The following is a 72,089-nucleotide window of genomic DNA, read 5'->3' as shown; positions in this document are numbered from 1 at the left end:
TACATTGCACCAGTCAGGGTGAATTAAAATTTAAATGACAATTTCTCCAGGAAGATAGAATCTATATTTGGGATTCCTTCTCTCAAAGGAACATAATAGAGTATAATTACTTACTTTAGTTCTGCACCTTCACTCTGTTCTTCTTCTAACTTCTTTTCTTTCTTCTTCTAACTTCTTTTCTTCTTTCTTCACTTCTTCTTCTTCTTCTTCTTCCTTCAGGCTTCACTGCTTCAGCACAGACTGCACAGCACAGCTGACAAAATAGCGCCCCCAAAAAATTAAAATCCACAATGGCAATTATTAATTAAAAAATAATCGTTCCTTCCCGGAATCCCGTGTGTCTGTCACACAGTCACGAATCAATACACAGTCACAAGCTAACTGACTATCTGATTGATTCTCGCTGTTTTCCCAGCACATAAAGCCCGGGAAGGGAGTGACAACCAATCAGCAGCATTTAGCCCAGCAAGCACGTCATGATGTGCCTGCGGACGTCGCAGTCCAAGCCCCTTCCAATTCTATGCGGTTTGGAACCGCATAGACTTCTGGGCATCACAATGATGCCTTAATTACTCCCCCAGGCCGCAAATAAAAACAAAAAAAAAATCTATTTAAAACCACCGCAACCCAAGGCGGTTAAAGTGCGCATGCGCGTACTTGCAAGTCGCGGACTTGGAGTGATCCATTTAACCAAAAAAATACATCTGCTAAGTCTGTCACACAAAAAAAGGTACTTTTTTTTTTTTTACATTTTCTTTGAAATTAGATGAGGGGGCTGCAGTCCGGCAGTTCGATGCAATGAGCCGCCCCTGCTGCTGTGTCCATTCGTGTTCGCCATGTACATTTTAGAAATCTAAACCAAAACAGAATGTCTGTGACTAGCCAAGTTTGTGATTGAATGGAAAAGCACTCTGTTGTACTGCTAAAGGTGCCAATGAAAAAAAATGGAGAAGCACTGGTAAGATAAAATGCTCGGTGGGCCACCACAGCTGAATAAAACTTTAAAATTTGCAAAACTTTACTCTGAACACTAAAAATGAAAAACAAATAAAAGAGAGCATAGAGCTTCACTTCTGATGAGTGCTTTTAGCTGGATTAGCCTTCTACAGATCATGTTATACTTCCTGCTCTCATTCTTTGTTTAAACCACTTAATAACCGATCCCCATTCTGAAATCAGTTCACACCCTCTCTTTAGCCAATGAGAATATCTTTCAGTCGAAGTTTAGCCAGAAGTCAAGCCTCCTACTCAGAGTCAATCATAAATCTTCTGGCTTTAAGTGTGGGTTTGAGCGGAACTATATTATTCAGTCCAGGAGAGCGGTCTGCCCTCATATTAACGATCCAATGGATCTCACGAATTTCAGTCCTATTTTTTGCATCCCCTTCTCTTACTGTCTGAGGGACACATTCCATAACTTTAAACTTAAAGTAGTATGTGGGATTAAGTGAGATATATATGGCAAGTGCATTAGTAAGGTCTACATTTTTAATGTCTCTAAGATGGCGTAATATCCTGTCTTTAAGCCATTGGTCCATCTTGCCTATGTAAAAGGCATTACATAGACAGCAGGATGCTAAGTAGACTAAATGTTGGCTGTTACAATCAGCAAACACATTAAAGTTATAAATTCTATTGGTACAGGGATGAGTAAAGGTATTGCTGCTATCAATAGGCACACAAGCTTTGTATCTATTGCATCTAAAAGTGCCCTTCATAACTGAAGGTACCTGATGGTGAAATCCATCTTTATTACACAGTAATCTTTTAATGTTCTTCTTGTTTTTAAAAGAGAACTTAGGAGTTTCACCTATGATGTTCCTTATCTTCTCATCTGCTGTTAAGATGGGCCAACATCTTCTAATGATATTACATATCTGTTTGTTATCCATACTATAAATGAGGGTGCAATTCATTCCAGCTTCTTTTGTCTTTGTTCTTTTATCCATATGACATGATAGCATCCCTTGCTGGGAAAAGATGGGATGTCCTTTTTCATTCCTAATGCCTTTATGGCTAATTCTCATATTAAGGTCTTCATCTTTGTAGCTTCTTTCTTTCAAATTATTAAGCAGCTTCATATATTCCATATCAAAAGTCATCATCATTGGTACAGAGTCCGGAAACATTTAGTGTCTGATTCTCCATGATGTTACTAAAGATATGGTCAGGATGCATACTTTGACGGTGCAAATAGTGATTCCTCCATGTGTTTTTCCTGAATAAGCTGGTACTTAAACCAATGTCCAGATGCAAAAAGACGTTAACATCCAGAAAGTCAATCATTTCTCTCGAATAGTTGACCTTAAATTCCAAAAAGCTGGTACTGGAATTTAAATAGTTGGTAAACAAGGTCAGTTGCTCTTCATCACCTCTCCATAAAATAAAAACGTCACTAACAAAATGACCATAGTAATGTTTGTTCCATGGGTTTGTATCACTTAAGATTCTTTCACTCTCTCTATGCACTAGCACCAAGTTTGAATAACTATTATCATCCTGCTGTCTATGCAATGCCTTTTACATAGGCAAAATGGACCAACGGCTTAAACATAGGATATTATGCCATCTTAGAGACATTTTAAATGTAGACCTCAATAATGTGCTTGCCACACATATCTCACTTAATCCCACTCACTACTTTAAGTTTAAAGTTATGGAATGTGTCCCTCAGACAGTAAGAGAAGGGTATGTAAAAAATCGGACTGAAATTCGTGAGATCCATTGGATCGTTAATATGAGGGCAGACCGCTCTCCTGGACTGAATAATATAGTTCCGCTCAAACCCATACTTAAAGCCAGAAGATTTATGATTGGCTCTGAGTAGGAGGCTTGACTTCTGGCTAAACTTCGACTGAAAGATATTCTCATTGGCTAAAGAGATGGTGTGAACTGATTTCAGAATGGGGATTGGTTATTAAGTGGTTTAAACTAAGAATGAGAGCAGGAAGTATAACATGATCTGAAGAAGGCTAACCCAGCCAAAAGCACTCATCAGAAGTGAATCTCTATGCTCTCTTTTATTAGTTTTTCATTTTTAGTGTGCAGAATAAAGTTTTACAAATTTTAAAGTTTTATCCAGCTGTGGTGGCTCACCGAGGATTTTAGCTTACCAAAGTTTGTGGTTGAAGAGCATTTAGGTGCTATCATTGTATCCCCTAGCAGTGCGAGTGTTGTTCAAAAGGGGCTTACACATACCAATTATTTATGGCAACTCTGTGCTCTTAAATGACCATCATATCAATGCATCATCATTTCCTTGGTATTAACAATGTTCCAGCTTATTATGACATAACCCTGAATACCCTAATCATCAATTCTGTATTGATAGACCTGGGAACACAAGTAGACTACAACGCGTCTGCTATGGTGAGGAAGGTTTTCTACATATTGCATCAGATTAGCAAATCCATTGTGAAAGCATCAAATTCAGTTCTAAATACCCTATAGTCATCCCTCCTCAGGCCTACTCCTGAATATAATGCTCATTTTGCTATGTAATGTAATAGACACCTGCAGAAACTTGACAGACCTCAGAGATTTGCAAGTAATATATGTCTTGGCATTCAACATCTGGGTGTGAACAGTCCAGTCCCTGATGGAGCAGCGGAAATACTGCCACTATGGGAGCATGATCAGACATGGCCACATTGGTTCACTGCAGATGTAGTTGCTGACCTACACCCACAAGGCTGTCGTTCAGCTCTCAGCAGATGCTCTATCATAGAGAATTTGCATTCCATAACACATTCCTCACTTTATCACAGACACACTTCACTCCAATGTGTTACTCATCCGATCCATGGAATCAACAACACAGTGAAGGCAGTCATAGACATCTGACTTTGCCACATCTAGAACCCTGAGCATTTGCCTGGGCTGCCTTTCTGAATGTGCCTGTGCCTCCATGATGGCCCTAAACATAAGTTGCATTACACATGAAGAGACACCTGCACCAGGTGGAGGAGGGACAGCAAGCCTACTCCGAACACCCCTACCAAGTCTACTGCATGTCATCTCTCCAACACTTTGGTTATGGCCAGAGTCTACAGACTCTGAAACAGCAGTAGCTACACTTCCCTGGCCAATGCCCTTCCCCTCCACCTGTCCAATATCTGTGGATCAGTGGACTGGGGATGTGTAGGCATACTGGCTATGTATGGGGGCATAGGGTGGGGTCACTGAGTGTCAATCTCTGTATCAGATTCAGCCTCTGCAACTTCAAGCTGTATCTCACTTTGGTCATCATCATCATCATCATCATCATCATCATCAGAGTCAGATGAGACACTGATATCAGATTGCAAAGGAGACATGGAGCCACTTCCATAATCACCTGTGATAAGAGGAAGAAACTCAGAAATACATTAATACCTGCGCTACTATGCTGCGATATATGCTAAACAATTTACACTGCTGTCACTATTGCAGTCATACCTCTCAACTTATTAGAGCAAGACATCTGGACAAAGCCATAAATAATGGTTGGACAAAGGCCCAAGAATAGGGACAATTTTGAAATATTGCTCTTACAAACCTAGAAAGTCGATAGAATAACAGGCTTTGCTTTAGCATGATATTTCTGCAGGGTATGAAGTCTGAAACTCAGATCTCTGTCATAATTTTATGTCTTTAATGATTCATGACTTGTCAATAATTTGGCAGAAAATCAATATGATATGAATTATAGGCCAGAGATATGAGTCAAAAATCTGGACAGTTGACAGGTATGCAGACAGTACAGCAATATATACAGCAGGCCTGAGAGGACACATTAGCAGATATCTTGGAATTTATCTATAGTAATGGCGTAATGTATTATGCTTACTAACTGCAGGAGCCCTATGTCTCTGAATTACTGGTGGTCCTGAAATAAGTAAAGGAAGAGGTGATGGCAACAGCACCACATTTAAAAGTATAACAGGGGCATAATACCTTTACTCATTTATATATGCAGTAACACAAATGTTACCAACAATGTGGCTGACAACCTCAAAATAAACATAAAACTGCAGCTATCTTAAATACACCCACTAAAAAAAAACAACTTGACACACACAGATAAACTATTGACACCATTTCTGAATGTCACAGTATTCTAATGATGATCTAACAAAACATACTTGGAAGCTCCTCTTGAGATGCAGGAGTGGTGCTCATGTCCAGAATGCACTAGGTCATTGATTGCTGGGAGCTGTCCTGTGTGGCAATCTTTGCCAGGAATTCTTCTGTGGCAGTGAGAGGAGGTTCTGCAGCAGGGCCACCACAGGTGATCTGGCAATCATGTGCCACTGCAGCTGCACGCCTCCTTGCAGCTCTCATCATGTCTGTTGCTCAGTCATAGGTGTAATTGTGTTGACCAATATCATTAATGTTGCATACCAATTTGCCCAAAGGGCTGTATGCTGAGCCATATTGGCCCGCCCTCTGGACAGCAGTAGTGCATGATGTTGACTTAATCCCTCTATGAAGAGGTCATTCTCATCCTCAGTAAATGGGGTCTATGCTGAACAGGCATTTTGTGTCCCGAAAGACAATATAATGAAAACACATATAAGGATCACATAAATACAAATACACTGTTTACAGATACAGCAGTAAAGGAAGGCTGTCAGTATCCCCCACTTGATAAACAGCAGATACTCAGATGTGCTCACCCACCCAAAACAACACTCCATTCTACTTTGTGCTCTAGCAGGAACTCATCTTTGTCCCCCCTCCCCAACAAACAAAATGACAGGTTAAGAACCAATTGGGCTAACCAAACAACTATGAAATGCTAAAAGTGCTATCAAAGAAACTTTCCATGAAACGTGTGTACATACTTCTCAGACTGCATTATATTTTCAGCCTACTCTACATCTGCTGTACCTCTGATATGGGCTGAAAAACAAGGACATGCCATGATTACATTCTAAAAAATACCAAAAAAAAATGCATACAAATTTATGTCACATTATCCTTAACTGCATTCCAGCATAAGCATTATGTAGTTAACAAAATGGATACATACCTGCTGGAGTACAATACTCCTCTGTAGAGTTATGAAGCTCAAAATAAATGTGTCACCGAGTTAAACAATGCAATAACTCTCATCCACATTAGTTTGCCTAGCTACACATTTGCCTTTTTATAATGAAGTACATGAGTAATTGATTGCATGTGTCCTAGTCTGTGCTTCAGAGATGCTATTTACAACATAAGCAGCTGAACTGTATGCTAATCAACAAATCTTGTGGAGCTAGTCAACATGATATAAAGCATCTATGTAGACTCCATAGGTTCATAGGTTCATATGTTCATACTAGGCTATCTGCCCTGGGGCAATTATAAGCCTAGCCCGATTCTGTATGGCTTACACCACCCCTTGATTTGAGTATACTGTGCCCTTTTTAAGGTTTAGTTTACTGTGCCTCTGTCTAATAGTGACACGGGAGTAATCCCTGGGACAAACCTATGATCCCCCATCCACTTATCAAGATTCTTCTTGAAGAGATTCAGTGAGGTGCTCTGCCTCACATGAACTGGAATTCTATTCCAGAGCGAATGGAGCCTCTGGGTTATGAACCTGTCCCTCCAGCAAGTTCTATTTATTATTGTGCTGAGGTTCAAGTCCCTTGAGTGTGTGGCTCTAAGGAATTTAGATTTACTGAGGTGGAGCATGTCCATTAATTCTGGATTTGACATAGCTTTGTATGTCAGGCATGGATTGCCTCGAAGTAGGCGGTATGCAACTGAGTAGAGCTGAAGTTTTTTTAACCGAGCAGTATATGGCATCTGTTTGAGACCCTTGATCCTCTTGGTGAGATACTTTTGGGGTCTTTCTAATTGCTGCAGGTGTCGGGTAAGGTACATCCCAAAAGGGGCATTGTATTCTATGATGGGCCTGATGAGGGATGAATAAAGGGGCACGATTACCTCTCTTGATCTAGATGTGAAACCCTTCGTAATGAGGTGGGCTATGTAGAAGGTCTTTCTAACCACTTTGGCAATGTGGTTTTCAAAGGAGAGATTGCTATCAACTTGGGTCCCCAGGTCCCTAATAACTTTCTCTGTACTTAATGGGTTTCCGCCTATGTGGTAATTTGTGGGAACATTGTTTTGCCAAAGGGTATGACTATACATTTTTGGCATTTAGCTTTAAACCATGGTGCTGGCACCAGTTATCTGTCTCTGTGAGACCTTTTGAAGGATGTTTGTGTCAGCTGGAGAGTTGATTATGGCCCAGTTTGCAGTCGTCTGCGAACTTGGTAAGCCATAGTCCTCCCACGTTTGCCTGTACCTCGGAAAAGTATATACCGAACAAGAGTGTTCCCAGGACAGAACCCTGTGGGATGCCACTTGTGACCGGTTTCGAGTCTGACATGGCTCCAGCAACTCTCACTCTGTGGGTTCTGTCTTTGAGCCAATTTGCGACCCATCTTGTGACATAGGGGTTTATATTTAAGCTGGATAGCTTATCTATGATGCCCGAGTGGGGTATTGTGTCAAATGCCTTTGCAAGGTCCAGATAGGCTGTGTGGACTACCTTCCCTTCATCTATAGCTTTGGTGACTGTTTCAAAGAAGTCAACCAGGTTCAAAAGGCAGGATCTGCCCTTGACAAAGCCAAACTGGGTAGGATCTAGTGTCTGTAGGTCCCCAATGTCTTTGTTTATGAGCTCCATGATGATCCTCTCCATAGCCTTGCAGACTAAGCTAGTCAGGCTTATGGGGCGATAGTTTCCAGGGTCCGTGGAGGCTCCACCTTTGTGGAGTGGGACCACTGTTGCTGTACGCCATTCTGTGGGCACATATCCTGTAGTGAGGCTGAGATTGTATAGCTGTTTTATTTGAGGGATTAGTTCCTCTTGTAGTTCATGTAGGACGCAACCTGGAATGCCATCTGGTCCCATGGAAGCAGTGTTTTTTGCTTTGGAGAGGGCAGCCTTCACCTGAGCATCTGAGATGTTTGGGAGGCAGCCCTCTGCCGGGATAGATACTTGCTCTTTTGGGGGAGGGTGGAGAAGTTTGCACTGAACCTGTCTGCCAGGATATTGGCGATGTCTGTGGGTTCAGTGTATTTTTTGTCGTTTAGAATCAACTCAGAACAAGTCTGGGAGTTGCATCCTAGGTTTCTAACATAACTGAAAAAAGCCTTATGATTGTCTTTGGTGTCCTGTGCAATTTTTCTCTCGGAGCTAGCCTTGGAGGATTTTATGAGGGATTGTAATTTTTTGCTAGTACTGATCAGAGATGCCTTTCCTATTAGGGATTTTGCTCTATCATGTAGTAGCTTCCTCCTTCTGTTGTACAGTTTATTTATGGCAGGGGTCCACCAGACTGGATGCCTGCCTTTGGATGATTGGGTCTTGGTTTTGTTTGGGATAGCATGATCCATGCATTCCTGGAGATGTCCGTAGAATGCATTTATATAGGATTCTGCAGTTTGGGCTGTAGTTTCCACTGGCCCTGGGGCCTTGAAGGATTCCACTTCGGTTTTGAGAAGTGAGAAGTTCGCTTTTGAGAAGTTTTTCACCGTGGTTTTCTGGGCTGGGGGTGGGGTCGGGATGTGGACATCCAGTGAAATTAATTTATGGGCTGATCTTACCAATGAGGGATATACTTCTGGTGTGGAGCATAGAGTCCCCATGTTGGTAATGATCAGGTCTAGTATGTTGTCCCCTCTTGTGGGAGTGGTGACTAGTTGTTCCATAGCATTTGAGTTTATAATTTCCAGGAATCTTTGGGCTAAGGTGCTGGGGCTTGAGTAGTGCTTCCAGTCAATGTTTGGGTAGTTGAAGTCGCCCAATATAATGGTACTCGGAGAGATCTTCATGTTCTCCAATGTTTTCAGGAAAGCCGAATGGGATTCCTGACTTTGAGAGTGTGGTCTGTAGGATGCTATAAACTGAAAAGCAGTCTTGCCCACTGTTAGTTGCACATGGATGGTCTCCGATACTTCGTGCAATGCCACTAACCTGGAGGTGTGGATATCCTTGATAAATATGGAAACTCCCCCTCCTTTTGTGGTTCGGTCTGGGTTTTGGGGCCGAAAAGCATGATATGAGGTATAGCCTGGTAGTGCTTGGGTGCTCTCTGGAGCCTTGAACCAGGTTTCTGTCACAGCACAGATATCGATGTTCTCCATACTGAGGAGAGCTTCGAGTGCATGCATCTTGAGGTTAAGACTTCTGGCATTTAGCAGCATTATCCTTAGTTTCTTGTTCCTTGTGCTGTCTATGGGGGTGGGTTTGACTTTTGAGCCTTGCCTAAAAAAGGTACTATGGGGTTGGCAAGAGCCTTTGCCAATATCCGAAAGCCCAGTGATGACAGGTGCAAGCCGTCCCTAGCGGAGCTCCATGCTGTTTTTTATGTGGATTGAGAAAATAGTAGAGTACAGACACAAAGTGATCACAGACAAATTATTAGTAGCTGCTGCTTTTTAATACATTTGTCTGTGCTACAGGCTGAGGACAGTGCTGCTGCTGCCAATAGCCATAGACAGAGAGAGTGAAGCCTTTGTGGGCCAAAGACACAGTACAGAAACTGTGCAACCTCTGGCAGCCTTGACTCACAGCCAGGGCCAAATGCTGGGAACCCATCCCAGTGAAAACTAAGGCATGTGTTGAACGTAGAATCTTAGCCACAGGTACCTTTCACAGACTACCCGGGGCCATGATTGGTGTGCAATGCGCATCAGCATCTAGGATCTTCAAAACATTCCTGCATGCTATGCTACAACATGGCAGAGAGCGCATATATTCTATCATTACTTCTGAGGAGATGGTCACAAGAATGCTACAATTGTACCATGTATCACACTATCCTGAAGTTATGTGTGTCATACATCGCTGCCATGCACACATGATAACAACACCTGGAAAACAGGGTAGGGTCTACATTAACTGTAACATCTATCACTCAAACAACTGCCAAGTCATGTGTAATGGCATGGAAAGCATCTGTAACGTGTGTGCTGGCAACCGTGGCAGTTAACAGGACTTCATATGTGCCCCATCTCTCAACTGCACCAGATGCGTGGTATTGGGGATATCTCACAGTCTCATTGATGAGTAGATGCATGCTATGCACTGGAGTAATGGCTGATTAAACCCATCAGAAATGTGCGCAAGCGCGCACACACGCACACACACACACACACACACACACACACACACACACACACACACACACACACACACAGAAGAACACCTTAAAGAGACACACATTCCAACCTGTGATGTCATAGTGCATATTTTTTAGCTTCTCCACTCACAATGCTAGTGCCTACATACCTCTGGCCAATGCAACCATTACAATCCACTGACATGTCCCTCAATGCTCATAGTACGTACTATGCTACTCAAGTTAATGTAGTGGATACAGCTGCAGCAGGATCGCAAAGGGAACACATCCTCCCAACAATGCCAAGGTTACCACAGCCACAGGCTGATGATGACTTAGAGGAGGAACCAGCAGTAGGCATCATTGTAGGCAGACATAGGCATGCTCAGTATGTCCTTGCTCTGGCTAGGAGACAAGCCACAGCACACTGATTCACCACCTAGGAGCTTACAACCATCATCCTACATCACTATACTTTTGTATTGGGAAAGCATTACAGACAACAGTTTGACAGTATGGATACACATTACAGTTTCTAACTTCTCAACCCTACCAAAATCAGACAATTGGCAGGATGCCAAACAAGCAATATAACCAATCCAACACAGTCTTGTTAGTGGTATAGCAGAAATGCAATGTTGATCCTCCATCCCCAATAGAACAGTCAGTCCCTGTTTATGACATCCGACCTGGCTTTCCTTAGTTGGCAAGTGCATACCATATTATTCCCAGTTAATATCATTTGACATTGTCAGTGCAGTGACATAGAGTGGTGTACACACTGTATGTCCCACAGTACAGGTCAGATAACTGCTGAATGACCAAGGAACACAGACAGTTAAGACAATGCTGTATAGTTGCAAGCAAGAATCATAATAGGGTGTCTAATCACTAATTGCAGTATTTTCCGAGATAAACATTTCACTACATGTACATGTAACATGTGATATTTTAATATAACTGTACATTCTATTCAATTTGTTAGTGCGCTGAATGAGTTTTGCTGCTTGCTACAAAGGAGTGTGTGTGTGTGTGTGTGTGTGTGTGTGTGTGTGTGTGTGTGTGTGTGTTTGTGTGTGTGTGTGTTTGTGTGTGTGAAAAAACAGAGTTAAGGCACGCATCTAAAAGTGCATCGGATGTTGAATTGGATTCCAGACCTAATTAGGAATATTTCATGTGTAGTAACATATTGCACTGTGTGTATCATACACTCATTTCTGTTTCTGCCTATTATTACTTTTTTTCTCATACTTTTTGGGTCACTGTTTGCATGGTGCTGCACTTTGCACAAATGGCTTCAGCTATTATCAACTGATTTGCAGGCACAGTGGCAGTGCACAAACTGCACTACTGGACCACCCAGGTAGCAGACAGGACCTAGATATCTAAAAATACATGTGGGATGCATTCTATTAATGCAATTGCACCACACTCAAACCCACTAAGTTCTGTTGCACTGTGTTTAACAGTGTGAACCTCAGAATTAATACTAATGAAGGGGGTGATCATGTAACTTCTCCTGTGGCTGCAGAAGTTAAGTGTCGGGCTGAAGTCCACATGGTCCTGGGTTTGGATAGAAGGATTGCAGCCTGTATTTTATTAATGTGACCTTGCATTAGGAAGCAATGAAATTAACATAGACATGTATTTTTTTTATTCTTCTTCTGGCAACAGCTGTGAATGTAGGACTACCATAGATAAGGTGCAGAGATCTAATACAGCAGACATCTGTCTTTTTTAATGGTGTCCCATTTCACATTACAGTCTCCTTCAATTATAGCAGTTGACATGGTATTTCTTCTATCAAAATTATTTTCCTGATGGTTGACAAACTAATATTGTGTCAGTTATGTACTTATGTATTAACATCTGTTTGGTTTAACATATCTTTATCGATTACCATGGCACAAACACAGTAAGCAATGCTCACCATTTTCAAATGTTGCAAAATCCAAACGTGTGTTCTCTTAAGATCTGTGATAACTGGAATTGGCAGAAAAGATCATTTTAGTCTGGTCTTCATCTGCAATAGAAATGGCTGGTGTTTGTGGAGATGTTTTGAGATTTTGGTCTCAAAGGTGAGCTGTGCAGCAGACCAAAATGTCTGTTGGACTCCTAGTGAATGTGTATGGTCCCTGGCTGTTGCAGGAGCACTATCATGGATCTGATTACAAATCAGATGCATGGAATAGTTTGTTTACCCTTGTTATTACATTTTTATTATTTACACTTTTCAGGTTATGTTTTATTTTATTATTGTATTTTAATGGTTTTAGTATTACAGCACAACAGGGTAGGCCAGTTCCCCGTGATCCACCTACTCTCACTCCACTGGCTACAGCACCAAGGCCCAGCACTTGTGGGCTGCAGCCTAGCTGCACCCTGCCCTGCTGCCGCTGCCTTACCTGGACCCTCAGGTAGCTCTGCCCCAGAGGATAGGCTTGTTGTTCCTTCTGGGAGCAGAGGTAGATGGCTGATTTTGTTACTCAAGCTGAACTGCCAGGTATGGTGCATAGGATTGTGCACCCCACAATTGGTGCACACCTACGCTGAGTAGTGACACTGCTCTCTGTCATTGGCCTGCATAACACAATGACAAGCAGACATCAGACACTGCAGCCATTGGCACATTGAGGTGACAGTTATGACACTCCAGTGGGTGAGGACTCGATTCTCACTCTCACCAAACTTGACATCCATAAGTTCGAAATCTCCGCACCCTCACCCCAACCATGGTGTTCACCCCACTCATGTGTCCTTCACCAACCCTGCCTCTTGTCTTGTATGTCTTGTCTATCAGCAAATGCTTCCTCACCTTCCCAACTTGCTTTGCCCTGATGTGCCTATGTTCCTTCCCCAACATTCCACTCACTCCTTAAAAAAAGGCACAGTTCCCCCCCCAGAAAAAGAAAAAAAAAGATTGCTCCAAGCTCTCCATTTGACACATATCTCTTTAACACAATTAATTTGGTCCAATTGACTTCACAATGCAATTATGTTATTGTCAACCCCTCTCTCTGCAGGTGACAGTCCAATTTCAGTTAAGACTCTGTACATGAGCTCAATTATTACTGTTGAAGAAATGGATAGCTCTGGTTCTTTCCTACACCCTTCCTGTACATTCCTGCTTTACTTTCACTTTGTTTATCCACCTGCTTACTCTCCCTTTCACCACTTTCTTGTCTCCCCATTTCTTTTCTTTAAAGAATCTTTGTGCGATGATGAGTGATTTGCAGTATCACTTAGCAATTGTAAAATCAGGGCTGGTGTTAGCAGTTTAGGGGCCCCCAGCAGATGTCAAGCTAGGCACTTCTAGTCTATGTATCACCCTGTCACTGCCGCCCTTCCTAAGCAACCTTTTAGCTCATGCTGCAAACTTTTAGGAGTAGTATGTACTGACTGACATTTAGCTACAATATTCTTACAAGACTTGTGTACTACACTGTGTTGGCCCATCTCACAAAAAGGGACATTTACAGTTACTGGCATTTAGTTGTAGCAATGATATATTGCAGTAACTCTATGTACACGTCTGGACGTAGGTGAAACGGTGCCCTAGGCCCAGGGTTGCCAGACGTCCCTATTTGGGCGGGACTGTCCCGAGATCAGCAGCCTGATCCCGAGTCCCGCCCTGCCAGTTTAAATCCCAGCCAGCCTCCGCTTTGTTTGTTTTCTGTTTTTTTTTTATTGTCCCATATACCTGGCATACGAGCCAATCAAAATTGCTAAACACGGAGCTTCTTGTGTTCCGCATCAAACACGAGAAGCTCCATGTTTAGCGATTTTTGATTGGCCCATATGCCGGTATACGGGCCAATCAAAAATCGCTAAACACGGAGCTACTTGTGTTGAATGCGGAACTGCAATGCATTAACCACGAGAAGCTCCGTGTTTAGTGCAAAGCTATTGAGCGAGCTCAGTTCTTTAATGAGGAACTGTGTTCCGCATTAAAGACCTTTTTTTTTTTTTTTTTTTTTTTTTTTGGTCTTCACTTGCAGTGAGAGACCTTCTTTTTTTTTTGTCCCTACCTGGGGGGCTAGAAATCTGGCAACCCTGCCTAGGCCTACTGTTTCAGACTTCCCCCATACACACAATAGCCTCCAGTCTTTCCCATTCCCCCTCCCCATCTTGGGCTCCCCATACCATGCACATTACTTTTTTCTTCCTTTTCTCACATTTTGCCTTACTTTTCAGCATTTTCAAGAAGCTATAACTTTCTACATGCTCTGAAATGCATTTTAGAGTGTTTTCTTTTTCTTTTTACACACATTTTGATCCAATAATGGCTTGAACAGAAATTATGATTAAGTAAAGAAATTGTGATGCTGTTCAGGCTTAGTTTTCAATGCATCCTTTCAACATACATTTCCTGAGCAAAGAGATTACCATAATAACCATTTAGGAAATAAGAAAAGAATTTCAGTTTTATGTGTTTTTTTTTCTTTCAAGGAAGACATAAGTTGTACCCAAGGTAAAGATGACAAAACAGTAGCTCACAATAAACTAACAACCCTTTATTATCTGGATACACATGTCCTATCTGGGAAGTGCCTGCCTCTCAACCCCCCCCCCCAAAGACTGCTTATGCATCCCTCTGGTGTTAGACTGGGATGAAGGCAGAAGTTCAAACTGCCACAGTCGTGTATTTCAGGGAACTGCTGATATACATATACGATATACGTAGTAGATCTCATCACTCCTTGTCAAAGGAAAAATAAACTTCAAAAAGATCAATACACGGCAGGTTCAGGTTAAGGCACTTTAATCTTGCAGCAAGGAGACAAAAACATGTTAATACAGAGTTTGTCTAACTAAAATCAGGAACTAAGGTCATTTTTATACATTTTCTAACAAGACATTGCCTAACAAGCTGACGTAACAGATCACAAGTTTTAACATCATTACTTCATAGCAGCTATTTGTCCATGATTTTCTGCTTGCACTATCAATTTTATGAAAAAAATCCTAAGAAAAACAACATGGCCTTGGTGACCACCGGTTAGATACAGCTTCCCACTATGTTATGTTACCATTCAAGGTACTATAGCTAATTCCAGCACAAAACTAGTACAGATTCTTCAAGCAGTCTTTTGTTTCATGTATCTCTTCTTTTCCGCAGCTGTGCATGTTCTCATAACACGAACAGAGCTGATTGTTCATATTTAATCATATTATAGAAAACAGCATTGTTCTATTTATACACTATTCATTCATTTTCCTGACTTAGCAGATAATCACCTGCTTCTCAGTACATTTCCAAAAGGCATACACATGAATTTTGCTGTGCTAGCAAATACTAGGTCAGGGTGCATCTTGCCGTTTCAGAAAGCATACTGTGGTTTGAAAAATCATCTTATAATTTCATACAGAATTAAGCTGTACATAAAATAGAATGAAATGTGTTAACTCTTTTAGCTTCTAATAAGTACCAAACATATATTATTAATACATATTTTTCTAACATTTCCTCCCCTGTTAATACTTTTTATTCTATTTTCAAAAGCATAAACAGTTTGCTTTTTCTCCTAACCTCTTCCATTTCGGATTTGCAGTTAAGAGAGTCATTCAGTTTAAACTTATTAAAGCATTTCAGTTTTCAACAACTCTTCAATTTCAGTACTTTGATACAAAGTCTCAGAAACTGATATGTCTATAAAATCTTTGATTAACTTTTTCATGCAGGGAATACCACAACAAATGCATGCTCCTAATAGGAGTAATCCCACACAAATGGCAATCAGGATGTTCATTAGGATAGAACTCCACCCCCCCAAACAAATTCTGGAAAAAGTCCGTCAGAGGGTTTGGGCCTGGTTTGGTCATGGCCGACACTTGTTGAATCACCTCAAGGTTGTCATTTATCTCATGTTGGTTGTCAGGAATATATGAACAGCATTTTTCTTTGATTAAAGCGCACATACCACCTCTCGCCACTAGTGTGAAGTTGAGAGCCATGCGGTTTTGAAGCACCACAGTTCTCATAGCATTCAGTTCATCAGTCATTAATTCAAGAGCAGAAAAGGTTGCATTGCTCATAACTTCGAGAAGTTTGGACAGTTTTCTCAGCTCCCAAATTGATTTCACTGTGCCATATGCAGGGGCTATGCCTGCCCATGATATAATAGTGTCACACAAGTCCATGTGTGTTAGTTTATCTTTGTTTTTCATGGAATTATGATTTCTCCATCCTGCTTTGATTCATCCCACTGGATTCTCAGGTCTCTTGATTGGATTTCCAGGTTTACTGCTGACCTCTCTAACATTTCAAATTTTCCCTCGAGGCAAAGCCGCAGTGTGTCATATGGCCGGAACCAGGTAACCCACAAAACAACTGCCAGACCACTTCTCAGGTAGCCATTTGTATGCCTTTTTTCCCACAAATAAAATAACAATTCTCTACTTTAGTATTGATATATGCTTGTCCTGCATGAAACATTTTCTTATCAATGATAGAAAGTTGCTTCAAAAGAACAGGATTATGCTGTATTTCACTAACAGTTTTTTTGCATTTTCTCAAGATATGAGTCATAGTTTGTATCACAAATAGTTTCTACCTTATTAGCCTTAATATAACATTTATAAGAAACAGTCACATTGCAATTGCTCCAACCCACCTGAATAGTGTCATTGTTATAAAAACATACAATTCCTTTTTGCGTAACAGGTAGGTACAATGCTATTTTGTCTTGTGATTTTACAGGTGTAGTATCAAAAATCAAATTTTCCCAGGTCTCATTGACCCCTAGGGGGACAGCAGTCATCAATAATCCCCCGTATGCTGTTGGTATAGCTGTGCAAATCCAGCAGTTTGAAACATTAAAATTCTCAGCATACACATATTTAATTGCTTGGTAAGTGTTAAAGTTTGGGTTCCAGTCTATGAGTAACGCATCATGTTTGTTCAGTTCAACTCGTGTGGCTGAAAAAAGGAAAGGCCACAGCAAAAAGATTATTGTTACCAGTATAGCTAACAGGATGATCATGCAATTTGTCTGAGGTAATTCTGCATCCCTGTTTACTCTATACCTGGTCATTTTGCTCTCGTTGTGTAACAGTAACAAGGTTTTTATCCAGTTCAAAGTTCTTGACCAGTTTGCAGTGCGTCAAATGGATCCAGGGAGCACGTTCAGCTGTCTTGACTGCAGTGGGTGTTGCCAGCAAAACTTGGTATGGTCCCTCCCACTTTGGAGAACTCCAATTTCTTTTCTTCACGACCTTCACCCAGATCCACGTTCCCGGTTGTACTACTGCTTCTGATGGTCTGGTCTGTTCTTTATCTGAAACAGAATTTAACTGCAGAAGTTGTTTGTTATTTAGAAGTCTCCTCATATACTCTGCAAGTGAACTGTCAGCCTCCTGGTCTGCAGGCATGAGAGGTTTCCACTGAGGTATATAATAGGCCCTCCCAAACAGTGTTTCAAAAGGAGTTAACCCCTTTACATTTGGAACAGTTCTCATGCTCAACAGTGCCAGAGGCAGACAGTGCACCCAGTTCTTCTGTGTCTCATTAATCAATTTCCTAAGCTTATTTTTCAGAACTCCATTATGCCTCTCTACTAATCCTGCAGATTTGGGGTGGTATGCACAATGGTTTTTCAAGGAAATCCCGAAATAATGGCTCAATTGTTGTATGGTTTGATTTACAAAGTGTGTGCCATTGTCACTATAGATCTTTTCCAGTATGCGAAATCTAGGAATAGTTTCTTTAACGAGAACTTTTGCAACAGTAGCTGCATCTGGATTTTTGGTCGGAAAAGCTTCTACCCATTTGGAAAACATATCTATAATGACAAGACAGTACTTTTTATTCTCGCATTTGTTTAGTTCTATGAAATCCATACAGATAGTATGGAATGGGTATGGTGGTGTAGGGAAACTCCCTTGCTTAGGCTTCAGTGCCCCCTGTGCATGATGCCTGTTACAAACATGGCATGCTGCACAAAAATTTTTTGTGTAGTTTGTAAATCCATACGTTGTAAACACTCGATTCACTAACTGTACCATCCCCCCTGTTGAGACATGGCACTGCCCATGGCTCAACAAAGCTGCATATCTAAACAAGTTAGACGGCAAAATTGGTTTTCTTTCTTTGGAGATGTACAGCCCTTTCTCAAGAATTGCTCCTCGTTTTACCCATTTTTGTTTTTCTACATTTGTAGTAAGTGTCGGCATTGTTTTTAACATTTCTAAATCTAAAATCTCAGAAGGTTGTAATTCCTCACTCAAAAGAAATACTTCTGAAGCTGAAGCTGCCTGCTTTGCATCTGTATCAGCTCTCACATTACCTTATGAAATCCTGTCCTGTTGCTTGGTATGAGCTACGCATTTACAAATAGCTACTTTCTGAGGTAACTGAATAGATTCTAACAAATCTAAAATAAATTGCACATGATTAATCGGTTTACCAGTAGATGTTATCATTCCTCTATTTTTCCACTGTTGCGCAAAAACATGTACAGTAGAAAAAGCATACTGGCTGTCAGCAAAAATGTTCACACATTTACCCTTTGCCAAGATGCATGCCCTTGTCAAAACAATTAATTCTGCTGCTTGTGCAGATAAGTTGTGTGGTAAAGACTTTGCTTCTAAAATCTCAGTTTCAGAATCTACTGCATACCCTACTAATTTCTGTCCTGTAGGACCCTTTTTGCACGAGCCGTCCACATAGTATGTCACCTCGGCATCATCCAAGGGAAAATCCGTGAGATCTTTTCTAGGCAGTGTCTTTTGCTCAATCTCCTGCAGGCAGCAGTGTGGTTTGCCATCTGCAGGGGTTGGGAGCAAGGTTGACGGATTCAAAGTTGTGCATCGTTCAATTGTCATATGAGGTTGGCTCAGCAGTATAGTCATACAGGAAAGATGCCTAGCAGGAGAAAGATATGCCACTTTTTCTTGCAGTAAAATAATCATGACTGCATGAGGCACTCTCAATGTGAGAGGGTGGAATAACACTACTGAGGCTGAAGCCTGTACTGCCATTGCAGCCGTGACTACTGCTTGTACACAGTGGGGCAAGGATCGCGCCACTTGGTCTAGCATACCAAGGATCCTTAAATGCCAGTTGTACCCCCAGTGCAACCTCCTCCTACATGGTGATATTCATCCTAACCCTGGTCCTAATACTAACTGTAACTTAAATCTAAACAATAAATCTATACCAATACCACCATCATATACTAAAGGAGTCAACTCCCTTCAAATAGCTCACCTAAATATAAGAAGCTTAAATAACAAAACTCACCACCTACAGGCACTCCTAGACTTACATTCATTTGATATTTTATGCCTTACTGAAACTTGGCTAAAACCCTCTACTCAAGACCAGGAAATTACCCCTCCTGGCTATAATATACTTAGATGTGACCGCACAAAAAAGAAAGGTGGAGGTATAGCCATTATCTATAACACTAATCTTAAAGTGACTCTCTATAATGAAATTCCATCACTGGAAGCCAGAGCTGAAGTATTATCTATCAAACTTCAAATTAACAATAATAAATCAATCTTTCTAATTTGTTTGTACCTTCCCCCTGGAAATAATATACATATTCTTGAAAACTTACTCAACTCACTGTCTAACCAACTACCCCAAGAAACCATAATACTTGGTGACTTCAACATTGACTGGTTAACCTGCTCAGGCCAACACCCTACTAACCACATAAACCTCCATGGGTTCTCTCAATTAATAACCACTCCAACTAGAATCCACAAACCTAACAACAAAGAAACAACTCTAGATTGGATCCTTATTAACAACCACCCTGACATCTACACACCAGGAACTCTTCCAGATAATATTAGTGACCATATGCTCACATATGTTATTAGACAAAAATTGCATATCCCAACTACACATAAACTCAAGACATCCCGATCAAAAAAATTCTTCAATCCTGAAAAATTCCTGGCTGAACTAAAAGCATGTGACTGGTCACAACTGACTCACCTTGAACTTAATGAAGCAGTGGCCTACTTTAATACAAACTTTCTACAGATCCTTGACTTACATGCTCCCATTCACTCTACTAGAACAAGATCCAAAGCAGCACCATGGTTAACTAGACAAACAAAGAAAAAAATGGTCCTGAGAAATAGAATGTGGGCTACATGGAGAGCCACCAAATGTCCATCAGATCACCTCCTCTTTAAACAACTAAGAAATGCTACTAAGAAAGATACTCTTACAGACAAAAAGGAATATTACCTACACCTTCAACAATCCACTCAACATACCCCTCAAAAGTTCTGGTCAAGTATTAACACACTTCTTAAACCAGGACATCCTACTACTCCTACCCCTTCAGGCTTTAACCTTAACAATTCCACCCAGATCCCTGATGCCTTTAACACTTATTTTACAGAAGTCATTCAAACCCTGGCCAATTCATTACCCTCATCCACAGTTAACTTTACAAATACCCACAGCACCTCCTTGAATGCCTTTCACCTTCAACCTGTAGCTACATCTCTTATTCACAAACTTCTCAAAAAACTTAAACCTTGTACTCCATCCGCTGATCTACTACCATCAGAATATCTACAAATTGCTGCAGAAGCTATAGACTATCCCATATCCATACTTATTAATAGGACTATCGCTGAGGGGAAAATTCCTACCGTATGGAAAATATCTCATATAATTCCTTTACATAAAGGTGGCTCCTCTACTGAATTCTCAAACTTTCGACCTATTGCCTTACTCTCCCCAGTAGCAAAGATTATGGAAAGATGCATTCACAAACAATTTCTTAACTATCTTCTACAAAACAGATTACTAGCCAATTGTCAACATGGCTTCAGACCTTCCCATAGCACAACAACTGCCCTACTCTCTTTCACAGACACCATAAATAACAACAAAAACAACAATCTTTTATCCTCTGCTCTATTTCTTGACTTGTCAAAAGCTTTTGACATGGTTAACCATAACATACTTCTTGATAAACTAAATCAATATTCTCTTGGCTCACAAGCACTCCAATGGTTTAGGAGCTATCTTCAAAACAGACAACAAGCAGTGCTATGGGAAAACACCCTTTCTTCCTTACTACCAGTAAACATTGGAGTTCCTCAAGGCTCTATTCTAGGTCCCCTTCTTTTTTCTTTATTTATAAATGACCTACACATGAATACACCTCAATCCATCTGCATTCAGTATGCTGATGACTCAACTTTAATCTGTTCTGCTAATAATGTCTCCTCCCTCCAGTCCCTCACCCAAACAGTCTTCCACAATGTAGAAAAGTGGTTTATGGAGCACTCCCTTCTTCTTAATGCCAAAAAAAACAAAACTTCTTCTCTTCACTCCTACTCACAAATCCTCCACACCTTTCTTTACCATCTCCTCTAACAATGCTACTTGTATCAACCCAGATATGACCACACGCCTACTAGGTGTAACTATTGATAACCGTCTTAATTTTGATGACCATATTAACAACACCATTAAATCAGTTAACAAAAATAGGTACTCTCTACAATTAAACCCTTTCTTACAGCGGCAGCTAGAAAGACCATTGCCCAAACCCACCTGATCTCTACCCTTTTCTATGCCACTGCTATATATACTAACTTATCTAAGAATAACCTGACCAAACTCTCTACCTGTTATAATAGTATATCTAGATTCATCTCTGCCACTCCTTTAGAACTGACCATTGTCTCAACCTCTTGCAACTTGATTGGTTAGAACTAAATAATCACTTACTCTATCAGCAACTACTTATCGTTCATAAGTCGCTTCACTACCCAGAAGCTAGCCCAAGCCTTACAAAACTTATCTCACCTTATAAGAACCTAGCTACTCTACGCTCTGCTAATAAACTTCTAGTAGCCTCTACTAAATCATACAATAAAGCTGGTGACTCATTATTTGCAAACTCTGTTGGGAAAATCTGGAATCAGCTCCCTCAAGAAATAACTACCCTTAACTCCACACCCCTATTCAAAAAACAGATCAAAGAATATCTTAAAACTCAGTGGCTTTGTCCTTGTACTAATCCTGACTGAAATTACTTCTCCCTCACTCCTTCCTTCCCTCTCTATCCCCTAACTGTCCCTCTAAATTATATAACTATTTGATGCCAGTTACTTCTTTTATATTATATTTAATACATTTTGTTTTATCTTCCTTCTGCATGTTTTACCATCTTGTGATATTTTTCTTATAAGTTATTATTTTGCAAACTTTAGTATGTTGCATACTAGAAATTTGTATTGTTAACCAGCTCTGTTTGGTTAACTTGCCTTGTGCTTGCTAACTGTTCATTTTTTTTTCTCTTACTTTATTACACAAGCCTACCATTGTATTTTGTAATTTGCTTTGCTTTTTTGATGTACATTGTTTTCTTATTTCATGAATTTTGGAGCTTTTCTCCCCGGGCCTCTACTGAAAACGGATATATGTCCAGCTAGACTAGCCCGGTCAACAAATGTAAAATAAAATAAAAATAAAAAAATAAATAGTAAGCTATGGGGCATTGTTTGTCCCCATGTTGCTGTGTTAACACTGATGTCATATAGCCTTGCTTACAATCTACAGTTTGGAAAAATCGTTTATGATAGTTCGGTAATCCTAAAACTAATGATGATGCTATTAGTTGTTTCAATTTGCAGAAAGCTGATTCTGCTTCTGGTGTCCATTGTAATGAATCTTGTGCTGCCATAGGCTTCTTGTATATTAAGTTGGTCAGTGGAGCAGACTCCAGGGCATAGTTTGGAATCCAACTCCGACAAAAGTTAGCCGTACCTAGGAAGGACATCATTTCCTTCTTGGTAGTCAGTTTGGGTGCTTGTAATATTGCTGTTTTCCTGTCTTCATCTAATATTCTGCCTTCTTTGGATATTACATATCCCAAGTATTTAACCTGTATTTTCCAAAGTCGCAGTTTGTTTTTGTTAACTTTGTGTCCTTGAGTGGCTAGAAATTGTAATAATGCTATGGTAGCTTCTCTGCATTCTTGCTGGGTGGGGGCTTCCAGCAGAATGTCGTCTACATAAAGTAAAATCTGGCTGCCTTTCGGTGGGATAAATCCCACCAAGTTACTTGCCATTTCCTGTGCGAATATTGTTGGACTCTCACAATATCCCTGTGGTAGTCACGTGTATGTATACCTTTTCCCCTAAAATGTAAACGCAAACCAATGTTGGCTGTCAGGGTGTATCGGTATTGAGAAAAACGCATTGCTAATATCTACCACAGAAAAATACTTCTGTTGAGGTTTCAAATCATTTAATAAGGTGTGTGGATCTGGCACCGTAGGTGCTCTAGGTATAACTGCGTCATTTACAGCTTGTAAATCTTGGACCATACGCCATTCTCCATTTGCTTTCCTAACAGGAAATAAGGGTGTATTACATGGCGAATCAGGAGATTCTATCAATACTCCTTCCTTAAGTAAGGCTGCTATTATAGGTTTGATTCCTACTTCTGCATCCTTCCTTAAGGGATACTGTCTCTTTTGAGGTCTAAATGCTGACTTTGGCGTGATAGTAACTGGTCCTGCTGTACGAATAAGTCCTACATCTGATTTCCCTGTTGACTAGAGGGTCTCTGGTATGCCTCGTAAGGCTTTTTCTTCTTCCTCTAGTAAGAGTGCTACTCAGCTGTCCTGACTTGCCTGCAAGTGCACAGCTGGGTGTTTCTGTGTTATCCAATTCAACTTCTGCTTTTGTACTCCCTGTTCTGACAGTTCTAATTCTGCCTGTTTTTCCCACCTTGTGACTTTTTCCCCTAGGTCTGCCCACTTCACATTCTTGTCTTTAGTTAGACTAACACGTGGTAATCGATTAGATTTATAAAGTGCTAGGAATTCTTGGGGCAATGAACAGCTAACTACACTGTTTCCTTCTATGTCCCAGTACAGATTACGCAATACTAATCTGTTAGCATGGTTTCTAAACAGTTCTTGCTCATATTCTTTATCAGGTCCTGGTATGCTACAGTAATCTAGAGTACAATGCAACAAATGCTGTTTATCAGTTTCAAGGGAGGGGGATTTACTGATGGCTACATTCATCAGTTCTTCGGTTACTGCCCCTGGACCAGTCGTAACCAAGTCCTGGCTGTACCAATAAAATGTTTCGTCCTCCGGTCGCACCACAAAAGTATCCATTTGTCACTGTGCTTCCATACCCTGCATAGTTGGAACTACTGCTATGCCAAATATCTGCATAAGGTCTCTGCCCAAAAGATTTACTGGGCACTTTGCAGAAACAACAGTTTTGCTCTTCTGGGTCATCCCTGAAACAGGGTTAGTTATTGCTATGCTATGGCAGAGTGGCTCCCGATACAGCTGTCCATTAGCTGCTTTTACTAATATATAATCGAGTGATTCTGAATATTCTGGTAGTTCGGAAGGATGTATCAGGGTCCGTGAAGCCCCTGAGTCACACAGGAATTTAACTTCCCTCCCCTCTACCAGAAGTGTAACTTCCGGTTTTGTGTCTGCTAAATAGAGCTCTAGGCTCAATAATGCCAAGTCCAAAATTTCATTTTCTTCACCATCGGTGATTTCTTGTACTTCCTCTATTTCTTCTATCACATTCTCTACTCCTTCTATCACATTTGCATTTGTCTTTTCTTGGTTATTCCCTTCTAATGATTCTTGACTATCATATAGTCAGTCCTCACCCTCCTTATCTTCTGTGGCTACCTTTTTGTTTTGCCTGCAATCCCTTGCCAAATGTCCCTTTTTTCCACATTTAAAACATTCACCCCTTTTCTTTCTCTCTTTTCAGACTCCTCTGATCGCTTATCAGATTGTTTGTTTCCCTGGGCATTTTTCTTACCCTTCTTCCCAGACTGTACTACAAAGACTTCTGCTCCATCTTCTACTGCGAATACTTGAGTTTTCTTTTTCTTTTTGCTATTAAAATGCCTTTCGGCATGTCTTGCATATTCAAGTAATGACTGTAATCTACTCGTACGATGATCTACCATGTGTTTTGTAATGAAGCTACTTATGGATGCAATACTACCCTTCAAAAATGCATTCTTTAGTTGTTGCTCATATGGGAAATCATGTGTTTGGTGTTCGGGTACCTGCATTCCACAATGGTTATTAAAACACTCTAATAATCTAGCATAATATCTATCAACAGTTTCACCTTCCTGTTGGATGCATTGATTAATGCAAGTCCAGTCAGCCCTAGGCTTCCATTTCTCAGAGATTCGGTCTGTTAGACCTTTCACCCTGTTATTCAGCTCTGCGTTGCTATGTGGGAGTGGCTTATGTTCTGCGTCACGGGGATTCCAGTTGCCACTGATCATGTGCCAATCTGGACCTACAATTTGTCTACTTTCTCTACTTCTTCTCCATTTAAATGGTAACTTAACCTCATGCCCTGTAAGTCTTCTAGGAATTTTCTAAAATTAACTTTCAGATGGGGAATTCCCTCTGTGGCTTTCCGGATGTCTTCCGGTGTCCACGGTCTGTACACTAGAAGAGTTGGATCCTGTCCTGCTTGTCCTGCCTGTGGATTTGGTACTTCTATGAGTGGACATATCTCTTCTTCACTCATAGCTTGTGAATTTTTATTTATTTCATACAATTCAATATCCCCTCTTAAGTTACGTGTTCGAGACCTAGTCTCGACAGGATCTCTGACAAACGGTTTTGATTTCGCAGGGACAGTTGGGTATAGCGGAGGTGGATCAGCTTGTCCACTCGCTTCATATCCTGGTAAGGGAAGCGAAGGGGGTGGAGGGGCTGATGCCATTACAAGGTTATTGTCTTCTTTGTCTAAAAACATTGCTTTTGAATTTTTAATCTTTTGTTCCCTGCGGTTTGCTTCCTCAAGCCACCTGTGTGCCTGAGGAACTCCCAATTGGCGTTGTTTTTTTACCTGACCTTTTGCATCTATTTTAAGTTGTTTGACAAGTTTGATAAGTGAAGGTTTATCTAATTTGCCATAAAATTTGTATTTATTAACCCATTTTGTATAGTACCTAACGTTATCGGCATGTTGTAATTGCATGTATTTCGCGTCTTCAGTTAATGGCGGATCTCGGGATCTTTTTGTGCACTTATTTCCCATGTTGTCTTAACTTAGTTAAAAATTGTTACGTAACCCTTCTTATCACGTGGTACCATGATTTCTTTTCACAGTTTATCTAGAATAACTGCCTACCTATCCTGTTTCCCTGATCTATGACAAGACAGCAATTTTTTTCCCTGATTTATATAAAATCTCCCTGACAAAAACAAATACTGTAACAAGTCCCTGATCTGAAACAAAGAAAAGGTAAATTCCTCCTTACCTGAGCCTCCGTGATTGATCATCTCACTGCTGGAACTGTTGACTCGTCCCCCAATCGCAGATCAGAAACAGTGGCTGGCCTCTTTTGAACGACAATTCAGTCAGAAATCTTTCAGAGTAGAAGAACTGATGTGGCCTCTTCCACATACGGTTTCATGCCACCAGGCCCATCTGACCTGAGCTAGAGCATGAGTTTCCGGTCCAAAGGACCAATCTGTCAAAGGAAAAATAAACTTCAAAAAAATCAATACACGGCAGGTTCAGGTTAAGGCACTTTAATCTTGCAGCAAGGAGACAAAAATATGTTAATACAGAGTTTGTCTAACTAAACTCAGGAAGTAAGGTCATTGTTATCCATTTTCTAAGAAGACATTGCCTACCAAGTTGACGTAACAGATCACAAGTTTTAACATCATTACTTCATGGCAGCTGTTTGTCCATGATTTTCTGCTTGCACTATCAATTTTATGAAAAACTTCCTAAGAGAAACAACATGGCCTTGGTGACCACCGGTTAGATACAGCTTCCTACTATGTTATGTTACCATTCAAGGTACTATAGCTAATTCGAGCACAAAGCTAGTACAGATTCTTCAAGCAGTCTTTTGTTTCATGTATCTCTTTTTTTCCGCAGCTGTGCATGTTCTCATAACACGAACAGAGCTGATTGTTCATATTTAATCATATTATAAAAAACAGTATTGTTCTATTCATACACTTTTCATTCATTTTCCTGACCTAGCAGATAATCACCTGCTTTTCAGTATATTTCCAAAAGGCATAAACATGAATTTTGCTGTGCTAGCAAATACTAGGTCAGATGGGCCCGGTGGCATGAAACCGTACGGGGAAGAGGCCACATCAGTTCTTCTGCTCTGAAAGACCTCCGACTGAATTGTCATTCAAAAGAGACCAGCCACTGTTTCTGATCTTCAGTTTCAGAAAGCATACTGTGGTTTGAAAAATCATCTTATAATTTCATACAGAATTAAGCTGTACATAAAATAGAATGAAATGTGTTAACTCTTTTAGCTTCTAATAAGCACTAAACATATATTAATACATATTTTTCTAACACTTCTCAACCCAAATTGTCAAAGGCAGCCTCCTATATATGTCCTAATTGTGACTGTGAGCATGAAAAAATAATGATTATAGTAATGTATTCTACTTTGTTGTTCCCAGACAATGTGTAGTATTCTTCTTTGTACACCTCTGAGGTATGTGAGAAAAGTAAAAGAAACAATTACCACACTGTCCTCAGCCCAAACAAAAGTTTAAAATGACTTCATGTGCGCACCTCTGAGATTTGACTGTGAGGAATAACACCACAATCCCGCCACCCCCCCATCCCCCCCCCCCCCGCCCATATAACCTACAGAAGCTTTCTGTACACACACATCCAAATGGGGCTAGTTTTAGAATGGGTGCAGTTGAGAGCAGAGGCCATTATCAGCTTTATCCTAACAGAGTCATATCACAGCACTGCTCAGGTTAAAGAGCATAATCAGAAAATTATATATATATTTTTCACCTCATTTTTCCTCAGATAACAGTGTTTGTGGGGTCCCCACACAGTCAAGGATGATTAAGACAGCTCTCTGCATCCATTTATACAGTCTGGGGAGTAGGGATTCCCCCAGAGTCTTAGAAGATCTAAGTGTCTGAATGTTCTGGGATACATTTTATGACTTACGTTTGAAATATAATTTCTTGTTAGCTACAGTTTTTACTGACACTCAAAAGAATAATGAATGTGTTCTGGCATTATTGTGTGTGTGCACAGACAAAACTCACTAACATTTTCACAAACACCCACACATTATATACTATTTCAGCAATGCATTGTGCAACACTGGCACCACCACACCAGATCAGTGACTACTGTTAAGCAGTTGTCAAACAGCAGCAGGGATGGGTCACTTTTATTTACCTCAGTGAGGAGTAATGCAAACCTGTCACTGTCCCTGATTTCACAGACCTTCCCTGATTTTGCACATAATTTTGTTATCCTTTGTAACACGTTTGATTTGCTTGCAAATCATTTGGGATTACAGACAGTCAATGAATCCAGACATTAGAGTTTTACACTTAATGTCCACAAAAAAAACATGTTGATACAAAAGATGTTATTCTATTATATTTTTCATTGAATAAGAATAATATTTAAAATATGTTCCTGATTTTTAGCCTTTATTCTGCTATTATTGGTGGAAGCTGCGGTGGTACAGCGGTAGCGTTGTTGCCTCACAGCAAGAGGTTCTCCTGTTCGATTCACTGCTGGAGTGCTTTCTGTGCGGAGTCTGCATGTCCTCCCTGCGGTCGAGTGGTCTCCAAAAGACATGCGTGATTGAGCGTGCCTTTGTTGAAGGTTGGGCATCGGTCTGGCAACTCAGCACCATAAAAAACCTACTGCCAATCATTAGCAGACCAGAGTTCCACTGTGGAAACCTCTAACTGGGAAAAACTGAAAAGACAAATAACATTCTGCTATTATTGGTATTGCTCTGAATTCTTCAGTGAAGACGTTGAGAGTTACACTATCCGGTATTCTGCAAGTATTTATAAAACTCCCTAAAAGAGAAAAACATCCCTGAAGATGAGAAGTGTTAGCCCTTCTTAAAATCCAAGGTATGCATGGACACTTGTCACACTGGGCTACTGATCTCTCTAGTGCTTACCTCGCTTATGTTCATTATCAGCTTTATCCTACCAGGGTCATAGCACATCCTGTTCATGTTAAATAGAATAATCTTGAAATTAATACATTTTTCTCCTCATTTTCCCCAACCAGCAGCAGCTTTTGTGGGGGTCTCACACAGTGAAAAATGATTAAGGGGGGCCCCCTTACAGCCACATGTATTGCAGGTACCTAAAGCAGGCTATGTAGTTAGTTTTAGTGTAGAGAATGTCCACCAGCATGGTTTAACTAAGCCATGGACACTATGTTAGTGGTAAAATATTTAATGGAATTGTAAAAGCCCTTGCTTGATAAAACACTCCCCCGGATTCACGAAATCTCATTGTAAGACTTAATATGTCTTACTTGGAGGCTGCAGTTGAACGGTATGATGTCAGCGTGCCATGAATATTCATGAGGGCATGCTGACTCACCCGTAAGTCTTACACGGACCGTGTAAGAAAGCAGAGGGCGTGTCGGACTGCTGAGCAGTTTAAATGTCCCCGCCCCTGCAAGTGTTTGAAAAGTAAAAAAATCACAGACACAAGAGCGAGTCCGCTCAAATGTCCCTGCACCCAACACTACACTCCCTGATATTGTAAACCCCTATCATAGTTCTAAAACACAAAATATTAAATATATTTTTTTAAATTCCCAAAATAGCTGCCCGTACTTGTGCGTGTGTGTGCGGGTGTGCCCATTGCTTAGCTGCAGTTAGCAATTCAGACATGGAAGAGCATAAGAAAGAATGTTTATCCAAATCACACCAAATAGCAATAGCGTAATGGTAGAGCGTTTGCACAAAGAAGAGGCATTCACAGTTTGAGTCCCACCACTCCCCTTTGTATTTATGTTTTAAATCAGTATATGAAATAATACCTGACAAATATGTTTAAACATTACTAAAAAGCAGTGAAATGGCCACTGTATCAGTGAAGAAAATAAATATTTTAAAGGATATTGATATAAAATTGCCTGCAGTTAAGCAGCGCTTCACCCAGCGCAATAGAGTTGCCCGTAGTTTAATAGCGCTTTACCTAGAGCAATAGAGGTTCCCACAGTTTAACAGTGCTTTACCCAGTGCAATAGAGTTGCCAATAGTTCAATGGCGCTTTACCTAGCGCAATGTGTTTGCGCGGACGTGCGCGCCATGGCAACCAGGGCACCGTAGGGCACCGAGGAGCAACGTAGAGCAAAGTTGCTTAAATGCAGCCACACCCCCTAGCCTGTCTGGACAGTATGAAAATAAAATGAATGACAAGTTTCGAACCCAGAACTCTGTGCATCAGAAGCAAAGTACAGAACCACTAAGCCATGACAACATAGGGGAAACATCCACTAACATTCATATACGTACGAATGATAGTTTAACCATTACTAAGCAGGTCTGCAGTCAGCCGAGAATTTTACAAAATGGCCAATCACAAAAAAGTGCGGGAAATGCGGCATATTTAAGCCCCACAGGCAGGAATACATGCCATAACTGATTGTAGCTCACATCTGCAGTTAGAATGCCTGATGTCAGAGAGGGAACATGTTTCTGAGTGCAACGTTGGGGCATCAAGGAGTCCAAATACATGGCTTGGCTCCTTGTCCACCATCACGAGTTAAGACTCCTGCAGGGCCATATCCAAGGGACGGAGTACAAGGCAGAGGCTTGGAACTGGTTAGCTCATGACCTCACCAGTACCACAGGTGTTCCTCGGACTGGTGAGCAGGTCCATTACCACCATGCAGACCTGAAGAGACGAAAGCAGGACTGCCTGAACCAATGGATACAGGAGGCCTGTGGGATGCAGGATGTCCCACAACTGAGTATGTAGCCATGGAATGCAGTATGTAAGAATTGATAATGGAGTATGCATAACGGATAGGTATGTCTCAATATCCCTTCATTTACTTTACAGCTGCAGGTGACCGTGCTATGAATCAGCAAGCCTATGCTGATAGGCTGCTAAGGCTGCGCCACCAGGCAGGTTAGTGATTATTCTGCATATATTGTTATATAAAATATGGGAGAGAGCATGAAAGAAAGTGTTGTAGTCCAATAATACAGCCATAAAATTGCCTGACTAAGTCCTCTGCATGTACTGTCAGATAAAAACATCAGAGAGGCAGAAAAAGAGTGTAGTAACCCATTAAGAAAGGTAACATATGTCTGGAATAATATCTCTGCAGGCACTGTCATATAAAATAAGTGAGTGAGCCAGAAAAAAAGAGTGTGCTAACCTATTAATAAAAGTATAATATGTCTTGAACATGTCTGCCATATACACCGTTAAAACAAATAAGGTAGTGAGCCTGTGGAAAACTGTGCAATGTCATTAATAAAGATCTAATACCCAGAGTGTGTCTGTGTCACAGAGTCTGAAATGTTGTTGTACCCTTGCATTATACAAACAGTACTGTTTGAAAAGATACTGGCAACCCAGAGTTGTGCAGTCCCATATAAAGTGGGTGATGGAAGTGCTAGTAGCTGTGAAACATATATACAGTCCTCAACAGTCAGTTACTGGCTGGCATGCATAAGTAAATCTGGCATAGGAGTAGCATGCTAATATGTTCCCCAGAAAAGTGAATGTGCTTCAATAAATGCAGGGTTCTGTACAAATTGAAGTGAAAATGTCATGTGAAAACATCCAGATATGTAGATAAAGAAATATAAATGCAACCATGAAATATGTAGCAGTAACATCTGCATCTTGGACAGTTAGTATGTCAGATATAGGTCAAGTATATATTGAACTAGCCAAACCCACTACACAACCTAATGCATGGTGGCAAGTGTAATAATACATGTAGGGAATATACACCTGCAGTCACTAGGAATGTAGTGTAGAGTAAAAGTGTTTATAAGATGTTAATGGAGGTTTTTTTCTACACCCTACTGTTTGTGCATAAACCATGCAATTCCACACCTCAGTGGGTATGTGTAATCTTAAATATTTGTTGGGACACATGTCCTATTGTTTTATAAATATTTGCATTCATGTTGATGCATGTGCCCTGTTCAAACACCACGTTCATTGTGGCCTATTGCTACCAAACATCCCTGCATGCTGTTGGAATATCCACTGCCGTTCAATATATCCATGTGTTATGCTTGCTGTTCAACTGTTGGAACCTTGGTGTGTTGGGTTAATGGGAATATTACTGCATGCTGTTACAACTAATCTGGAATGCTGTTGTTTATATTGTGATTGAACACACCTAATCACAGAACATATGGGAAGGCCGGTCCCAGCGGACCCACCTGTCCCTCCTCAGTTGGCGAGTGCACCTGGCACCAGCAGCTCCAGGCGCAGCCGGAGCTCCTCTCCTCCATTGGTCCTGTGCCACCTTTGGGTGGAAGTGCTGCAGGGGATGGGGCTCGCCCCCCCATGCAAGCGTGGGCGGAGAAGGGCCACCTGTCACCCTTCGAAGGGTCCAGGCTGTGGTGCGTAAGGAGATCCAGTGTTCAGTCGCTGATCCCCTACGCCAGCTTGAGGCGAGACTGGCGCGTCTCTCGGGTGAGCCTGCCTGTCCTACTCAGCCCCCACCCTCGGGGCTGTGAAGGTGCAGTGGTGACTGCCCATGGGTGGGGATCTCAGTTCCACTGTTACCATCTGTGGGCTCATGGGCTGTGATTTCCAAACAACCCTCCCCCTCAATTGTGTTCACCCACCCCATGTGTCAAATTCTGCCCCTGAATGCATCTTGTTTGTCTTGTCTGTTTACCTCCCGAACCTACCTCCCCAAATATACCTACTTCCTCTACCTCACTTACCACTCTCACCTGAAAAAAAAAAAAGGGATATCTGTACCCAAAAAACAATTATGCCCCATACATAGCTTCCCATTTCGCACACATGTCCATTGGACATGTACATCGATAATTCTAATTGGCAGTGCAACAAACTATGTTGTCCTCACCCCTCTCTCAGGGCTGGAAGGTTTCAAATCTCACTCCAAATTTTCAACATATGCACAGCTGTTGCTGGTAAAGAAATGGGCAGCTATGGGCCTTCCCTACACCCTTCCTGCACATCCCGAGCTTGATTTCCTACTGTCTTTCCCTCTCTGTGCCCCCTTTTTCACCACTTTCCTATCTCCCCATTTTCTTTTCTTTAAAAGAAATTAGCACGGGGGTTAGTGGGAGTAAGCACTTTTAAGCAGTAGTAAGCGGGATTAAGCGAGTGTGCGCATGTGTGCGCTTAGCTAAGTGTAGCTAAGCATTGCACAAACCCACGCAAACCCGCTTACAACTGCTTAAAAGTGCCTTAGTCACTCTGCATGACAAGGCCCTTGTACTGCTCAGCAGCAAAATAAAAAACCTTGTCAGTCTCGAACCCGGGACATTGGACTCACCAGTCTGCATGAAGTACCATTACACCATAGCAGATATACAATAACTTGGTGCTGAAAGAAATATAACATGCATTACAATGAGTGAATTTAAAGGGAAAATAGGAATACATTGCAATAACTACTGTTGTATGCCAGTTAATTCTCTAATTCGAAATGAAAGTACATACTCCCATGTATCCAGTGTTAGCATTAGGAGGTGTGAGTAAACCTACACACTTAGAAGAGTGTACTGGAAGAAGCAACAGTCAGGTTTCAGTACAACATGCATTTCACTGGCTACAAACCAGCTTCAGCTATGAGACATATACCAACCTTCTGACTGAGACAACAGTGTCCACAGCAAACAAGCACGGTCCCCACTTTGAAAAACTGAAAGGGCTACGCCTACCTAACCTATCACTTTATAGCAGTGTCCTGAAATCACAGTGAGAACTGCAATTACCACACAGCAGGCTGCATGCAATTACTAAATGGTGGGCACCAATTGGTGCAGAGGCCATCACATGCACATGTGCATATACCTAGAAAAGCAGACTGTATCTGCTGTCCACACATGCAATAATATCATTGCAACAACTGGGAGAGAGAGAAAGAGCATGAGCGAGAGAGACAGACAAAGACAGACAGACACAAACAGGCAGAAGGAGACAGACCCTGAAAACAAAGAGCAACACACAGAGGAAACAAAACCAAAATAATAAATAAATAAATAAAAGTTTATTTAACTCTGTTTTTGGTTGTGGTACTGTCTTATTCAATTCAACTTATTAACATACTATTTTCCAGCGATACCCTTGGCTTGGAGATGTTTTTTAATTGTATTCTCCTTTAATTGTATCATTCATTTGTTATATCAAATTGCAACAATTAATTAATTAAGTAATTTAGTGATTTAGAAATCACTATTTAATGTGGCCATTTGGCATTTTTAAAATTAACTTGAGGAAGCCCAGCATTAAGCTGAGCGAAAGCGCTTGTTACATTGTTTTGTCCATTTGATGTGAATAAAGATCTCTACTTGGATTACCTTCGCTCTACTTTTCTTTTTTGGCTACCAGGTCATTGCACTTGGACTAGTTGGGTTTGCCACTCTGCCTGGATTTTTGTGTTTCTCTGTCACGCTTTGAATTTTTTCATTGTTTGAAATAAATAAAACAAAAAAAAAAAAAAAACAACACCTACAATAGATGAAGGTGAGGAATACAACAGATATGTATTTGGTGACATCCGAAAGATGTGTCTGAAGGGTATTCTACATACTGTGAATCATCCATATGTGGCAGCAGTCCATATCTATATGTACATGCACACTTGCATAGGGCAAGGGACATACTGCAACTGTTAGTGAAGGCTGGACATAAGTATGTTGTTGAAGGCTGCTATGTGCACATATGTATGTAGGTTGTAGTGTGTGGCATTGCAGAAAGCAAGCAGTGCCAGTATATGTCATGTGGTGTTAAACGCTGTGGGACTGAGCTACAGGCAGTGAGGCCTGCAACAGCTATATGGCCTGAGGACAGCAGAATGCATTCTACACATCATTGTGCAATAGTATTACATAACCGTATGTCTCACAACTGTTGATTAATTGACACCCCCAACAAGAAAGGTGGGCAGTATATGTGCCTCTATGTCCAGCTATATGTACAGCAATGGATGTTTACATGTATGTGTACATATACATGTATATATACACATATATATATATATATATATATATATATATATATATATATATATATATATATATATATATATATATATATATATATGTGTGTATGTGTGTGTGTGTATAGATATATAGATATATATATATGAATATATGTAGGTATATATGGATAAATATAGATATATATCGATATATATGGACATATATAGATATATAAAGATATATATGGATATATATGGATATATGTATATATATATATATATATATATATATATATATATATATATATATATATATATATATATATATATATATATATATATATATATATATATTTATATATATATATATATATATATGGATATGGATAGATACGGGTAGATGTGGATAGATATGTATATATGTATGTATGTGTACATATATATGAGAGAGAGATTGAGGGAGACACGGGGTCATATGTACTACAACAGGTGCCTGTTGTCCAAGGCATGGACTGAACACCAGTGTTGATACCCCAGTGCCATACCCCATTCCAAAACACATTACTCAGTAACTGCCACATATGTGGTAGCCTGCCTAACACTGATGGTGTCAGAAGGGTACACGGGACACAGGTGGACAGTAGGCTCCCCTATGATAATCACAGTGACAACAGTAGTAATATAATCTGTCTACATGGTACGTGTCATCACAAAAGGTGTGTCATCTAGGGAAATATAGGTCGGTGTTCCCCTCTACTCATCACAATGCCCCATGTGGTATGGACCTCACATGACAACTACAAGTGGAAAGGCCACAGACATACCTAACAAAGAGTAATACTGCCCTCAAACACATGCCCTATGCCGACTGACTCACAAACCACAGCTACAGTGCGTTGCATACCGGCCACCCAGAGGTTACCACTGCCAGACATACAGAGGTATGTCACATTCACAGCAGTCAGCCGACCACCATGACAACACCTCACAATCGTCTGGGCTACATGACCTAGGGCCCTAATCCTTGTCAGCTCACTAAACATCACATGCTGGAGGTACAGTTTCCTATCCACAAATATGTCATACTCTGGACTAAACCACCCAGTATGAGCAAACAAGGCTCCCCATTAGCAGATGTCATACATACCCCTGATGATTGTTCTGGAGATAGGTAATATGCCCTGGGAGTCACCTCTGTGTATCCGGTTGACAGGAGCAAGTGAAATCACATTACATGTGTGTCAAAGGCCAGGGTAGCATATGGCTAGGCTGCTCTAGGCTCTAGGGCCAATAGCATATTACCTACCTATGACACATGTACTCAGTGCAATACCTACTATGTGAGGCAGAAAGAGTGTGACAGTGACTGTGTGCAAGGTTTGTAAAGGTGTGATAGCTTAGTGTGAGGTTGTGTCTGTCATGGTAGCTTGTGTCCTAGGTGTGAGGCCAGTGAACGATGTGTCAGTTATTAGGATGCAGACATAGTAGGATGGCATATGTTGTGACATAGTTCCTTGTGTACGACTGTGGTGTCCCAATGTAGGCTGAGGCAATACATGTATGCTCAGTACATGGTACTGCTGGTGACTCCAGCTCACATATGAACTGTTGTACTACCTGAAGCTGTAGGCCTAAACAGCACAGTATGGTGTATGTTCACAGTCCCTGGTAATACTGTCTTGTGTGCTTCCTGTAGTCTGCACAGATTGCATACCACAGGCATAGGTATCTGTAAGTAGGGGCACACAGTACTATAAGGTACACAAGTAATGCTCATCTGTGTCGGCATACATCTGTGTGCTGTAGGTATGTCTGATGTGTGTTTGATGATGCCTGTACCATGCCTGCAATGACATGTGTGTTACAGGGTATGTGTGTGTACCTAGCAACATGTATACTCTGTTACAGCAGTATGCCAGCTATATTAACAACCGTGCACATATGTTAGGTAGGGGTATGGCATCAAAGACTAGGGTGGTTTACCGGTAATACTGTAAATGTACATGACATTCATTGCATTGGATGACATATTTCTTCATGCATTAGCTTGATATATATACCCCTGGGGTGAGGTTGTGCATTGTATCCCAAACAGTGTGCTGACTACTGGTGTATACTGGTGTGTTATATGGAGTGTTGCAGGCACTGTCAGCCAGTCGTGGGCTAAGCATTGATATGTGGTACTGAATATGTGTATCCTCTAATAGACAGATAGATGCTATATATGGCAATTAAGTGATATCTGTACTTCATAATGTTAAGTGTGCCACATGACATGCTCACACATATCGTTTAATTGTCTTCCAGGGTTATGGCCCATCAATGTAACCCATCCTATTCAGCTGCACAGGAGCAGGAAATACAGAACAGCCTGGTGCAGCACTATAACCTGCTTTTTTCCAGGGCCAGCCAGCACCAGCATGACCGTACTGCACTGTGGCAAGACCTTGTTCACCGGGTAAATGACATAGGCATGCATAACCAGACATATGAGCAGGTACTCCATCACTGCAGTGATTTAATTAGACATGTCCGGCGGCATGCATCTGATATCCATAGGCAACAGCTTGCCACAGGTGGTGGGGTGGCCATACATCCCCCCTCACCAGAGTGGAGGAGCTGCTCCTAAGTGTGGTGGCTCCTGGCCTACAGCAGCAACAGCATCACACGTGTCATCATGGAGGCCGGAGCCACACAGCAGGATGACATGGAGTGTGCAGGTAATACACCCTAGCTGTAGACTATCATTACATGTATGGTTAGAATATGCATATGTGAGATGTGTACTGTGTGTTTAGCAGTTGTGCTGCCTAACGTGTGCAATACTGATATTTGGAATAGTATCCGTACACCTGTGACTGTTGACTGTTGTTCCACTGTCATTTAGCACACTCACAGTAGCAATGCCACAGTTGTGGCCACTGACAAACTGTGTCATATTCTTCTAGGTCCCTCTGGTGTGACAGCAGGGCAGGCAATACATGCTGGTGAGTGTGTTAACACTTTAATATTGGTAATGAAATGTGCATGTCATACGTAAGGTGTAGGCCATGTACACGTAACACACCTACGCATAATGCATGCTGTGCATATTTGCTGTGAGACATCAATCATCTCAGTAAAGTCAGTAGCTGCCTCAATCACATGCAATGCACAGTGCAGCAGACACAATTGTGGCAACATTGTACTGCACATTCGATATGCATAGTTGGTACAGCTGTACACAACAGAACACGTTTTTCATATGCAGTACATGAAAACATGCTACATTTGGCATTACCACACACCCACTGTAAGGTCACACTTCAGTATCCCACATGTCATGCACACACACATGCTGTACCTCAGGGGTAGAGGCCTATCATGGGGCTGTGCAACACTCTGCAACACATAACACAGTCGTGTTAGGCAATGCTCCCTATTGGGCACCTCACACACCCATGTACAAGGTGGCTGTGTAACTGTGAATGTAGCCACAGCACTGCAGTTCAGGTAACAGCATGCTATGCGGTGGTCTTGCACACATTATTAGCTGTGAGTGACCACAAGATGCATGTTGATGATGGCACAGGGTACTACACCCCATCCAGTTACAGTGACCACAGTACTACTCATAGCAGTCATTGCTTTGCACCTCAGTGTTGTGTGTGTGCAAACATATGCACCTATACACAATATGTATAGCATGTTGTCTGTGTGCTTACATATGCCAGTATACACAATATGCACAGCAGTCACCATCCGCAAAAAATGTCACATATATGTCCTGGAATGCTAGTGGGTGTATAGGTCACTTGACACACATTGGGTATGTGTGGTGTTTAATGTTGCAGTCGTGTAGCATGCCATGCCATGTCTGGTACCGACATATCTGCAATATGTCCCACACTCACCATAACCACTGTACACTGGCCATGTCGAGCATTGGGATTCCTTCACATCAACATGCACCGCACACCCTGTGTGTGTACATTTATTTTATTTTATTTTATTTTATTTTATTTTACATTTGTTGACCGGGCTAGTCTAACTGGATATATGTCCATTTTCAGGAGAGGCCCGGGGAGAAAAGCTCCAATGGAATATTACATGGTTATACAGCAATAAGCAATACATGATTAGAATTAATAAACAAGGTTAGTTATTAGGTTCAACTATGATAGGAGCAAACAGAGAGAAATACAAAAGTCTAAAAGAAAGAAATAATAATAAAACCCTTTTTTTTTTGTGGTCATACTGTGCATAAGAGATAAATTTCTTTACATAGATATAATGTAAAGGAAAGTTGTTAGGGTAAAGGGTGAGAAAAGAGACAGAGTTGGGGGAAGGTTAATCTGGGTTGGTACAGGGGCAAAGCCATTGACTCTTGAAATGTATAATCAGTTGTCTTTTACAAAGTGAGAGTGTAGACAATGATGTGATATCAGAGGGTAGTTTGTTCCACCTTTTTCCAACAGAGTTGGAAAAGAGGCAATCCTCAGCTGAGTTATTAAGTTTGGGGATATGAACCAGTAGTTTGTTAGAGGAGCTTAGCTGTTTCATGTTACTGTAAGGTGTTACAAGGTTAGAGAGTATTGGTATTTTACTTGGTTGGTAACAGACTTTGTGAGTTATTAAGAGCTGTTTAAGTATTAATTTGTTAGGAAATTCTAGCCAGCCTAGTTGTCTTAGGTTTAGGCAATGGTGAGTACAAAACTGGGATCCTGTAGCAAATCTAGCAATATTGTAGTAAGATGTAGCAAGTTTCTTAAGGTTCCTTTTGGATAGATTAGTATAGATGGGGGAGGCATATAGAAGAGTTGAGATACGGTGAGATCTAGGTAAGATGGTTCTTGTTTCATGTGTAAGGAAGGGTTTGATTCTGTAAAGGGAACCAATTTTTTTGTTAACTACTTTTATTGTGTTGTTGATCTGTGAGTCAAAGCTTAGATTATTGTCAATTATTATTCCTAGTAATTTTGTAGTTGAGTCAGGAGAAATGAGATTGCAATCAGTTGATGTGAGAGAGAAATTAAGTGGTGTACGTTTATGGGAAGGTGAGAACAGTAACAGTTTGGTTTTCTTGGGGTTGAGGAGAAGGCAACGATCAGAGAACCATTTTTCAATTGTAGAAAAGGCTTTTTGGGTAAGGGACTGAAGTTCAATTTGAGAAGTGGTAGTGCAGATAATAGTAGAATCATCTGCATATTGTAATCAGGTGGTGTTAGGGATAGCTGATTGGAGGTCGTTGATAAAGATTGAAAATAAGAGGGGGCCTAGGATAGAGCCTTGGGGTACTCCTAAAGAGGTAGGAAGGAGATTAGATATTGAATTTTTCCAAAGCACTGTCTGCTGTCGGTTATCTAGGTAGGATGTAAACCATGTTAAAGAAGGGGTGTCAAGTGAGAGGGATTTTAGTATGTGCAAGAGGAGTTTATGATTAACCATGTCGAAAGCTTTAGATAAGTCAATGAAGATTGAAGATGTTAGATAATTATTGTTGTGGTTGTGGTTGATGGTGTTGGTAAAAGAGAGTAAGGCAGTAGTAGTATTGTGGGAAGGTCTGAATCCATGCTGGCAGTTAGCAAGTAGATTGTTTTGGAGGAGGTGATTAAGAAGTTGTTTGTGGATACATTTTTCCAAAATTTTAGCTAGGGGTGATAGTAGTGCTATTGGGTGATAGTTTGAAAGGTCTTTACAATTCCCCCCCCTTGTGTAGTGGGATAATGTGAGATATCTTCCAGATAGAAGGGAAGATTCCTTCGTTAATAGATCTATTTATCAGAATAGAAATAGGGTAAGCGATGGCTTTGGCTCCAATTTGCAAAAATTCAGCAGGAAGTTTGTCTGCAGAGGGAGTGGAAGGTTTCAGTTTTTGAAGGAGAGATAAGACAAAGGATGTAGATATAGGTTGTAATTGAAAATTAGGTGGAGTATTTCCAGTAGGTAAAAATAGTTTAGTGGTGTCAGGGGATAGGTGACTAGCAAGAGTTTGGATGGTATTAGTGAAGAAGAAATTGAAGTCATTGGCAATTTGTGTGGGGTTGTCTGGGTTAGAATCCTGAGGGTTTGGTGTTGTAGACTGGCTTGGGGATAGGAGATTATTAATGCTGGCCCAGAATTTTTTAGGATCATTTTTGGAGTTTTGTTGAAATTGAAGGTAGTAGTTCTTTTTGTCTGTCATGATGGCTTTTTTTGTATTATTCCTAAGCTCTTTGAAGTATTGGTGGTCTAATTGTTTTTTTGTGGTATGCCATTATGCCCAGGATTTGTTTCTGAGAATATTTTTTTGCCTAGTAGTGTTGGTCAGCCAGGGAGCTGCTTTAGCTTTGGTTCTAATAGTACGACTTGGGGCATGGTGATCAAGGACAGACAAGAAAGTGGTGTTGAAGTATTCTACTGCTTTGTTAAGAGGGAGATATTTTAGTGGTGACCAATTACATAGTCTTAACTCAGTTTGAAAGTGCTCAGTATTGAATTGCTTTTTGGAGCATAAGGTTCTATAGGTAGTAGGTAAATTTAGGCTGGTTTTATGTCTTACGATATATGTTAGAGAGTGGTCACTTAGGTCATCTTGTAAGGTACCGGATTGGTAATTCTGTTGGGGAGAATTAGTGAGGATCCAGTCTAAGGTGGTTTCATTATTGTTGGTTTTGTTAGTTCTAGTAGGACTATTGATGAGTTGTATAAAGCCAAAGAGGTTTATATGGGAGGTGGGATTTATATTATTACAGGTGTACCAATCAATGTTAAAGTCGCCTAAGACTAATGTTTCTTGAGGGAGGTTGGTGGAGAGTGAGCTGAGGATACATTCGAGAGTATTTATGTTATTTCCTGGTGGGAGATATGCACAAATAATATTAATGGCTTTGGTAGTGTTAACTTGGAGTTTGGAGCTGATTATTTCAGAATTATTATCTATGGTAAAATTCAGATTAAGATTACTAAGCTGAAATTTTGTTTTGAAGATAATTGCTACCCGTCCTCCCTTTTTGACAGTCTGATCTAGTCTAATGATGCTATACCCAGGTGGAGTGATTTCATTGTCTTTGATGGTAGGCTTAAGCCATGTTTCAGTTAGACATAAAATATCAAATTGATGGACTTCAAGAAGGGCATGGACTTGAGTGATTTTATTGCAAATACTTCATATGTTGAGGTGAGCAATAGTGAGGGAGTTGGGAGGTATGGAAGATAATACAGAAGGAGGTTTGTCTTGATTATTGTGGACAATGGTATTAGTATGGTGTGGGCCAGGGTTGGGATGAATATCTCCATCCAATAGTGTGAGGAGGAGTTTGTAATATCTTGTCTGGGGAAGTTTATAAATACAGTCAAATATTTTCCTAGTTTTTAGTTTGTTAGATTTGAGTTGAGCTAGTCTGTGGTATTTAGCTAGTAGGTAGTTAGGCTCATAGGTGAGATTTAAGAAAGTGGGAGATATAGAGGTGGAGGTGTATTTAGAGGGAAAAGTAAGAGAAGAGTCTAGTGGGTATTTGTAGGAAGCTAAGAAGTATGTAGAGACAAGAGAAGATAAAAGTGATAAGGAGATAAGTAATTTTAGTTGTGAAGGATGGAAATTTGTGTTCATTTTGATGGATGGGATATTGAGCAAAGGAGTGAGAATTGGATAGTAGATGAAGGTAGGGAGAAAAAGTATTGTTAGAATGGCAGGGGAGGAGCTAGATTAGTTATTTCGTGGGAGTGTTTTACAGTACAGTGGTAGGAGTGGTTTATTAAGTTAATAATTTGATTGGTTGGATGCATGTGCTACACCCGTGCCCACTGTTATCTGCTATGGACACAGACACTGCACTCAGACATGGATATCTATGTGTCACACAGATAACACATGCAGCCATGGCATGTATACTTGTGAGTGATGGTGCACAGGCCATTGCAGAGCTGATAATACCTGCCCAGCAATGTTGTGTCTATGTACACATTGTGTTCCAGGGTGTAGCCAATCACTGAACAACTACACAGGTGCATCAAAGCCATGTGTACTGCCATTTAATAGGGGCATCTACACTTGCACTGCATGGTCTTGTGCAACACATATTCTGCATGCTGACACGTGTGTGGTGACTGTCTACCTTGTGATACTGACACCCACCTTCACCCACTATAGAGTATGTGTTGGATTGCTGGTATGTGTGTGTATGTGCTGTAGTGAGGTGTGTATGGTTGTTCATGTGTGCATGTGTGCATGTGTGCATGTGTTCATGTGTGCATGTGTGCATGTGTTCATGTGTGCATGTGCGCATGTTTGCATGTGTGCATGCGTTCATGTGTTCATGTGTGCATGTCTGCATGTGCAGACCGTAACATGTGTTTCCTGTCTTCCTCTCACAGGTGCTGAGTTAGGGATTGGCCAAAGCAGCAGGCAACCTGAAGCCACTGCCACGAATAGTGGTGATGATGACACGTATATTGGCACAGGAAGATTTGACAGGGTCTGTCATTGATCCGCCAATTGACAGTACATAGCGTTCAACCCCATCTATGTGCACACTCATACTGTCAATACATCCCTCACCACCAATGGCCATAGGCGAGGGACAGCATACAGTTGACATTGACCAGGAGAGTGTGGTACCCATGACACTTGCATCCCCTCACAGCAGCCATAGCCATAGACCTGGAATGGTACCACATAGGCAGAGGTCCAGGGGTTCTTGGGGGAGCACCACAGGTCGTATTTCCCCTGGTAGGCGTGCCCTCACAGGTCTTATGACAACCAGTATGTTCCGGGCTGTAATGCAGGCTCAGGCACATATGAAATGATACACCAGGCAGGGACTTAGGGCGCAGAGGGCACATTACACCGCTATCAATGACAGCATCCGTGACCTTGCCGGTGCCATTCGGACTTACACCGAGGTCATTGATAGACGTTGGGGGGAGACATTAGATACCCTCCACAACATGTCTTCCATGAGCCAGGACCATGCGGGACAGTTGCGACGTCGACGCAGACACATGCCAGCAACAGCAACAGCTGGCAGTGGTCGCGGACGGCCCACAGTTCACAGCCACTCACATAGTGGCAGTACCAGTCCCAGCAATGCTGGGGCTGGCCTGTCCATTGACCGTCCCAGTAGACCATGTGCACATGGCTCTGGTCAGTCCCAGCAGGGACATGGGTCCAGTCATCATACCTCTGCCTCTGATGACAGTACCCAGTCAGGGTTGGTACCCGATACTGTCTGTAGCACCCCTGCCAGGCACAGGTACTGTGTCCATGGCCGGAGACAGTGATCTGTACAGCCTAGCAGGTACAGTCTGTGGTTGTCCCATAAACTACCATATATGGCAGCCACATGGTGGAGCACACACTCACACACACACACACACACACACACACACACACACACACACACAGACATGTCGATTGGATGGGTCAATGTCAGGCTCTGGCAAACAACATAACGCCCTGTGCATATGATGATACCTGTGTCGCCTCCTGTCATCTGCATCATTGACAGAGGGACAGGCTAACATGGTGCTGATGCACAGGGTGACACTATAGCAGTGTAGCAATAATAACAAGTTGTCAACAAGGAAGTGTAATGACATCCTTGTAGGTATATCTGAGCAGACATTATGCATCAAAGCTCTGATTGTCAATATAGCATTGTTTACACCACTGTTAGGTCTGAGTATGTATTGTCCACCCATGTGCCACTTGGCTGAAGTGTAATGTGTTGCCAGCATGTGCTAGTGGGTGTATAGTACATGTGTGATGTGTGCAGTACAGATTAGCAAGTGTACATCTGTGAACATGGTGGGTGCGCACTTTCTGCATGTACGTGCATAGTGGACACATGGGACATGTGGCATACCCTGTCTTACACATTGTTAACATCTCATAGTACCTTTCGGCCAGTATGTATTCTACTACAGTTATGTACTAACATGGGTAGATGTGTGTATGACATGGGTTGACACTATGCTGTGGGTGATACCGTTAATATCTGTCGATGATTTGCAGTCTGGTAGTATACACAACCTTAACAGCATGACTATAAGCAATCATTGGATGATGTCCTGACAAATGACACACAGTAGTAGGGAACCCAGTAACAATTGGATCCTTCCGGTGCTACACTATAACACTAACCAGTGGTAATGACCACCACCCATTCCTGTGACCACACCTGTTTGGCATATAGCCCCCTTAGGTACATGCAGACACATTAGGGATATGTCCATCCAAATCTGGAAGTGCATGGATTGGCCTACAATGCATTCCCTGGATGGGACGCATATCCTACACAAGGGTATCATACAGACAGATACCTGTTGTCTGATACATGCTGTATAGCAGTAAGCCCACTATGGCATAGTCATCTTCATGTACTATACATACTATCCTGTCAGTACCACACAGGTGGTAGCTCTCAACATGTATGTTGGGTACCAATGTGTACATACAGCCTCATGTTATGTCATGTGTCCCTTTGTATCCACATATCTATAGGTATTGTGGAGTCCCAAGGTGTATCACATAAGACATTAGAGGCCTGACTGCATATCCACAAGGCAGTTGTACACCTATAAAGACTGTCCATTCATGGAAGTCTTTGTTGTGTATGACCATGTCTGACATATACCCCAGGCATATACCCTCACTCACACTAGTCTTAAGTAACTGTCATGGGTGTGTGTGCCACAGATGACCTTGGCCACAGAACACGACAGTGGATGGTCTTGTCACATACATACATATGTGACATATGAACTGAGAAGCAGCGGCACAACCTGTTAATGGAAACAAATGTATACATGTAGTATGCAGGCTTCACACTTATGTACTGATTGAGGGGACATGTACACATACATATTTGCCACGCAGATACCTGATATGTGCAATGCACTTACTGTTGTAATCATACTATGTCATACCATAGTAAAAGCAAAACCCACACTGCATTGACCAACAGTGACACACACACAGTCAGCATTTGCAGGATTCAGACCCCTTCCTAACTATGTTATGATACTACAGGGAGATGCATTAACACAGTGTGCTATTTGCTTTACTGGCTGCTATCCCTTCACCTGCTGTATTGGTGACATCATCAGACTTTCCAAAGTGGAATGTACCTCTTTTAGTGCGTTTTCCCAGTCTCCGAAGAGGGGACACCTCTCAAAGGAAACTGCACAAATACACACACCCCCCTCACACACAAACACACACACACTCACTGTTTGCAGGATTCAAACCCCTACCTAAATATGTTATGATACTACAGAGAGACGCATTAACACGGCGCGCTGTTTGCTTTACTGGCTGCTATCCCTTCTCCTGCTGTATTTGTAGGATGGTGACATCATCAGACTTTCCAAAGAGGAATGTACCTCTTTTAGTGAGTTTTCCCAGTCTCCAAAAAGGGGACACCTCTCAAAGGAAACTGCACACATACACACACACCCCCTATACACACACACAGTTTGCAGGATTCAAACCCCTACCTAACTATGTTATGATACTACAGAGAGACGCATTAACATGGCGCGCTGTTTGCTTTACTGGCTGCTATCCCTTCTCCTGCTGTATTTGTAGGATGGTGACATCATCAGACTTTCCAAAGAGGAATGTACCTCTTTTAGTGAGTTTTCTCAGTCTCCAAAAAGGGGACACCTCTCAAAGGAAACTGCACACATACACACACACCCCCCCTATACACACACACAGTTTGCAGGATTCAAACCCCCTACCTAACTATGTTATGACACTAGAGAGAGACGCATTAGCACGGCGCGCTATTTGCTTTACTGGCTGGTTTCCCTTCTCCTGCTGTATTTGTAGGAGGCTGACATCATCAGACTTTCCAAAGAGGAATGTACCTTTTTTAGTGAGGTTTCCCAGTCTCCAAAAAGGGGACACCTCTCAAAGGAAACTGCACACATACACACCCCCCCCACACACACACACACACACACACACACACACACTCTCACTGTTTGCAGGATTCAAACCCCTACCTAACTATGTTATGATACTAGAAAGAGACGCATTAACATGGCGCACTATTTGCTTTACTGGCTGGTTTCCCTTCTCCTGCTGTATTTATAGGATGGTGACATCATCAGACTGGACATGGTGATGTGTGTACACTTTGTTTTCAGCCATTCCAGGAATGGTCCATGTGGGTCAGCAAGTGTCAACAGCTTGAACAAGACCTCAGAATCCTTACCTTGTGTGATCTATCTGTGGACATACTGACATTCCGTCATATGTCAAAACATATTTATGCACAGCTTGTTGGTTTTGTGGATACTACATGTGTCTGGGATGTTGATAAAGGGCTATTCAAAGTCTATGTGACACATGTGTAGATGTGTTCATTGATGTATGTCCTAGGCGGTTGCCTTGCAAACAGTCTAGCATGTTTGGGAACCATGATCCGCACATGAACATACCACAGTTGGTAGGGTTGTGTGTATGTCAGCTTCCAATAGCTCTGTTTATGACTGCAACCATGATGGACTCCATGACCTTGCAGATCAGACTTCATAGGCGTACTGGACTTGACCTCCCATGGTGCGTTGTGCACCAACACTTGTGGGGAGTGCCATATGTAGCTGTGACACATTCAACGGTTCCACATCCTGTGTAGGGGGTGAGGCTCAGCTGACTGTTCAGGTGCATGATCTGTTTGTTCTGTAGTTTGTGCATGACACATATTGGGAATCAATGTATTCCACTTGCTGCCATGCTTTTGGCAGTGGGGGTAGCTGCTCATCCATTCTACATGTGATATATCCTGGTATGATGATATGGACTATTGTCAGTGGGAGGTGGGTATGTACATATGGGCCTGTCTGTCATGATGTTGGCATTGTCACTCAGGTACAGTTGGCCCTAACTCAGGACATATATGGGTGTACATTGCTATTTATGACATAGCTGAAGGAGGTGTCATGATTAAGTCTGGACTCCTTCTCAGCTACTCTTTACAAAACACCAATGAACATGAGCACTAATCCCTGTTATACTGTTTTACATGCTTAACACCCTACTGATCCTTTGTGATCAGGCTACAGAGTATGTCATGATTATATCCTGGCATGTCCAGGGATCAGTTTTGTGTGTACTCTCCAGTCCAGCTATTGGATATTGTGATATTGACACAATGTCACATCTGCCTCATGTACACAGACAACCCTCTCCTCCTCCCGACCAACTCAGATATATGTGTGAGATGCACCTATATAGACATACAGGGTGCTGAACTCTCTCGACCCATGACTGGCACAGTCTATCAGGTGGTGAAGGTAACCACACACACCACATATCAGTCTCACATATCCTCTAGCAACAGCACTCAATCCACATTATCACACATAGACATACTCGGATGCTGTAAATGTACTCTACCTAAGCAGCAGAGACCTCCAAAGCAGACACACACACACACCTGCTACCCCACTACAATACCCATGTATCACATAGTTCACAATGTCAGTGTGCCACACAGTCACTGCCCTTCAGGCTAAACAACACACCTAATACACTTGTAATAGGCAACACTTATTGTCAGACACACTGACGTACCACTCACCAGTCCTAACAAGGGAATAGTCACTTTGGGCTGTCTGTTGGGTGCCAGGATCTGCCGCATAACACAGGCAGTCAGGTCACTCCAAAGCAAGTACAGGACTGGCACCATAATTGTCCATGCTGGTGTGTATAACCTCAGATGTTACTCCCTGGACCACATGACATGATACATGGAGGAACACTTTGATCATGTAGCCCAGGCCAGTATGACCCTGACCTTGTCTAGCATCTTACACCCACCAATTATGATGTCACAGTAAATGGACACACATATCACATTTAACAGTTGCCTAACAAATTTGTTTAATTCATAGGGGATACAGTGTCTGTCAGCCTATGGTGACATGCTCAACATGCCACATAGCTTCACTATGGACAGTTTGCACCTGTCACCCTTGGACTTTGGAATGCTGGCTAAGGCTCTTGCTACCACCATAGTGCCTTTTTTAAGCAGGACTCAGAAGACAAACCCAATTCCATAGACATTGCAGGTTAAATGAAACTAAGGGTAATGCTGCTCAACAACAGTTGTGTTAACCTCATATTGCGGCCACTCAGGACTCTATTCAGTATGGTGGATAGTGATATCTGTGCACTGACAGACACCTGGTTCAGGCTCGCTTATGCACACCAGCACTACCAGGTTATGTTTCATACCATGCTGTCTGACAACAAGCCTTGGAACAGACAACACAACTAGGGGGTGTATCCATATACATCATAGATACACACACCTCCGGGTTAGTAGCACTGCACAAAGCATCACAGACCATACATATACAACCACCATTGTGCAATACTGCCTTTCAGTTTGTTGTCTGCTACAGAACACATTCCCAAACTCAGGAACCACACTCGTCTTTTGTGGGAACTATGAAGAATATGAAGGTCTCCACAAACACTATTATATTGTGTAACTTCATATACACAAATATTGACTGGGGATACTACTCAAGCCCCGACACCCTCACCCAACAGTCGCTACAATTTGTAGACTCATATGCTATGGCACAAACAGTCAGTACAGCCACAAGGGGGAATACATATTGGACCTGATCATCACCAACATGGGGACTCTATGTTCCACACCAGCGATATACCCCTCATTGGTAAGGTCAGAACATACATGTATCTCACTGGACATACATATACCCTCCACACACCCATCCTGGGTAATCATGGTGAACTTCTCATGAGCCAACGTCTCACTTCACCGCAGCAAGGTGGTATACTTCAGAGACCCAGAGACAGTGGCAAATACGGCTCACACTGTTGCATCCTTTACATACACATTCTATGGACACCTAGTGGACTGCATGGATTGTGCTATCCCAAATAGCAACAGGACTCACTACTCCAATGGCAGGGGACTTGTCTGGTAGACCCCAGCCATTAATAAGCTGTACAACATCAGGAGGAAGCTACTACATGATAGAGCACAATCCCAGACTGGGAAGGCATCTGTGATCTGTACTAGCAGACAGCTACGATCACTCAGGAACTTTTCTAAGGGCCGCTTCTATCGGACAATTGCAACAGACATGTAGGACTATCACATGCCCTTCTTCAGTTATGTCAGGAACCTGGGTGGACACTCAATGATATGCTGTGAGTTACTGCATACTGACTAAACCTACCCTGAACCCACTGGCATTGCCAACATCCTGGCAAACAGGTTCAGTGCAGATGTCTCCCACCCATCCCCCCTAAGGAGCAACTATTCATCCCAACAAAGTATAACCTCCCTGACATCACACAGTAGCAGGTGCCCTCCCCAAAGCATACATCACAGTATCAATGTGACCAGACGGTGTCCCAACCTGCATCTTACACGAGCATCATGACAGACGTAACCCTCACATTACATCACTGTTCAATATCGGAGTTACCACAGGATATGTACCCAAGGAATGGTGTACAGTGTCAGTGGTCCCACTCCACAGAGTTGGTGCCACAATGGATCACAGACAATATTGCCCTATAAGCCTAAGTAGCCTATTCTGCAAAGCTATGGAGTATATTGTCATGGGACTCATACACATAGACATTGGGAACCTACGGACACTGTGTCCTACACATTTCAGCATTGTTGTGGGCAGATCTTGCCTCTTAAACCTGTTTGTATTCTTTAAACAGCTAACAGGTCCATTGATATAGGGACGGCTGTCCACACAGCCTACCTGAACCTTGCAAAACCCTTCAACACAATAACCCACTGGGCCATTATGCATAGACTCACCAGCGTCGATATGGACACATATATCACACGATGGATTGATACCTGAATCAGGGATAGCACACACATGGTCAGAATTGCAGGTGCCATGTCTGACTATACACCAGTTACACAAGGCATCCCACACGGCTCGGTCCTGGGACCTTTCTTGTTTAGTATATATTTGTCTGACGTACAGGCTACCACAGGGGGAATATGGCTTAACATGTTTGCACTTGACTGCAAACTGGGTGCCATGATCAACTCTCCAGCTGCCACATGCATACTCAAACAGGGTCTCACAGAGATGGATGACTGGTGCCTGAGCCATGGCCTACAGCTAAATGCCATTAGTTGCATAGTCATCCCCTTTGGGAATAACAACATGCCCACACATTACCACATAGGTAGTACTCCATTACTTATGGTAGGAGTTGTTAGGGGTTTGGGGACATGACATGTTCGTACTGTCGCCTTTGACATTCACATTGCCAAAGTGATTGGACACACCTTCTATGTGGGCCACCTTATCCCATATGGTTTCACATCTAGATCGAGTGAGGTCATTGTGCCCCCATACTCATCACATCCATGCTTGGTTACAATGCCACATTTGGGGTGTACCTTCCCCGACACCTGCAGCAACTGTACTGGCCATGGAAGTTCCTCACCAAGAAGATCTAGGGACTCACACAGATGCCCTGCACAGTTCAGATGCAGTAACTCCAGCTCTACTCAGTCGCTTACCACCGACTCAGATATGATGTGTGCCTGTTGTTTACAGATATACCCAACCCAGAATTACTGGACATGCTCCACCTCAGGATATCCAGCTCCCTTGGAGCTACACACTCCAGGGACGTATACCTCAGCACAGATGTTAATAGGACATTGTGGAGGGACAGATTCTTATCCCAGAGGCTCCACTCACTCCAGAATGTAATCCCACTTTCACATAGGCAGAGCCACCCACTAACCACCTACTGGAGACATCTTGATGACTGTATGGGTGATCGTATGTTTACCCCAGGGATATCTTCTGTGTCCCTGCTAGACAGAGGCACACTAGCCTAAATGTACATGGGCTATCAAGTGTGACCTACTATTCACACACACAGTGTAGTAATCTGACAGGGTTGTGAATGCCAAACACACTCTAGCTAGGCTTGTACATGCCCTAGGGCAGATAGCCTTATATCGACCTCTGAACCTATGCTAATGTTCAAGATGCACAATGGTTACTGCTGATACTGTTTGCAGGTCTTTATCATCTTTGCTTTACCAGTTTCTATGAACAACTTCAGTATCTGCAGAGCATATTTGATTATGACAGGTTTCCACTATATTATAGATGTGTCTGTTGTCATATAACTGTGTGCACAGGGTGGATTGCTGTATAGTGACAGGTTCCTGGATTAACACATGCAACTGCCAGATATGCGTGGCCCACTGCTGTACTCAGACATGGCCTAAATGTGTGCGCATGCCCAGTTCTGCCATTCCGTGTTTTGTTGCCTGACATTTGTCTCATTTATTCAAGTGTGTGAGCATTCCCAGTGTGACCTTTCAGTATGTTGCTATCTGAGGTCCACTACATTTGTTGATGTGTGTGAACATGACCGATATTAACATTTATACAGTGTGTGTTTGAAGTCAGGTTCTCTTCTCACTGCAGGACTCACCTTTGTGTCATAACTTGACAAGGATTATGCTGTGCCTGCAGGGTTTCTATGAAATTCTTTGCATAGACTTATCAACATTCCTTCATACAGGCTAACCACTGCAGTACTGTCATGGTTTAGTGGTCCAGTACTTTGGCTATAGTGCACAGTATCCTGGGTTCAAAACCCATCACTGCTTTATATTTTCATACTGAGAAGACCAGACTGCTTAAGGGCTAGTTAAGCAAATATGAACATGTTGGCTTTTGTTCAGCTATGCCCTACTTAGACCAGGCTTGTCCGACATTCCTCAATATTCACCAACATTGCTGGACATTGCCCAATATTACTGAACATTGACCACAGTTGTGCTAGTTGGTGCGTGCGATTTTGTTTGCATATACTACATGGTGGTAAATGCTGTTTAGCAGTGCTTTATATTGCTTAACACATGGCAATCATGCCTTAGGTGGTGCTGCAGGGCTGCCTATGTTGGATGCACATACTACACTCCCTGTACATGTTTGAAAGCAGGTAGTATCAACTTAGGCATCCCGTTTACTATATGTGCGAGTCGGAGAGAGGTATTATTTCCAGAGTTCCTACTGAGCCAGTGTATGTGCTATGCATTGCCTCTTTGCCAAGGTCAAAGCATACTGGGCATGCCTCCTTTTGCTTACTGGGGCAGGCTCAGGTTGTTCCTCGTCTGAGTCACGCTCTGCATGTGATGGCCTTGGCAATGGTGGGGGGCTGTTTGGCCCAGGCCTATGCTGGTCCTGCTGCAGCTGTTTTCGCAGGATCATATTATGTAACATAGCACATACCATGACAATTTGGGTACATGTAGTTGGTGAGTGCTGCAAGGCTCCACCAGATGTGTCTAGGCACCGGAACCATGATCTGAGCAGCCCAAACACACGCTCTATTACATTACGTGTTTGTGCGTGTGCCTCATTATGGCGTTCCTGTTTAGGTGTGTGTGCGTTTCTGATGGGTGTCATCAGCCACGGCTCAGTGCATAGCCAGCATCCCCCACTAGGTGACCATGTGGGATGTTCCCATTGGCAAATGTCTGGTACAGCTGCGTCAGATGCCAGATATGGGAATCATGGTAGATTCCAGGGCAGCCTGCACACACATTCAGTATTATGCCCTGGGCATCACACATGACCTAGCAGTTGATGGAGGGGAAGCCCTTGCAGTTGAAGTAGACCCTACCCCGCTCGCCGGCTGGTGCTTTGATGCATATGTGCATGCAGTCTATTGCACCCACTACCTCAGGGTATTCTGCTATTTGTTGGAAGAGATGCATATTGCTGGCCAATACCTCATGGGAATTGGGGAAATATACATGATCACCAGCATGTGCTTACATGGAATCCAGGAACTGGTGTAGTACCCTGGATGCTGATGCCTGTGATATCCCCATCATATCACCAGTTGATCTCTGGAAGGTACCTGTTGCTAATAGTCTTAGGCCAACACATACCTTGGTTTCCACTGGAATGGGTTCCCCTCTGTTGGTTCTGTGTGTGAGGCGTGGCCTGCACAGCTCAACAATTTGCTGCAGGAGGTTTCTGTCCACTCTATAGTGCTCCACTATCTCCAGCTCATGTAGCCCCTGGTAGGTTCCGCTGGGCCTGTACACTCTTCTCCATCTCCTCACTGTTAGTTGTCCAGCAGCATTTCCATTGTCACCACCCTCAGCATGTTGCATATGTCGCCTTATAACAGCAATGGCAGCCCCTAACATTTCTTTGTCTCAGTAAAGCTTTTTCAGCTTTCACTTCTATTAGCTTACTGCAGTGTCTGTTGTGAGAAACATAATGGACTGCTGTTTGCAGAGTTTTAAGTGCTAGGCTTGGCTGGGCTAGTGTACTGCCTGTGTAATTGCCTGATTCTGATTGTTTTTACCTGCTAGCTCTGCTAGTACACCCTGGTAGCTTCCTACTATTTGTTGTGCTTCCTTTTTCCTTTCTGTTTCCTGAGGGGGGTGCTGCTCACACAAGCGCAAACACGCACACAGCAGCTAACACGCGCGCACACAAGCTTACACGGAGTAAAACTTGCTTATTCGGGTTAAAACGCACGCACACCAGTGCAAACACTCTTACAACTCTTTAAACAGCCTTATACATGCTTACTCCAGCTTAAACGCGCACACTCATGCTTACGTGTGCACTCTGTTTTACTCGAGTTTACATGCGCGTACACGCGTGCATACCTGCTCAGCAAGAAATGTTGGTGTTATCCACGGCATACACCTTCCATTTCTTGCCTTTCCCTAGCCTACCTGTTGACGCACCTCTTTCCATGATGTGTAAATGACAGCTGACATATGCCACTCTGCTCCAATGACCTTCACTTCTTTCATACATACCCCCCTCGTGATGTCACCTATCTTCTACTCTGTTACTCCCCATATCCTACTCCTACACTCCACTGACTGTGCTCATTTGCTATGTAAACTTGCGATTCATTATCCTAACACTCATTTACATAGGATTGCCTACTAATGCTTGGTTACATGCCTTAGACTGAGCTTACCCCCTTGGCAACCTCTACTCGGTGGCCATGTTGTCTTCAGCCTGCCATTCCCTTGCATTGTACATTGACAATTTCAATAAAATCCACATTTGTGGGTTTTAATTTTTAGTATTCTGGGTTTTAGAGCGCAGCCCATTTGTGCAGCACTGCGCTACACTTAAACATCGGAAATCAGAGAAAAAAAAATGTATTTTCATATTGCATCAGGAAACATTTCACATGGCTGTATATTTGGCCATTGGCATGCTTCCTGCACTGGATGCAACCTTTATTTGGAGCTGTCATGGCTCTGTTTTGCTATTTGCGGAACGGTACTCAGTTGTCAACTGAGTACATTTCTGCAAATAACACCGCTCTTACTCGGACAGGTTCGGGTTTCCATAATCGCAAATCTACCTCATTTGCATGCCTTTCGCCTGCAATTGAGGTAATTTTCATATCCCAGCCCTGTCCGTGTACGAGCCGTTTTAGGCGCTCTCTTACATGCCCCTACAGTCTGTTCCTGGATCGCTCGTCGGACATGATGACTGCATGGAGTCTTACTCTACTCTTAGACTCCGTGCAAGCCATCATGAATCCAGGCCACTATTACTATAAGCAAATATATTTTTGAATTTTAAAGGAGATATAAATAAGCATTATTACTCACCAGGTTTACTAAGTATACAAGATAGATGTTCTAGCTTTTGTTGGTTTGACAGACATGTTACAAAAATATCAAGGTAAGATAACTTACTGTGGTTGAGGGCCCCCCAGGAACAGGGGCCCCCAGCAACCACAGAGTTCACTGGTGCCTAAAGCTGGCTATGTGTAAAATGGAGTACTATTGGTTACATAAATTCTGATACCACTACCATGTAGCATCAAACATGCTATTACACCAATTGAGTGCATAAACAGCTGGTGACACAGATTCAAATGTATTACAATTTATAATCTTGAGGTGCATGTAAAAGTATTTGAAAATGATAGATACACCTGTATTTGAACCCAGTACTATCTGAACAAAAACAAGATACATTTAATGCATTTAACAGATGGTGCTACAGAGTCAGTTGAGTAGCAGGTGTATTTTACACATTGAATAGATAATTGCACACTAAACTGCTGTTGCATACACATGCTGCTTAAGTAAATCTTTGGCTGCAGGTAGTAATTGACATCAGGTAGTGTTAGTTATCTTTCTTGGACCACATGCAACTGTTTTGGAATGCAGGTGTAGGTAATACATTTCAGTAATATTCTCATTCCTCTTCATATCTCTCAACTGTACAGAATTTTGCAGAATTTCCAGATTTTTTTCTTGTATGTTTGTTCTGTTTTTCCATAAATTGTCATTTTCAGGAAAATCATTGGCAGATTAGTAAAGACTGAATTTAGAATATAATGACAGGAATTTTAATTTTAGACTTCATATCCTTAACAAAATTTATGTTAATTCAAAGCATGTTATTCTATAATCTTTTTAAGTTTGTAAGAGCAATATTTAAAAATTATCTATTTATGGGCCTCTGTACACCCATTGTTTATGGATCTTTCCAGATCTACTGCTCTAACAGGTTGACAGGTATGTTCCTGTTACTGAATTAATATTTTATTAGCCTTGCTGAATTATGGTGCATGATGCCCAACATCGCTTAAACACACTTTATTGAGAATATGTGACAATTACTATTGATTGTATAAAATACATCTGCTAATTAACTGACTCTGTGGTTAGATGGGATAATGCATTGGTGATGAAGGCAGGTGTTACTAGGTTCAAAATCGGGTGTCAGCATAACTTTTACACCATAGTTGAGGTGAGGGTGGAGACAGATCGAGGTCCCATGGACATCAGGCACAGTAACAGTGTGACTCTAGTGCTCATGCAGGGGACTGTCATCACTGCGCCACTGGCTGTAGTGGCTGATGTCTTCGCCTACAGGCAGTTTGCCATACCAGGATGGAAAGCAGGCTCTCCATCCAGTGTAGGCATGTGCCAATGATCTGCACCATACCTGGCAACTCTGCTCATGTGATGAATGCACCTCCTCTATGTAGCCTCTGGTGCAAAACTACCTGAAAGTCCAGGTAGAGCAGGAGCATTAGAGGTTTGCCACCAGGCTGTAGCCCAGAAGTTCTGGGCCTTGGTGATTCAGCCAGTGGCTTGAGTGTAGGTGGATTATGGGGAACCAGTCTATCCTGCTGTGCTGTAGTAATAACATAAATAAAATTAAAATACAATAATGAAATAAAACATAGTCCAAAAATGGAAATAATAAAGTTAAAATAAAAATAAATAAAATAAATTATTATAAAAATAATAAATAATCTAATTACAAGGACAATGATTAATAAATGAAAAAGTATTTAATAACAAAGCAATAAAAATCATATATAATAAAACATAATAAATAAATAATGATAAAATATAAGTAATAATAAAACAATATTACTAGAAACAAAAATAAGAAAAATAAGAAATCAATAAAAAAACAAAGAGAAGGGCAGGGGTGAGAGAAAAAAGGAGAGCATTAGTAACTTCACAGATAATATGCAAAGCTTAATACAATTAATTTACTCTGTTCTGTTACATATTACTTTTAACACTACCAAAGCTAAGAAATTTCTTTACTTTGAATACTTCCCTGTTCCTAAGACATACACACTAGAGTACAGATCAGATTGCATCCAACAATCATTCATGAGTGAATATACTGCACATATCTATGTTCCATGTACGGGACTGCGGTGGTGGTGCTGCGGTAGCGTTGTCGCCTCACAGTTAGACATTGCCCGTTCGATCCTCAGTTAGAGCGCCTTCTGTGTGGCGACATGCGTGAACGGGCGTTCCTTCATTGAAGGTTGTGCATTAGGCCCGGCACGTAAAACTCTACTGCCAATCATTAGCGGACCAGAGTTCCGCTGTGGCGACCCCTAACTGGGAAAAGCCGAAAGACACAAACAATCTATGTTCCATGTACATTGATTACACTTGACAGCAGGCCATTTAAGCCACAGGTATAGAGGTCTGAACTTAATATGCTATAATGATGAAAATGTAATAGTGTTGTATATTTATTGATGACAATCTAAAACAGTATTGTAAACAATTGAGTTGTATATTTGGGAGGTGTGGTATTTGAATTCACAACCACAGAATACTGTAATACTGTACTTTTGTTTTGGAATACATCATAATGCAAGCACTCTTTCCTTTTACACTTTACAGATTCATCCTCACTGTTATCTGAGAATGTGCAGCTGTTGTTTTGTGGTACAGATCACACCTGTCAACCTTTTAGAGCAAGTATCTGGACAGATCATAAAATAAAGTGGGAACAATGACCCATAAATAGGGACACATTTTAAATATTGCTCTTACATACGTGGAAATCTGCATAGGATTTGTGTTAACATACATTTTGACACTCATTATTTAATGACTTCAACATCAATTATTGGACACAAAACCATAAATCTTGTGAGTAACAGACCAAAACAGTGAATCATAAATCTGGATATTCAGCAAAAAAAAATGATAATTGAAAGCTATTCCACAGACTAATGCATGCATACTTGCTTTTTCAGTTCAGATATGCATGCTCAATTTTATACTACTGTATGATATAACAACTAATCCATCTCAAACCGTTAATGCTATAATACAGTACTTCATATAATTATGCTTACATACCACATGTTTCTGTCATTCTGGCCAGACACCTTGCATGGGACCTCACATTGAAGGCCCTCTCTTCTGCAGCTGTGGAAAGAGGAAAAAAAAGAAAAAAAAAGCATTAGGAATACCAGTTTTAACTATATTCACCTTTCATATTTACAATTACTCAATGCAATTATTATGTAGACATCTGTGGGCTGCTCCCTGCCTGAAACTCCCTGGTCCAACGATCAAGGGTATCCTGTTTCCTCCTTCATGGATTTTCATAATGGTGAGGGCATTGTTCTGCAGTGTGTGGGGTACCTGTTGTACTGGACAGAGCCCTAGCTAATCTAGACCAGGCTGCAAACTTTTACAGAGAGCCTGTATAGTTTATTTGCAGGAGTCAGGGGCCAATCTGCTTAACTAGGAGCCCAACAAAATCCTTGGACTCCTGAACACTGCAGCATTGTACCTGGAACTGCACACACTCTCCAGTAACACCAGCCATGTCTACCCAAGAGCAAGCTCAATGTCTAATGTGCATTTCCCACCAATTGCGCTTATTGAGAGTATGCACTGTCTGCATTTTGATACATTTTAAAAAGCTGCGCTCCACTTACCATCACACAAAAAATGCAGTTGGTTCACTTTGTGCAATGGTAAGCACAGCACAACTTTTTAAATGTATCTAACAGTGGTTAGTGCACACTCTCAAGCAATGCAATTCCAAGGTTATTTCATATCCAGCCACTGGTGCAACTCTGTTATTCAACTGGGAGAGCAGAACTATACATTTATCAACATTTTGTCATATCTGCAAAACTATGTTAGATATTATAAGTGTAAATAAATACAATTTCACGTGTAACAAGTGTAAAATGTATATGGAATACTCAGCATTTGAACCCAGGACCATGTGTGCAGTAGTCCTAAACTTACAGCCCTTTCCACAAGAATGTTGAAGCAATACTTGTCTATGTAGCACTTTTTGTATATGCTGTAATGTCACAACAGTATAAGAAAAGTTTGCATACTCTGTACTAGAGCCCAGGACCATCTAAATTCCAGTCCAACACTAAACACCTGTCACTACAGGATTAGTTGCATGAGGTCCCTTATATTGAGTCATTGTTAACATCATGGTATTAGCATAGTACAGCCTCACTTACCAAGTTTGCAGGATGCCTAGTGATGTGCAGCACTATTAAATGAATGCATTTGTTTTCCATTTGCAGATGTCTGAGTCATGTCTGATACATCAGCGGTGGTCCAGTTGTGCAAAAGAGGTAAGCATAGCCAAAACCATTTGTGGCAAGCGGCACATCACGCAAACTTGGGGAAAAAACAGAACATTAAGCAATTAAACATATAATATTAATGAAGGATAATCCTAATATATATCAAACAAGGGAAAAGACATTGCCCTGCCATCAACCAGTTGCAGGCAGCAAACATACACAGAAGTCCATAGCTCTCAACCTGTTAAGAGTAAGACATCTGGACAAAGGCCTGAATACAGGGACAATTTTTACATACTGCTCTTACAGACTTGGGCAGTTGATAAAATAACAGGTTTTGCATTAGCTTTAATTTTTTTGAGGCATATTAAGTCTGACTTTCAAATGTCTTTCATTATTTTTTGAATGCAGTCCTGCATGATTTGGAAATTATTTGCTGGATAACACACACATTTTATGAGTAAAAGGCCACAAATATGAGGCAAGCATCTGGACAATCTGCAAAAATATGTATAGTTGAAAAGTATGCGGAAGTGCTATCACATTCAAGGAGAGATTAAGTGGCCAGATGCACTGGTGTGTGCCATGAAACCTTGTTTAAGTTTGCAGAGCTTCATTAATATTCATGCCACTGCCAGAGGCACTGCTTTGTGTACAGGGATACAGTGTATAGGCTCTACATAGGTTCATAGGTTCATACTAGGCTATCTGCCCTAGGGCATTTATAAGCCTAGCCAGAGTGTATTTGGCTTTCGCCACCCATTTTAAATTAATTTTGCTATGCCCTTTTTTGAGGTTAGTATACTGTGCCTCTGTCTAACAGTGACACAGAAGTGATACCCGGGGTAAACCTACGATCTCCCATCCACTCATCAAGATTCCTCTTGAAGAGATTCAATGAGGGACTCTGCCTAACCTGGACTGGGATTTTATTCCAGAGTGAAGGGAGCCTCTGGGTTATGAATCTGTCCCTCCAGCATGGCCTATTTATTTCAGTGCTGAGGTTCAAGTCTCTTGAGCATGTAGCTCGATGGGATTTGGATTTTCTGAGGTGCAGCATGTCCATTAATTCCGCGTTGGACATGGCTTTATACGTCAGGCACAGATCGCCTCTGAGCAGGTGGTATGCCACTGAGTAGAGCTGGAGTTTCTTTAACTGGGCAGCATATGGCATCTGTTTGAGCCCTTTGATCCTCTTGGTGAGGTACTTTTGGGATCTTTCCAGTTGCTGCAGGTGTCTGGTAAGGTACATCCCAAAAGGGGCATTGTACTCAATTATGGACCTGATGAGGGATGAGTAAAGAGGCAGGATGACCTCCACTGATCTAGATGTGAATCCCTTCATGATTAGGTGGGCTATATAAAATGTTTTTCTAACCATTTTGGCCATGTGGTTGTCAAATGAGAGATTGCTATCAACTTGGGTCCTCAGGTCCCTAATTACTTCTTCTGTACTTAATGGATTACCACCTATGTGGTAATTAGTGGGCACTTTGTTTTTGCCAAAGGGGATGACTATACACTTTTTGGCATTTAGCTTGAGGCCATGGCTCTGGCACCAGTTGTCTGTTTCTATGAGGCCCTTTTGGAGGATGCTCGTGTCGGCTGGAGAGTTGATTATGATGCCCAGTTTGCAGTCATCTGCGAACTTGGTCAACCACAGTCCTTTCGTGTTGGCCTGTACCTCCGAGAAATATATACCGAACAAGAGAGGTCCCAGGACTGAGCCTTGTGAGATGCCACTTGTAACTGGTTTGGAGTTAGACATGGCTCCAGCAATTCTAACCATGTGGGTTCTGTCCTTGAGCCAGTTTGCAACCCATCTAGTGACATAGGGGTTTATATTTAAGCTGGTGAGCTTATCTATAATGCCCGAGTGGGGTATTGTATCGAAGGCTTTTGTGAGGTCCAGGTAGGCTGTGTGGACCACCTTCCCCTCGTCGATGGCCTTGGTGACTGTTTCAAAGAAATCAACCAGGTTTAAGAGGCAGGATCTGCCCTTAACAAAGCCAAACTGGGTAGGATCCAGTGTCTGTAGTTCCCCAATATCTTTATTTATGAGGTCCATGATGATCCTTTCCATACCTTTGCAGACCAAGCTAGTCAGGCTTATGGGGCGATAGTTTCCAGGATCTGTTGAGGCACCACCTTTGTGGAGAGGGACCACTGTTGCTGTACGCAACTCTTTGGGTACATATCCTGTAGTAAGGCTGAGATTGAACAGTAGTTTTATGTTTAGGTTTAGCTCTTCTTGGAGTTCATGTAGGATGCAGCTCGGGACACCGTCTGGTCCCATTGATGCTGTGTTTTTTGCTTTGGAGAGGGCGGCTCTTACCTGAGCATCTGAGATGTCAGGAGGGCAGCACTCTGCTGGGATAGATATTTGCCCTTTTGGTGGTGGGGGGGAGAAGTTTCCGCTGAACCTGTCAGCTAGGATGTTGACAATGTCTGTGGGTTCGGTGTATTTTTTGTCATTTTGGACTAATTCTGAGCATATCTGGGAATTCCCACCCAGGTTCCTAATATAACTAAAGAAAGCCTTGTGATTATCCTAAGTGTCTGGTGCAATTTTTCTCTCGGAGCTGGCCTTAGACGATTTTATGAGGGCCCATAGTTTTTTGCTAATACTGATCAGAGATGCCTTCCCTTTTTGGGATTTTGCTCTATCATGTAGTAGCTTTCCTCCTTCTATTGTATAGTTTGTTTATGGCTGGGGTCCACCAGACAGGACGTCTGCCTTTGGAGGATTGAGTCTTGGTTTTATTTGGGATTGCATGATCCATGCATTCCTGAAGGTGTTCATAGAATGTGTTTATAAAGGATTCTGCAGTCTGGGCCATATGTTCCACAGGCCCGGGGGCTTTGAAGGATTCCACCTCGGTTTTGAGGAGTGTGAAATTTGCTTTAGAGAAGTTTTTCACTGTGGTTTTGGAGCCTGCATGGAGTTTATGAATCCTGGGGATGGACTTTAAATAAAAATATATAACTGCCAATTGTCTGTTAGTGCCCTCATGAATACAACTGCTATTCTTCAGTCTGTGATTCTTCCATTTTTAAATACATATGAAATAAAATGCATACGCCTCTAACCAGTTGCTATCTACAATTCCATAAAAATAAATGTTATGTAAATCTTACACCATTTCCAAATAACTCAGCTAAAACTGCTATGCAGAGGACTTGCAGGTGGCCTTTCCTGGAATGCCCATTAAGTTCAAGCAATAAAACATAAGTAAAACCTAGAATGTTTTCTCTTTTCTAGTTGGGCTCTCTCTGGGCATGAACAACTGCATCTACCCATCCTACTGATGTCTGATTGCTAAAAAAAGATGAGGCTGGTAGAATGATATCTAACTACAGCTGTACCCTTTATATATTATGAATTTCTGCACTTATGATGAGTATGAATTATAGCCTTTGGATACAAGCCTACTACTCCATATAAAGCTTTCATGTTTTGCCAAAAAGATGTATGCATTATCTGTAGTTGACAAAAAGACTTGTGCATTATCTGTAGCATTTACTGCATATAAATTCTAGCTATATGTTTGTAGCATTTACTGCATATAAATTCGAGTTATATGTTTGTAGTATTTACTGCATATAAATTCTAGCTATATGTGTGTAGCATTTACTGCATATCAATTCTAGCTACGTGTGTAGCATTTACTGCATATAAATTCTAGCTATATGTAGCATTTACTGCATATAAATTCTAGCTATGTGTTTGTAGAATTTACTGCATATAAATTCTAGCTATATGTTTGTAGCATTTACTGCATATAAATTCTAGCTATGTGTTTGTAACGTACTGCATATAAATTCTAGCTATATGTTTGTAGCATTTACTGCATATAAATTCTAGCTATATGTTCGTAGCATTTACTGCATATAAATTCTAGCTATGGGTTTTATATATATGTCAAATAACTTTAAAGATAATTTTAAATACTGGAATGCAAGATAATTTTGGGTCAGTTTATTTTTATGCCTCTGTATTTATTGCTTCTGGAAGGTAAAATAACTGTGTATATGTATGTGCATGCACAGTTCTGTGTGTGTGTGTGTGTGTGTGTGTGTATTTATTGAGATATACAATTCCATTGTGCATCTGTCTGTTTTTCTGTTATATATAACAAAACATTCTTCATGCTGTTTGGTTCTCTCTTTTTTATAGAAAGACCACACCATGATTTCTTGATCTTTATTTTTAAAAATGAGTAAACAGACAAAAAATGTGTGTGCCCTTTAAATACCAAAACATTCAAGTCTGTAAAACAGTACATACATCCTTTTCTTTTAATACTGCATACTTTGAAAAAAAGGGCACATTATACTACAGCATATCAAAAATCTTCACAAAAAACATTTCACATTATTTATTTCCATAAAAGGGTACACAAATACTAGTAGGAAACATGTATCAGAAAAGACTATAAAAGTATCAGTTAAATATTTAACAGTGAAAGTATTAAATGCAAACCTTTACAAACACAGCACATTAATACTGTATAGCATTTATTTTTAATGTAGGCCATGACATATAGACATGTATGAATGCATGCACATATACAGTTTTATAGCAGCAGTGTATGTAGAATATCTTGCCTATTTATGATACTTGGTATGAAACTCTTAAAGAATGCAGAAATTGAGCATATTTCATTGAAATGTGTAAGTATTGTACAGAGGGCAAAATAATTACTATATACTCTTATATCTGTCAATCTGTCACAAAGATAACCACAATATATGCATACAGCGTTCATGTTTTCCAGAAAAAATGAATTTACAGCATCCCAATATCAAAACACACAGACTTTCAGTTCTATATGTTTGCTGGTGATGGCAAATTGTAACTGAAAATAAAGTCAACTAATATTTAAATCAAGTAAGAAAGTTAATTTGTGGCAAAGTGAATAACTATATTTAGAATTAATACTTCAAGGTGTTCTTCCATTTGATGTTACTAGAAAAGTAAAATAACCACCCCAGAAAGAAAGAAATATTGACAAATTATATATATATATATATATATATATATATATATATATATATATATATATATATATATATGTTGTTATATACTGTTCTACATCTAAATGCCATTTTGTGCAAACCAGGAAAATTAATGATAATCTAATGTCACAATATATATTCTCAGGTACTGTAAACATGCATTTCTACAACAAATAGTTATGTTTCTGTGGGTTAAAAGCTCTGTGACATGTCTAATATTATGAAAGGCCTTCTATATTTCTGGCATGAATGGCTCATTTAAATGATGACATAATTTTACATTTATGATGCACTGTATCATGTTTGATATGCAGATATTTTGAATAATTAGCCAGACTTTTTGTAGAACAATATAATTTAAGGAGTATTTCAGAATAACGTTTATGCGGTCTTTTATCGACTACTAACAACATTTATCAGTTTCTGATATGAATATGTTTAAATATTTATTATCAAAATATGACAGGCCTAAGAACCAATGCCAACACTAAAATTAAGATTTGGTACAAAACTGTGGATCTTTTATCTTACGAATTAAATGGCTTGCAGTTGAATGGTGAATGTACAGCACCATATTGCTAGTAATAAAAGAAAATACTTGCCCTGCAAGTAATATGTCAACATTAGGCAGAAATAACGATCTTTAGAAACAAATGACAAAAACATGATTGTACACAAATATCTAATGAAAAGAAATTTGGTCCCTCCTGCAAACATACAAGACAAGTTGACATGGCCTTTAAGAACAGATTAGAAACATTTCTAGGCAACATATTTTCTCAAAAATCCCATGTATAAAAGATTTACAACACATTTCACTGGTACATTTCTACATTTTCTAAACTTTCTATAAAACATTAACCAGTGTCACAACAATAACACATTAAATCTCTAATAAAGAAGAGTTGCACAAAAGTCTACAATTAATTGCATGATATTCATCCGTGGATGTACTATACAGCAGTCTGAATGAAGTAGACGTGTGCAGACTACTGATATTTCATACCTGTAGCATGAGAAAGGTATGGCATTACAGTGTGCACATCAAACACTAGGTAATATGTGTAACTGAAAAAATAAGGAATAAGGCCATCAAGTCAAATGATGAGTGCTGTCGCCTTAACATTACCTCAGATATATCAGACTGTCAATTCAAGTGTGTGTTAGCATTCATAACAGATAACATGAACAGATCTTTTCTGTTATTAGTAGGATCACAGGAGATTACTATACTAACAGGCCTAAAATCTTTTTTATTCCTAGCCATTCATGCCCAGCTTTCCCAATTATCAATGCCTATGGCTTAGAATGCCATTGGTATATGCTTGTGCCTTAGGGCATCTACAAACTGCCCTTGCCCTTAAAGGTCATAGGGAACAAGCCAGGGCTAAAGATGTGATTTCCCATCCATTGGTCCAGACTGTGTTTGAACATGCTTAAGGAAGAGCTCTGTTTCACGTGAATAGGGAGTTGGTTTCAGAGAAGGGGTAACCTTTGAGACACATAACTGTCACTCCAACATGTTTTGTTTATGACACAGATGAGGTTTATATCCTCACATTAGGTAATTCTAGTGCTGTTAATTTTGCAAATGCATAGCATCACCATCAGGGCTAGTTCGGAGAATGCCTTGTAGGTTAAGCATAGAGCACCCCTCAGTAGTCTGTAGGAGACAGAGTACAGGGACTGGACTTTGAGGCAGTCTGATAGAACATATTATTTACACCCTTGTATCTTTTTAATGAGGAAACTCTATGGCCATTTTACCTGTTGCAAATGTCTGGTCAGGTACATGCTGAGGGGGTGCACTGACTCGATTATGGGTCTAATGATATAGGGATTATTACCTTTTTTAGATTTAATTGTCATGCCCTTACTTATAAGGTGCACCACATAGAATGATTTTTTCACTGCCATGGATGTATGGTGATCAAAGTTCATGTTACTGTCAACCTGAGTTCCCAAGTCCCTTACTATTGGGTGTACTCTTAGGGCAGTGTTATCAATGTTGTAATTTACAGGTGTGGTCATTTTCCTAAAGGGTATAATTATGCATTTTTTTGCACTAAGTTTTAGGCCATATGCTTCTGACACCAGTTATTTGTCTATGTCAGACCTTCATAGAGGATATTTACATATGTGAGAGATTCAATGAATGCACATAGCTTGCAGTCATCAGCAAAGTTGGACAACCAAAGGCCTTCTATGTTTGCCTTGACTTCAGAGAAGTCTATTCCAAACAGAAGAGGTCCCAGCACCAAGTGCTGAGGGACACCACTAGCAACAGGTCCCTTTGTGGAGATGAATTCCCCACCATAACTTTATGTGCCCTTTCTTTGAGCTATTTATCTATCCATTGGTCATCATAGGGATTTATGCCTACTTTTGTGAGTTTGTCTATAATACCAGAGTGAGGTATTGTGCCAAATACCTTTGCCAGATCAAGGTGGCAGTATTACCATTCTGCCCTTGTCCATGGCTCTAGTTATCTTCTTGAAAAAGTCCATTAATTATAGTAGGCATGACTTGCTCTTGACAAAACTGAACTGAAATGGGTCCAGTGTTTTATGATTCCAGATGTCTTTATCAGCTCCACAGTATTTCATTCCAAAGTCTTACACGAGACTAGTCAAATGTATATATCTTTAGTTCCCTGGGCCTGTTGATGGTCCACCTTTATGTAAAGGGATGATTGTTGCAGTCCTCCATTCCCTAGTGATGAAGTCTGTTTGGAGGCTGTGGTTGAATAGAGATTCTTGTGGACCTGACAGATCATGTTTCAAGCTATTTAGGAAGCACTTTTGAAACAACCTCATGCTGATCAGGACCAAATGCAGGAATGCTTATGGGAAGGTAAATTTAAGCCAAAAAATGAAAGGTTAATATTGGTGGCCCAAGATACTGTACTATGTACACATTAGTTTACAAGGTCCATTGGACATGTGGGAAAAAAAGACAAATGTAGGTTTTGTACAACAGAATTGGAAACAGTCGGATATCTTGTTGTTGGTTGTGATATACTAAAAACAGAATGACTGTAAACGGAAAGACATAATAATGTGGTAAGACTGATGCACTGGGGATTGTGCAAACATTATAATATTGAAGTAGTTGAAAAACACTGGAAACATGAACCACAAAGCATTATAAAAAATTATGAAGTTTATATCTCATGGGATCACCCATTACCAACAGTTCAAAAAATAGATGCAAGAAAACTTGATAAAGTATTCTGTGAAAAGAAGACAAAATTAGCACTGACCACTAAAATGGCTACAACTATTGACTACAGTGTGTTATGTACAAAGAGACACACAGTCATAAAAATACTAGGATTTGCAGGTAGAAATTAGGGTAATGTGGAAGAAGGATACCCAGACAGTTCCAACAGTAGTAGGAGCAATGGGTCTAATAAAAAAGAATTTACAATTGTACTCAGATATGTGACTGATACATGTAACACCATATGAATTGCAGGAGGAGTCAATACAGGGCACATTGTGGGTGCTGTGAAGAGAATGTCTGGCTAACATCAAAGACTGAAACAATACTAATTTCATAAACTTTAATCATACTTTGACTTGGCAATGGAGTTCATTTCCATCATGGTATTAGAAACCCAAAAGACTTGGAGATATTAAGAAAGAGGCATCCTGGGATATTATCAGGACCCACTGATGCAGTGTTTTCAGCTCTGGAGAATGCAGTAAGGACCTGTTCTTTAGTGATAACTGGAGGAGAAAAGATAAAGGGTATTTCCTCAGGGTGGAAGTGGGAGTGATGGGGGGGTGAAACTGAAGTTAAATTTATTGGCCAGCAAATTTGCTATATCCCCCGGTTCAGTATAGCAAGTTCCATTTCTATTAGTTCAGTGCACTTTTGGGTTGCATACATAATTGAAAGAGATAAGTACTAGGCTTGCTACCCTTGTGGGCTATTTTAAATCAGGTCAATTTTCCTCAAAGCTGAGAATTAAACCCTGTACCTTGTGTTTGTGAGGGAAACAACTTAACCATTATGCAACTCCCAACCCTAATATCCCAACTCACAATATGTTTACATCAATAGCATTTTGTTGACTGGGAGTACAACAAACACCATTCCTTGACACAGCACACAACAGAAAAAGCAAACTACTAAAAGATATCTGATCACAAGAGAAAACTTGACAGTTTTTTTCTGCAATCAGCTCAATACCTACCCTACCAGACACACTACCACCATAGACAAAGTACAAAATCACACAATGTGATTGCAGAAGAAATACACATTATATTCTTTTATGACTGCATACATACCAGCACTATAACAATCAATCAACTTACCAAATCCACCAGCAAATATTTGGAGTTGTGAACCCCCTAGGGTTTTTCTCTCCATACCCCTTACTTAAATATACTAGTGGTTGCACAACCACAATCAAAGAGAAACACAGTGTTATGCTACAGTTGATAATATGTGAGCAGATTATAGTAAAACACAATGAAAACAACATTGAATGAATGCCACAGCAGAATCTGTACTTGGCCAGAGCAGTTCTTGAATAAAATTAACTGCAACGGTATATCTATAACTATCTATCTATCTATCTATCTATCTATCTATCTATCTATCTATCTATATCACACACACATGCATTCGAGATGACTGTGTATGTGTGTGTGTATGTGTGTGTGTGTGTGTGTGTGTGTGTTTGTTAAGGGAAATGAAGGTAATATTTTCTCTGATTATTTTCATTGCGTCTTTCAGCTTTTCCCGGTTAGGGGTCGCCACAGCGGAACTCCGGTCTGCTAATGATTGGCAGTAGATTTTTACGTGCTGGCTTGCCGGGCCTAATGCACAACCTTCAATGAAGGAATGCCCATTCACGCATGTTACCACACAGAAGACGCTCTAACTGAGAATCGAATGGACAACGTCTAACTGTGAGGTGACAATGCTACCGCAGCACCACCACCACACAAATATGCCTAATTTAGAGCTTATGGAAACCACTTTCCATAGAATGTCAGCACATGTCAGACACTTGTTGCTCGGATTAAGAATCACGCTCAGCGTCGCTGACAGGATGCATGCACAATGAAGGACACTAGATCTGCAGTTTAATTACTGGATAAGCTATGTGGGCAGATCACATTTAAAAAGGGGATTTTATTTTAGCTGTAATAAATGAAAATGAGCAGAGAACAAAATCTACAAATTTCCTTTCTTTGTACATAGACCACTCTTTCTATAAAGACCAAAAAAAAAATGAATCATGGAAGCAACATTTAATTGTGCAGGACTTGTCTAATTTTATTGTTTAAAGGACATTTTTCATGAAAGGGTAACAGTCTTGCCTAAAACAGGCCATCATTGCTTTAACCTACATACTAGTGATTGGTGGGCAGTAGCACTTAGTAGCTTGCATTTTTTAACTATGCAAGAGTCACATTGAAATATGGGGAAGAAGAATATCATGGATTAAATGATTTGCTCTCCCATTTATTAAAAAATATGACTCTTCATTGGTTTTCCTCAAATACCTTTGCTGTGTTTAAAGCAGCATTCCTTGACTGCTATCTCATTAAACAGAATCCATTTAAAAACCTACTCGGAGACATTCATAGTATCAGCAGTCCAAACATCAAAATACCCCACTAAGACAACTAACAAGGCAGTGCTGTGCAATGAAACAAGTGACAGGATGAAGTACAAAGTGCTGCAGATAACTGATGGCAGCTTGTTGGCATAGTGTTTGAAGATCTAGGCTGGAGAATGCTGGCAGATAGGACAGAGAGAGAAAGATACACATTTGTATTATATGCTTGCACTTACATAAAAGTAGTGTCTGTTATATCAAGACTGCGAATTAAACAATCTGGGTGTGGCTTATTTTTATCTCTTTTTGTATTTATTTAATTTCTGGCTTTGCTGTGGCTGAGTAAAGAAAGGAAGAACACTACATATATTTGGTTGCATCTGTATGGGACAAAAAGAGGGTTACACTGCACTGTATTAGGGATAAAAGGTGGATGAAGTTATCTTCTCATCTGAAAGGAAATTAAATATGATGGACAAATATTAATATCTCTGTTTTCAGCCATGGTGATGCAAAATAAAATAAAAAAGGAGGATTACTGCTTAATATGGATATTCTGTTTGTGGATATTTGCAGGACAGGCTTATGGTAGGAAGAATAAAGTTAAGAACTTGAGTCTGGCAGCTAGAAAAAAAAGCTGGCATTACCTCTACAATGTGGTTCTCCAGTTTTTCTTTGGAGGTGCTGTTACAGCTACCAAGTAAAACTAAAAGTCATTTCTTTATAAAGCATTCCCCTTCTGTGAAGTTCTCATTACATTAATCAGCTACAAACAGAAAACAAGTAAGGTAATTCACCTTTTCTCAATCAGTATATTAAAGTGGTATAAAATCCTTAGAAAGGATAAATGCTATCTATTCTTCTGCTCTGGTTCAAGGAAAAAGATTGTATTTGATTTTTGGAGACAATTAAGGAATGGTGAAAAGCACTAGATTTTAAGTTTACTGTTACCCCTTCCCTTTTGTGTTGGTCTTTTAAAGATATTTAAATGTATACATTGCAAGAATGGATAAACTGGGAGGATACAGACAGGACATTGAAGGTTGCTACAAACACTAAGAGTTTTGAAATTGCTCTCTCTCTTCAAATAAGTTTGCTGCAGAAGAAACTCCCCTTTCTTTAAGGCCAAGAAACATCAGAAATGTTTGTATTATCTAAGGGTAAAGGAGTGAAAACATGGCATGGGCTTAAAGCCAAGCTAAAAGTTAAACTAATTCAAATTTGTTTTTTTTTTTTCAATTTCAATAGAAGTTCAATCTATTGTCATTCTTATGCATGACATGGAAGTGTTCAGGCTTGCCATTTGGATAGTACTACAAATGCTTGATTAAGTAAAGTATGAGTTATATAAGCTACAAACAAATAATAAGTAATTTCTTAAAAAAGTAAGCTTTGCCATTCATCAGATTTGTCATTAAGCAGGTGTGACTATGACATTAAAGTATTGTTAGGAACGCAGTTTTAGTTTATAACACATTAATTCAATCAATCATTTGTTTATTCAATAAGTTACACCTGCAAAATGTCTCTGTCAAATTTAAGACATCATAGGCCATATATACACATCACCTTTCTACAGTTATAAAGA

The sequence above is a fragment of the Protopterus annectens genome, chromosome 7.part0 (assembly GCF_019279795.1).
Source record: "Protopterus annectens isolate FY-2018-M chromosome 7.part0, PAN1.0, whole genome shotgun sequence".
In the NCBI taxonomy this organism is placed as follows: domain Eukaryota; kingdom Metazoa; phylum Chordata; order Ceratodontiformes; family Protopteridae; genus Protopterus; species Protopterus annectens.
The sequence above is the reverse complement of the archived record's forward strand: the minus strand, read 5'-3'. Positions refer to the sequence as shown.